Raw genomic sequence first — 70,627 nt, forward strand, 5'->3', positions numbered from 1 at the left:
GTGGATCACACAACTGGCGATGTGTCTAACAGGACACATATTGGCTTTTCTTCCTTGCTCTGGAAATCCCTGCTAGCCTTTAGATGTTCAGTCCTTTTCTGAATCCTATGAAATTCTGGATGGAAATAACCCTCCATGGGAAGAAGTTATACACCACGTAGTTACCTGTCACCAGGGTGGCAGCTACGGGGCTGCAGCATGGCTGGTCCCATGCGCATGTGCTGCATGTTGTGGCACTCAGGAGGAAGAGCTGGCTCTGCTGGAAGCACTGGTGGCAGGGAGGCAGCACCCTGCCCTGCACCCCTATTGAGCTATTAAAATAATTCCTAGATTCATCCACTGTTTGAGGCTTAGAGTGCAAGGAGAGGGCAAAGAAACAAGAAAATAAATTTCTTTGTCAGCATTTTTTCAGGGAACCCTATGTTTCTCTCACTGGCTGATGCTGAAAGCCATACAACCTGCAGCAGAAATGTTTGGAGGGAGAAAATAGTAAATATACCTGTTCATTTCCTCACTTAAAAGAAATATTTTCTTACAATCAGCAAAGGAACAGCAACACAAGTTGGTAAACAAACTCATTTTAAATGCTCCTTGTGGGACATCAGCATTCGTTTTGTTCCTGAAAGCTGCACTGGCATCTTTAATTAGCACGCTACAAGCTGCTGTTGTAGTTTCTAGTGGAGATGGGGAGACAATCCAGCTGATCCCTGACTCAGGTGATGTGTTTTGACAAGGTTGGTGCTACATACTGGCTGGGGCTCTCTGGTAGGGAAAACACCCCTCCCCAGAAAGCCCCTGGGAGCCCCAGGCAAAGAAGCGAAGTCTGACACAAGTCGGCAGTGCCAGTGTTGGGAGCTGCCCCAGCCGTGCCAGGGACGTGATCCCAGCACAAACCAACCCATGCATGCAGGCAGGGGCAGCCAGGCAGGAGGGGGAAGCACGGGGGCATACCTCCGCAGCCTCCCTCGGGGCACGGCTGGGCACTGCCCCATGCCTGAGGCTGCTCAGGGAGACCCTCAAGCTGGTGGCACTCAGTTAATTTCCATTATGCCACTTCCAGAAAAAACATTTTCTAGCTTTGAAATGGTGGAGTAGGAGAAGCTAAAAGGACTATTTATTCACAGTGAATCTTTGTTCCAGCAGATTCAGCAGACTGAGTGATGCCTCTTCCTCTAAATTGCTCGCACCAGAGGTCACAGTGGCTCTCTCAAGGGCATCGGCTTTGTGTTAGCTGTCTCTGTATGCAAGAGGATGGATAACCTTTATTTTTCAGTACTCGTAGGTTGAACCCAACAAGGCATTGATCACTTTCCGCAAGGCACCAAGCACCCATTGACAAATGAGGTGTCTTAGCACCTCTCAGGAGGTGATCAGCATCTGGCAGAATAAAAGGCTGCAGGGCTGAGCTACCCAGACAGCCCCCACAGCAATAAATTAGACATCACACATTGCTGTGCTGGCAAATATATTAGGCGCTCACACACAGCAGTGCTTCTCGCACAGCTGGGTACACTGACATTAAATCCTACCTGCTCAGGGAAATGACTCTTTCTCTCAAATATTTTCAAGAGCTCGTCAGATGGTTTGAGGAAACACGGATATCCTGCGCTCCCCTTAACATGGCCATGAGGAACTTCTACAATTTGCTTTGTCTGCTTAGAGAGGAACTGACAGATACTGCATGCTTTATAAAATCTGTACTTGACAGTTGTTTCAACATATATGACCACATTCCCTATGAAAAGAAGCCAGTCTGATTTATTTTCCTTCTTCAGGTTGTATTTTCCAGTATTTGGGTTTTCACTACATAAGTTTGGATTTGATTCCCTGCAGTTTTCTAGTTTACACCTTTTGATATTTTGACCTAAGGTTACACTGGGAGACTATAACCACCAAAGAAAAAGCCTAATACCAACAATCTCAAATTGATCCCTTCCCAGCTCAAGTTTTGTTAAATTAGGGCACTCCAAATTTAACATGGTATAAACCACCTTACACATGCAGTATTTGCACAGTGATAATGAACTGTAGTCAGCAGAGTGATTGTGATGCCAATGAAACAACCGCCCTCTTAATTACTGGAGTGTTTTTATTTTAGACTTCAGAATGCATCTGCAGGCTAGTTTGCAGCACCTCAGCATAGCAACCCACTTCTCAGTCCCAGTGCACTGCCTGTTGCTATTGTGCTGCATAAACTGAGTTCAAAAATCCCTCTGCACCAGAAATCACAGGGAAACTATATTTCAAAGTTAGATTTTTAAGACCTTACTCTTTAGGATTAATTTCTTTTTTTCCAAATGTGCAAACTCATTATTCTTTTGTTCCAATATGAAAAGTGATGAGGGTTTGTCAGAGCTGTAAGAGAGACCAGAAATGCAACTTCAGATCTGAAAAATATCTCTTTTTTATTTCGTGGGAAAAGCTTTATTTTGGACTAATGACCATTAAGATTTATCAGCAAAACCGTAGGCATAAAAATCATTGCGCTCCAACAGTATGATTAATTCAGCCACATTGCACATGTGCTATGCACGAACTTCTATACCTTTCCTATGTAAAGGAGTATCTGTTGTTTACACCATCAAGTATAAACCCCAATTTTCTCAAAATGTGCAATGCAGACCAAGTGCACTACTGGAATGTGAATGTCCCGCTTTGTTGACTGGTGGGTACTTTCCTTGTGTGACCTTCCTGTTGCACAATGAGGGACATCAGTTATCAAAAAGGCCGGGCAGGTGGAACGCTGCTGGACAACTCGGGAATATCTTGTGTGGTCAGCTAACTAAAAACTGAAAAGAAAGAAACTGCCTGCTGGGAATTAACTAGTGTGAGGTATATCCACGTTAGCACAGCTTACCCTTAGTTTGTTTTGATATGTTGGTCAATTTAGACTCATTGAAGCAACAACCTACTTTTACCTGCAAGAACCTAAAAAGGAAACATAAAAGGAAGGGTAAACAAATGTGGGCCATGAACTTCCCTATAAAGAACTGTGATATGTAATTAGAGACTCCTGCATCTGAGGAGTTATTTTGCTTTTCATTTCGTGATCAGCATGAATAATTGGTAGGTCTTAGAGCAGTCTACCAAGCGCAACATATGGGAGAAGCTTGCTTTAAGGAGATTTAATTGGCTATGCACTAAACAAGGTTTAGCAGCAACAGCTTCCCAACCCTTGATGAATGGAACGATTCCTCCCAGCCATTGGTAGCTATCTGAAAGTCAAGCACGCGTCCCTGCAATTTGTCTAGGTTCCCTCTAATGTTAGAGGGAGACCCGGGCACCCCAGAGGGACATTCATGCTGACCCACACAGGTGTCAGATGGGAAAAACAAGGTCTGGAGTGCATACTCTTTCCTCCAGCTACACAGGTAGCCCAGATGACCTGCAATTTATTGGCAGTGGTGCTGTAGGTGGGAGGGTGTTACACCGCAGGGTTGTAAGCGAGGGAAATCTGACTTATGGGTTATTCAGCATAGCTGAAGAAAAACAGTATTTTGGGCACACTTAAACTAGATATTAATCTTTTATATAGCTAAAGTTATGTGAGAGAAAGACTGTCCTAATGACCAGTCCGTTTCTAGAAGCAATCATCTCCCATGAAGGTACATCTGCATTCCTTCTCAGCCTTGCTATTGACAGAACGATATCAATTTGTGGTTAACATGAAGGTTATCGAGTTGTGAAGAAATGCATGTACTTGAGGAGAAAAAACCTGCTTATGTGGGCAATGTAAAATATTTGAAATCCCTCATTTCCTCACTTCTAACTGACTGCTTTTTGTAGATTTTGAGTAGGTGACATGGTGTCCCTACATTATGAAATTAAAAGCCTGAATGGCTTTAGTCAAGCTATTAATATTACTCAGAGGTTGCCACCTCCCCGAAGCTAGACCTTGCAGCATTTGTCTTCTGTCTGCTGCTCAGTTAGGGACACACGTACGCAAACTAAGTGTTAGAGCAAACACAGGTCTTTTCAGCACCACAGCTCCCACCAAACCTGCTAACTACAGTACTTCCCCAGTTGCCACACATGGCAGAGGGGTGACAGTGGATCAGATCCAGAAAGCACTTTGTCCCAACTTGATTTAAGGACAGAAAAGCCACATTTTAAAGTAGCAAAAGGAAGATGTCTAGGCTTCAAACAATTACCCTTAATGGAAAAAACAGAATCAAGACTTCATAATATATAACTCTGTAATGTATAAACTGCAGCCGGGAGTAGCTCTGAAAATCAAGCTGTAACATTTTTTGCAGATGAAACCAAGATGTGACCAATACAAAGCGTGCTGCTCAAGAAAGCAGTTTTCAAGGTCTCCTATGGTCCCTTTTGCTGCTTGAACTGAAATGCAGATGCTTCTCTCTCTCTCTCTCTCGTTTTTAATGGCTGCATGACTCTAGCAACTGAGTTCCAACCACCATTTAATTTTCTCTTTCTCTGGGAAATCCTGGAGTCCCTCTCTTTATAATAAATTATTGCTGCTCTAGTGGAGAATAGAAGGGATCCCTTTATACTATTTTTGGTTCATCAAGTTTCTAATTACTTTAAGTTTGATGTTGAAAAGCACTAATTAATGCTTTTAATATGTAATATTAGTAATGCCCTACAATAGAATTAATACCATTTTAAAGGAAAAATAGAAAATATTTATTCCAAATGAAATATATACTAGAATTAAAGGCTGAGAATATTTATAAATTATTTAAGAGTAAAAAATGTATAGAACTAGTTGCTAGTATCTCATAACCAGGCATTCTGAATCCAGAAAATTAAATTAAGATTAGTCTTTTAAAAACAGACTAAATAAAAAAATTCTCAGTTGAAATAATTCACAATGAAGCCTCTCAAACAGCCCAAACGCCTATCTCTTATGATTGAGACTTTTTAATATTTGGTTTTAAAGACACCGGATATGTTTTCCAAATAGATTCCTCCTTTGTAATTACTGAAAGGCAGTATTTAATTCTTGGTTTTTAACTTGTATCGTTGTGATTACATATTTGGATAAATATAACCACATCTTTGAGCATCCTGTATTTATAAATAATCCTGTGCTTGAAAAAAATTATTACACCACTGCAGCATTTTCTTTTTTGTTTCACCTTTACGTCCCTGATATATGCTTACAGTGTGAACTTGATTATAACATGGAGATTTCTTTGTCTGAGGATTTGCTTAATTTTGGTACAGCTTACCGAAAATGTCAGACTGCGAGCACCAACTAAGAAGTGCTTGTAGAGGATGCTACTGTATGGTCTTCACAATGATTTAAAAAAAATACTATCAAACATGCATCACTTTCTATTTTAGCTTTCTGAGGCAGATTTGCAGATACTTGAATGCAACACAAAGGCAAAAGTGGATGCCGACTGGTTATTCTGGAGCGACAGCCACACCGCAGCACCAGGGCGGCACAAAGCAGCAGACCGTGCTAGTGAGTCTCACCCGTAATTAGATATTGACTTATTGACTTGGAAGGAAGGTTGTGCTGACCAGGACACCACCGAGGAATCTGAGCCCAAATTCCGGCTCCCTGTAATTCAAAAACTGCTTTTAGGCTCTTTCCTCAGCCTTCCCAGAGGAGAGGGTCTGCCTCAGTGGAGAAGGTAGTGGTGCTGGAGCCCTTCCCCTCACCCAGCACTGTGCTCCAGGCTGCCCAGTCCTCCGGGGAGGGGTATCACCAGGGCCGGGTACCCCCATGGGGTGCACCAGCACCCGGCGCCTGGGCACCCACAGCTGTACGGCAGCAGGCGGTGACTAGCCGAGTTAGTGCCTGGCTCTCAGCGGCCCCATTTCGGAGCTGCTGTGCTGCTGCAGCAGTGACTCCACTTTTTCCTTACCCAGCCCTAACAACGAGATTTGGCAATCATTAACTAAGCTATATAAGAACATTAGCTTTCAAATATAGCTTGTCTGCCAGGTTTTCAACAATCTTAACTGTATGAAACCTGATCACAACTTGTACGCCAAGCAGCCTGATTTTTCCAGCTTAGCTGAACATTTCAGTTTGTGTTCAATTTGTGTACAATTTCAGTTGCAGCACCTCCCCTCTTCACTGCATCTTTCTTCCTTCCTTATTCTCTATTTGCACAGGATCTCACTGCTTTCTTCCAGTGTTCTGACTTTGGACACTGCCCACCCCCCCACTGTCTCACATCCACTTCCACTTATCCCTCTCTGATTCTTTGCTGGTGCCACAGACACAAGAGCTCTCTCCCTTGTTTGTGTCTTCTAGATCCTCTGCTTGGTCCTGATTCCACCTTCTCTCATCTTCTTAATTGCCTCACTCTCATTCTATCTCTTTAATTACTCACCCTTCTCTGGCTCTTCATCATTTCAATAAATGCATCTGTTAATCCTCTTACTGTTTACAAACAACGAACTTCCCTCCCCCGCCCCTGATAACTAGTCTTTATACATTTCTCTTTCTTTTAAACAACATGCCCCCCCCCAGTTCCCTTTGCTTTGCAAGCTCAGTGAAAGCCTGGAGTCCTCCTCCAGTGGGTCCTTATCCTTCTCCAGGCCTCTGCCTCTGCATCCAGTCAGCATTGCTTTTGTGGGAGCCTTGAATGACCTCCTCTTCTGCAGCTCCAGCTCTCCCCTACATCTCCGTTTGACCATCAGGTACTTGCCACAAGTCAACTGAGCTTCTCTCAGAGGTTATTCCCTCCGTCTTTGGCAGCCCTCCCCTCCCCTTTCCCTTCCCTCACTCACTCAACCAGCATGGCTCTTCCTCATTATCTCACTCCCCAGACCCCAGCGCGGGTGGTATAAAGTTCTGTCCTTGTCCTCTTTCTCTTCTATCCCTTTCTCTGGGTAATCCCAGCCACAAACATAAATTCAGCTGCTAAGCAACTTAAAGATCCAGTGCTCTATTCAGATCAGTCTCTCCAGGTGAGATTAACCTGACCGAAAAGAAAAGGGTACAGTGCAGGTGTCTCCACCTGCGATGGCCGTCTAGACTGCCTTTACAGCTAATCCGATAGGAGGTATCTAAAGCAGGGCAGATGAATGGCACCCAAGAAAAGCCTGTTCCCCTCCCCTACCAAAAAAGGGTGCCCAGCTGAGTACCTCTGCTGTTGATGACTGCACTGTGAATACTTAAAACCGGGCAAGATGAATGCCAGACTTTTCCAAATGCAGCCTTGCCTGCCTCTCGGATGCCGGCCCCGGTAAGCCTCACTGTCAGCTCAGGCTCAGGCTCGGCTAAAACAGACCACTTCATCATGGTGCTCCTCAGTCACTGTTAGGCCAATGTTCAGGCATGCCTGTAGCTGGGGGTGTGTGTGTGTCTTTTTGGTCCAGACCTCTCCCTGTGGCCTTATTCAGGCCATGTTGAGCCTTGCAAGGTTTGCTTTCTACAAAAATTCCCAACACAAAGCCTTTCTTTCTCCATCCATACAGCTGAGGCTCTCATCCAAGTTGTTACCACTTCGTATTGTGTTTACTGCCGAAGCACTTGTACTGCCCTTAATAAAGGCAGTCCTGTCCTGCAGATAATCACTCGAAATCCCTCAGCAAAGGATACAGCTCCAACTGGTCCTTCAGTGCTGCCATGCCTGTCTGCATTTCTCCCCTAGCTCTTTACTCTCTGTCACACCAGATGAGAGACGCTTGTCTTCACTTTCAAGACCTTTTGTGGCCCACCCCAGCTCTGCCTGCCTCAGGCACACACAGCTTCTCATGCGTAAGAGAGTCAGCCCTGCCATCACCCATCAGCTGGTGGTATCACCCCCTCACTACATTCCAGTGCACAGCCCTGCGGGCGCCACGCTGCCCAGCATGTCTGGGAGGATCCACCTGCACATGCACCTTCAAAATTCCCCTTCTCCTTGGATGAAACACTTGACAGAGGATAGGCTTCCTTTTATGTAGGCAAATACTGTCTCATTGATGCCTCATGACTGTGTGCAAAACCTCTCCCGTTAGGTCAGGAGCCAAATTGTCCCGTGCGACTTCACTGCTTGATAGAGTGTGCTCCTTGTCCATGACCGGCACTGTTATAGGCTAAAAATTAATAGATCTAAAATGGCAACAGCAGCCACCGAGTCACGATCAGCATTTGCACAATAATATAAAGCATGGTAGACTTAACCTTAAGAGGCACAGCTGTAATTTAGAGATAATGTATGCTGTTAATAGTGCTGGCAGAAATTGAACGTGTTTGTCACTCCTTTGATGATCCTGCCACTTCTTAGAAGCATTGCAGATTTGTTTATTAATATCTGAAAATGTCTGTTTTAAAGTCAAAGAGTGTTTTGACCATGCTACAATACATACACTGAAAGGGGTAGCATTAGACTTGCACTTTTCATTTCACACTTACTTTCTCTCCTTTCAGAGACTAACGGTGTAACCTTAATTTTATGTTAACTGTGTTGGTTTTTTACATATGCTTTCTTATTGGAAATAAGAGGAAAACTGGAGCTAAATAGCCTACCCCTTTAAAATCCAGAGGAACTGGGGCAGGGGACAAGCAGTTATCAGACACGTTTGGGATATTGGCAGGGGCTTCACCTCCTGGGAAAGAGGAGGTGAAGAAAGAGGTGGGTGTCTGCTAGTCATCTTTGAATCATGCCTCTTAGATGGTCTGCATAGACTATATGCTAGAGTGCTCAGTGGAGATGTTTTATATTGAGGGTTCTTTCGTATGAATTTTGTATTGAATAAATGTGTGTCCTTAAAGAAACTCTGAGTCTAACAGGGAGACCTTGCTGTGATGGGAAACAGGTGAATCCTCACAATAAGCTATTGTTCTGAAAGAGTATACGGGAATCTCAAGCAGGATCATTTAGTGTTATTACCTGGTATGGATTTTTTTCCAGTAAACTTTTCTGAGCATGTATTACTGTGTTGTGGGTTTAAAGATTCATCTCAAAGTTTAGCTGCTATGCTCTAAAATCAATCAAACTCATTATGAATGTGCTGAAGACGTCTGGAATGCAAGAACGAGCTTGTATTCTGATTTTCACTCTTACTGTTTGTAGGGTATTTTAGGACATACATGTGGAAGCATGAGAGAAAAGGTAGGTATTAAACTGCTGGAGTGACACTTAATAGCTCTGGTATCTTCTGGACGATTTGTAAATGGTAATGAAAATTATCTTGAATGCGATGTGCAATGAATCTCTTTGTGAAGGGTACTTTGTGGGTTGGATAAAAAAATAGCATGAAAGTGAAAATTCTGTTAAAATGCCAAAGACCAAAATTCTCTCCTTTTGTTTTTAAAGTTGAAAATAGAAGACTTAGTTCCTGAGTTTAAACTGAGGGATGAAAAGAAATTATGCTGCAGGCACTAGTGTAAGTTCAGTGAACTTTACTTAACTTGTGACAACAGCAAAATATTTACGTAAAAGAAATTGGGTGGCTGCCATTTATGTGCGTTAGTGACTGTATTATGCTCAGTTGAAGCTCAGATGGCTAATGGATTTCTTGTATTTAAGACAAGTATAAAAGAAATTGAGCTCTTTTAGCAGCTGAAATAAAAGGAGTACCATATTGTCAACAGGCATATGAAAATTGATTAAAAACTGTCTTCTGCGTGTTGATGGAAATTTGAATACATTTGCTAAAAAAGACAAAAATGCCTAGTTCTTGGCTACCTGGAGAAAAAGATGGGGTCCTAGGGGCAACTGTTAGGTGGAAAGGGGGTTGGAAATATCTTCTGTCATCTAAATCTTGCTCAGTACAAGAAAGTGGGACTTTGCTCATTCTTTGTACCTAAACGGCGTTGCACAAGAGACACATCAGTCTGTTATCACTGTCTCATCCTAACTGAAACAACATCCAGAACATCAAAAGTCATTAATTTGGATTCAACGAACAGTAATTCACAAGTACAGTGATACTTCTCTCTCCTAATGTTGCTGATGTTTTACCTCCAAGAGGCAAAACCTGAAAGAGCAAGTATCTTGCCAAGGTGATGGTGTCAAGTACGTTGTGTTGTAAAGTAAATGGAAAGAAGGTCACAACTTAGCTTGGCAAATAGACCCAAAGAACTATCATCATGATGGTTGTAAAGAATAGTTTTGTACAGGCGAGTACCTCCAGCTGACCTCTCTGTGGTGGTGAATGCGTGCAATAGTCATAGTTTCTATTTGTAAAGAAAGGCTTATTTATGCTGCGATATGGGTATTTTTTAGTCTAAGATCTTATTAATGTCTAGAACTAAACTATTTCAAGTATTTTTAATTGACGGTATTATTTCATTAAAGTCTAGCTATGTTTCTGCTTCCTTGCTGTTTAGACCTTTGCAGTCAAGCAGGAACAACTGCATTAAACTAGAGACCAGGAATCAAGCATGCCTGGACACCTGTTTATTTACAGAATGTACAAAGTCCTCTTCTTATTAGCACTTGGCATATTCTACGAGCAAATACCCCTGGCATAAGCCCCATTCGGTCTGCTGAAGGATGTTAATACAGAAGCACTGCCTTTACAGACACCTCACACACCAGTACCAGGCTAAAGCTTCACTGAAATAAGGTTACATCTGCTCCTGAGTTTTCACTGACGCTGCCAAGATTGTAGTTGCTGCTGTAACGGCTGTGCTGGCAAGAGCTTGTAATGAGGTGTAAAAAAACACAAATCAAGCCTGCACACTGCTAGTGAGCAGCTGGATTTCCAGGCCAAGCTTGCCGGGAGTGGAGCCCAGGGGCGAGGGCTGCCCCTGCCAGCGGGGCCTCGCACCTGGGGAGGGCCGAGCTCCTCTGAAACTCGTTTTCAGCATCCACCAAGTGCCCTGAGGAGGACAGGTGGCCCCTGTGATCAGAGGGACATGCGTAGGCAGGGCTGGCCCGAGCAGGCCGTCTCCCTGCAAGACTAGGGAAGGGATTGTCCCCCAGCACTAGGCACTGGTGAGGCTGCACCTCAAACACTGTGTTGAGTTTTGGGCCCTTCCCTGGAAGAAAGACATTGAAGTGCTGGAACATGTCCAGAGAAGAGCAACGAAGCTGGTGAGAGCAACAAGGCTTAGGAGAAGCGGCTGAAGGAACTGGGGTTGTTTAGCCTGGAGAAAAGGAGGCTGAGGGGAGACCTTCTCGCACTCCACAACTACCTGAAAGGAGGTTGTAGCGAGGTGGATGGTGGTCTGTTCTCCCAAGTAATAGGCAACAATTCCTCCCAAGAGAGGAAACAACTTCAAGTTGCACCAGGGGAGGTTTAGCATGGATAGGAAGAAAAAATTCTTCACAGAAAGGGTTGTTAAGGACTGGAACAGGCTGCCCAGGGAAGTGGTTGAGTCACCATCCCTGGAGGTATTTAAAAAAGGGGTAGACATGGTGCCTAGCGACATGGTTTAGTGATGGTTTTGGGAGTGTTAGGTTAATGGTTGGACTCGATGATCTTAAAGGTCCTTTCCAACCTAGACAATTCTATGATTCTATGGTGGGTTCCCTCCTGGCAGGACAGGGGGGCAGGCCTGGCCCCACAGTGCGAGGTACTGTGGGCGCTGCTGGGCATGTGGCTTTGCCGAGGGTGGGAATGCTCCCAGTGGGCTCTGGGATCGCCCCCCTTCAACACCCGCCGGCGACTGAGGTGGCCGTTGGGGCCCGAGGCAAAATGGTGCCGCGCCTACACCCCGCTAAACCCCGTAGTCGGCCAGGAACTACAACTCCCGGCGTGCCCCGCGCCAAGCCGCCCTGCACCGGAAGCCGCCGGGGCGGGGAGCGGAACGGGCTGGCGGCGCGGCACGCTGGGACACGTAGTCCAGAGGCGGCCGCCGCCCCGGGCCGTGTGCCGCCAATTTGAAAAGTCCCGCGGTGACCGCGGCGGCTCTCGCGAGATCTCCGCCCCCCGCCCCGCCCCCCGCGCGGCGGGTGAGCGAGCGAGGTAGGTGCTGCGCGCCGGGGGGAGGGTGAGCAGCACGGCACGGCACGGCACGGCACGGCACGGCACGGCACGGAACCGAACGAGCCGGGGCGCGCGCGTGCGCGGCGGCAGAGGAAGCGAGCGCGGAACGGGGCGCGCCGAGTTGCGCAGGAACGTGCGTGCAGCGCGGCCGGCTGGGCGCGCGGGCCCGCGGCAGGTGGAGGCCGGTATAACCGCTGCGGGAGATGCCACCGCCCTCATCGGCACGTACTGGGGAAAAAAAAAACGGGCTGGGGCGAGCGGGCAGGAGGGAGTGGCGCCGGGAGGCGGTGGCGGAGGCGGAGACCCCCGCCCGCCTTCCTTCGCCCGTAGCAGCGGGTACCGGGTGCTCCGGAGGCGGCTAGGCCGCGGCGGGAGAGGCCGGGGGCGGCCGGCGGTTGCGGCCTGGGCGGCGCACATGGGAGGCGGCGGCGGTGGTGTAGGAGGTTCGGCGGCTGGGAGGCGGCCGTCAGAGGCTGGGAGGCGTGGGAGATGTGGCGGCTGCCGCCGGGAGCTTCGCCTCCTGCCCTGCCGCCCGCCGCCCGGCCGCGGAACGCCCCCGCCTCTCGCTCCTCCGGTCACTTTCTTGAAGGGTTTGTCTTGCCTTCTGATTTTTCCTTCCCCCCCCTCCCCCCTTTCGGTGTGGTTTTCCAGGAGGAGGCGGGAAATTTGCGATCTGCGTAGAGCGGGGATGGCGGGAAGAGGGCTGGGTTTAATGGGGAGAGCACAGCTTTACTGGAGCCCAGAGCGTTTTGGGGGGGGGGGGGGGGGATGTCTCTTGATTTTTGCCCGAGGCAGGCATCACGCAGCAAAGGTGCTGACTCAAACAAAAGTGCTTGATTTCTTTCTTAATAAACCGTGACTCCAGGTCTGGAGCTTCTGCGTGGTGTCAGTCTTTCAGGTCTAGAAATTGCTTCCTGATGATGTTCGGTAAAATCATGGGAAATTTAGGGATTTAATTCTGCTGGGAATGCTGTAACCCCTTTGGGGGGTATGGCTAACTGTGGTAGTTCAAGTGCCGCCTTAGGCCCATTGCTCTGGATGGTTGTATGAGTCTTGGCTGGCAGCTAGCACAGGCATTTGGGCACACAGTACTGTACCCTGTTCTGCTGAGAACAGCACCTCGTTCACCTACTGCATCAACTGGTTTTCTGGCATTGATTTGCCTGGGGTTTGCTTTTTTAAAAGAGTGATATGAACATAATCAGGCTTCTGTTAATCTCGCATCTTCTACCAAGTAAACTGTTGGATCCAGTTTTAGAGAACTAATGGTGACAAGCCTTTACTGGTGTGGTATTGCTTTATTCATGTGGCGGAGAGAACCCTTAAATTGACAGGAGAGAGTCACCATAAACCTGGGCCTGTTGCATGTGTTGCCAGTGGTTTTGCGGCTCAGCTTGTCAGGTTGCTCTTTGTAAAAGTATGTTTCAGAATGAGGTATTCAAACGCCGCCTGGACACAGTCCTGGGCAGCCCGCTGCAGGTGACCCTGCTGGAGCAGCGGGGCTGGACCAGATGACCTCCAGTGATTCTGGAAGACCTTTTTCAATGTGATTCTGGAATTTGTGCTGAGTTTTTCTTTCATTTCTTCTTCTTTGGCTTCTTCCCACTCTTTGTCCTGTTTCCTTAGAAAATGTGATCTGAGTAGTGTCACACAATGTTGTCCCTTCTCTGATCACCAAGTAACGCTTTTCTGAAATCACTTTACCTTCCACTTTTGGCTGAAGGAAGGAACAATGCCTGTCAGCTGTGGCCTTTCTCAGTGAGATAGGGGGTTTCTCCGTGCAAGAGGGAGTTCTAAGTTGACCAACTGTGTCGTGGGTGATGTCCTTTCTAAAAGCAAAGGGGTTTTTAGCTCTCCCTGCAAACTGAGTGTGGTGTTCACCCATGTCTGAGCTAGCATACCAGCTTACTGCCACAAAATGCACATGGACGAATTCTCTCTCCTTCTTCCCAGTGTGTTGTCCTGCCCCCTTCCTTGTGCCGCCTTTTACACTTGCTAGTTCTCTCTGCAAGCCAGTTGAACTCTCTAACCTGGTGGAACACTGTCTACTTTTCTGGGTTATTTTCCTGTCTTCTTAGGGAGGTAAGTTGGCTCATAAAGTGCTCTAAGAAGTGTTCAAGGCAGTGCAAGGTAAGCTCACAGGAGTACAGTAGTAGAAGAAAGGGGCAGATGGAGAGATGGGAGGCAGCAGCAAGGCCTCCCTTTTGGTGGCAGTGAAGTCAACATGTTTTGGGAAATCATCTCTTCAGCTGTGACTGGCCATAATTTTAGTTTTTTCTTGAGTAAGCCCGTAGCATTGTTGGCCTTTGAAACCGATTTTCATGTACTACCGTCAGTCAAAACTGACATCCCAGAACTCTCACTTGGCTGTGTGTGATTCTGCTTGAATGCATAATTTCTCTCTTTTCCCCTTTTTTTTTTTTCTTGGCACTTTTTAATCCAAAAATCTATCCTCAGTCTGTGACTTTTGGCATATTCCTTTCTTTGGAAATAGTTCATGATGTTTGGAAGTCATAAGTACCTAGGGTGAGGAAGAAGGGTAATTTTAGTAACTTGCACACAGATCACTTCGGTATAGGATACAACTGGGAGGTTGGATTCTGGTTTACTCTTGAACAGGGAATAAGCCTGTGGCGTTTTACAGTAATCTGATTTCTAACAGACAGAAATAGGGATGTGATTGTAGTCCTTGTTTTCAAAGAGAGCAGAAATGCAGTTAGTGTTGTATATATCTCTTAAAGGACACGCTTCATGCCTTTAACCTAGCTCTATCTAACTGTTTTCCCACTGTTTTGATTTCCCAGTAATCCTTGGTTTAACTTAGTAGAATGATGGGAGTAAAACATAGAATCTTAGAATGGTTTAGGTTGGAAGGGACCTTACAGATCATCTAGTTCCAACCCCCCTGCCATGGGCAGGGGACACCTCCCACTAGACCAGGTTGCTCAAAGCCCCATCCAGCCTGGCCTTGAACGCCTCCAGGGATGGGACCTCACACCTCCCTGGGCAATTTGATCCAGTGCCTCACTAGCCTCAGAGTAAAAAATTTTTCCCAATATCTATTCTAAATATTTCCTCTTCCAGTTTGTAGCTGTTACCCCTCGTTTTATCATTACCCCTTGTCCTAATAACCAGATCACTATATATAGTTCATAATTTATTATGGATTTTATCTTCCTAGTTCCATATCGCCAAGCCAGATGTCTAGAAAAAAAATGTTTAAAATGCCCCATTGCCTTACTAGAGGGAACCTGGGCATGCCTGATGCACTAGCATTTTCACATGCTTTTATACGTGGTTAATAACTGCAGCATGATTAAATTTAAAGTTACATGAATGGTCCGGGTGTACTCTTGGCCTGTCCAGGTAGGCAGTGGCAAAGGCAGGGTGACTCATGGAGAGCATGCAGTTGAGAAGTTTTCTTGAATGCTATTACCTGTCCTGCTGAAAGATACTTGTTCAGTCTTTTTCTTAAAACTATCTTGCTACTAGTAGACTATATTATGTTAGTAATCATGAAGTACTTGCCACACAGACTTGTTTTTCAGAAATCTCCGTGCTTATTTACAAAAAAGATTTATTTTTTTTTAATTCACGACAATCATATATGCTCTTTTTGGAATTTTGTGCTGTTTTCTATAATTCCCTAACAGATGTTGTCATAGTCGGTGTTCTCCCTTAAAGGTGGATTGACCAACTGAATATTTTAAAATAGGCTACTTAGGCAGGGAGGGGTTGATTATTCAACATTTTCATTAATGATCTGGATGATGGGGCAGAGTGTGCCCTCAGCAAGCTGGCAGATGATACAAAACTGTGAGGAGTGGCTGATGTGCCAGTGGGTTGTGCTGCCATTCAGAGGGTATGTGGCGGCCTGGAGAAATGGGCTGACAGGGACTTCATGTTGTTTAGCAAGGGGAAGTGCAAAGTCCTGCACCTGGAGAAGAATGACCCCATTACCAGTATGTGCTTGGGGCTGCCCATCTGGAGAGCAGCTTGGCAGAAAAGGCCCTAGGTGTCCTGGTGGACACCAAGTTGACCATGAGCCAGCAATGTGCCCTTGTGGCAAAGGTGGCTGACGGTAGCCTGAGCTGCATGAGGAGGAGGAGCATTGCCAGCAGGTCAGGGGAAGTGATCCTTTCTCTAATTGGCAGTGGTGGGGTCACACCTGAAGTGCTATGTCCAAGTCTGAGCTCTTCAGTCTCATAAGAGAGAGACAGAGGTACTGGAGAGTGCAGCGAAGGGCCACAATGATGGTTAGAGGGGGCTGGAGCATCTTTCCTGTGATGAAAGGTTGAGAGAGCTGGGACTGCTCAGCCTGGCTGAAGAGAAGGCTCAGAGGGGATCTCACCAATGCATATAAGTACCCGAAGGAAGGGGGTAAAGAAAACAGAGCCAAGTACTTTCCAGTGGTGGCTGGTGATAGGACCAGAGGCAATGGGCACAAACTGAAACATTTAAAAGATGCTCTTCACCATCCCAGTATATCTGTATTAGCATTTGGTATTAGGGGTTACTCATAAAACATATCCATTAAATCATTACAATCAAAGCAAGCCAGAATGGTGGTCAAATTGTGGGGCTTTTTACTCTCTGGAGCCCCTGGATGCAGTGCGAAAGTTGATCCCGCTGTCACTTTGAAATGATGACAAGTACCAAAAAGTAAATGCAACAAAACTACCGCTAATAAGTTGTCCCACTTGGAAGTTGATCTGGATTAGTTGTGCATGCTGGCAGAGCAGTCAGCCTGGCTGGCTGCACCAGTATCCTGCAATACTGGCTTTGCTGTTGGCGACATTTTTTTCAAAATGTTCATTTATGCTTAGTGCAGATGTTACTTATGCTGACGTACACCTCCTGTATTTCATGTGCTTGTTGTTTTCATACTGGCAGGTATTTTCAAATAGAGTGCTTGTGACTTGAAATATAGTAGATTCCAATCCCCAGGCTTTAGAGCGTATTTTTCCTCCGGAGATCTACAATTCATATAAACTGTATTTATTTATAAACATTTCCATTTAATAACTTGGTGTTGCTCCCAGAGTCTTGTCTTCAAAACTAGCTGTAACCTCCTGTGCTGTAAGGAAAATAGGTTACTAGTGCACACTGGAAGAAACAATCATAAAACTTTATGTCCAGGAGAACATGTATGGTACAGTTAATGCAATAGGCTTTGTGTTCACACTCAAGTGGCTGGCTGTGCTGGTTTGTAGCATAGGGTAAGGATTCTGCTTGATGCCTGAGTTGGTCAGAATGTGTAACACCCACGAATAGTGAACCATGTATAATATCTTTTTTTTGAGATTTCATGAAGAAAGCAGTGCTATCTGAATGAGATAATTAAATCTATCCTGTCTTCTGCAGGCTTTTTCAATAACCCAGCAAACTTGCAAAATGTAGTTGCTTAAAGTAGTTTACATTTCTGTACGTATGGAATATCTCTTATTTAGCCTCTTATTAAATCTTGTAAATCACTTCAGCTTTTAATTATTTCCACCAAAATAAAAAAATCGATCTTGACATGCTGCAACCTCAGTTCTTTGTAGAGCACCTACAGAAGTGTGGAAGCTGTCTGGACAGCCAAGAAATTTTTGTAAAATACTGCAGATATGTGATAAGGACAGGCAGTAGGAAGGAAGGGATTGGAACAAGGAATTATAGGATTTAAGTACAGAAAAAAAATAAGGGTTTTGAAGTGCTGTCTTAAGTTTACACTATAAGTGTATGGAAAACTACTTTCTATTTGATGAGCTATGAAAGTTTGTATTGCTTGTAATGTGAGAAAGTCAAGGATACGCTTTCTGGCAGAATTCAGGTGTGAAGGTAGTTAAGAAATTAGTATTCCTTAACGTTCAAAATAAACATGCCAAAAGTGAACAAGACATAAATGATGCGTGAAATCTACTAGAAGACAATTGACGGTAAGTAATAAAGTATAGAATCAAGGGAAAGCAGAAATGGAAACTTGTATCTGTTACTGAGAAGCTTTTTAAAATAGGATATTTCTCAGATCCCATCTAACTAACCTGTGTGAGTAACCTTGAACTCAGTGTATTGGGTTTTCTCCTGTTACTTATCTTGTCAGTACCTCTGTGTCGCTTTTTGTTGGGGATCTCACAGGCATCAGAAAAGCAAAGGATTCTCCTTTTTCTCTGCTGTGGGAGTGAAAACTGTCCTGAGTGCCCCTTTTTAAGGAAAAGAGATACAGGTGATGCCTAGGAGATTTTTCACTGCATACTGATGAAACTTGTGTTAATCTCAAGAATATTTATGGCTGACATGAGTCCGGTTTTGCAATGTTTTCTTTGTTTACAGTGAAGAATGCGAGACCTAACAGCTCAGGTAACGAGCAGTCTGCTGCAGTTTCCAGAGGTGACTCTTGAGGCAGTTGAGGAAGAGGAGAGAAGCCGCAATTCTGTGGTGTGCGGGAAGTTTTCTAGAGGTGAGCATTTTCCTTTAAATTTGGACTTGGTGTAAAGTTTTTATTGCCTGGAGGTCACCGGAAGCACCGGGTCATAGTATCAACTGTGCCAGGTTGGTGCTGTTAAGGTGCATCAGGTTTAGCGAGAACAAAAAGGATGCTTCACCGATTAAAAATGCTAAGAGTAGAACATCGGTATAGTTAAACTTTGAAGTTACAACAACCTGCACCAATCTTGCGCTATTAAAAAAGTTTACTTAAATATGCTGAGTCAGTGAGCCCTCCTCAATTTTTAATTAAATAAAAAAGCAGTTTTCAAAAAGCAATTAGTGGTGTTTTGGGCGGTATTTATTTGCATCAGCTCAAGCTCCGTGACCTTTGTAACATCACGTGCAGAAATAGTTCTTCTAGGGTGTTACAGAGTTACCCGCCCGCTTTTTCTTTTCTAGTCTGAATAAAAACAGAAGGAAGAGGATAACACTGTTAAGCACTGCAGCCATATTTCCAAAGTATCTACTAGGATGCAGATGAGTAGCCAGGGAGAGTTGCTGAAAGCGGCTAAGCAGATTAGGTGGTGGACTTAGTAGGTGATCTGAAAGCAGAGCCGGGTGCCTGTCTGGATGTCTAGGCTTCTGTTAAGACCAGGTGGAATCTATGTACCTGACTGTAAACGCAGTAATTGAGGTGACACTTCCTTGGAGCTTGAAGTAGTTCAGTGAAACAAAATGGGTTGAATTCTTCGTGTGACCAGCACGTGTAAAAGTTTACATTTACTCATGCGGTGCCCGTTTTAAGAGAACGTCTTGTTGAGGTCCAAATCCCCACCCAAAGTAGGCCTGTGTCAAGGACAAATAATCAACTAGAAATGAATTGGCTTAGATTTGTTATGTGGGAAGCCCGTCTTAAGACTTTCATTCCCATATGCGTTTAGATGATTTCTAGCAAAACCAAGCCGAATGTGGTCTAAAGACTCTAGGTCAAGATACTGTAATCTTTATCCCAAACAATCCAGATTCTTCAGTGCAGGAATGACAGGTAGAAATGCAAAAGAACAAGGCTGTTAATTTTAAGAGGTATCACTCGAGGATTTCAGTGGGTGATTTAAGGAATTGACCAGAACGAGGTAAGTTGGTCTTCCTCTGTTAGGTTCTTTTACTGAAGGAAGGGGGCAGTGACTGTGATTTTTCAGTTGTTTTCAGTCTTCTCTTGGACATTTGCTTTAGCCAACTTTCTTTTCTCTTCCAGGGAGGAATGGCCTAGCGTGGTTGGCGCGTGGTCCTCAGCTTGAGGTAGTGAACTCTGTGACAGCAGAGCGGCTCTCTGCGTACCGTTTCAGTGGCGTAAACGAACAGCCTCCCACTGTTCGTGTGGTGAAGGAGTTTTCCTGGCAGAAGAGAACTGGACTACTGGTTGGGTTGGAAGATGCAGAGGGAAGCGTTCTCTGTCTGTACGACCTAGGAATATCACGAGTGGTTAAATCAGTTGTTCTTCCTGGCAGGGTACGTACTTTTTAGTTGGAGAAGCGAAGCTTTGATGTTGTTAGGTGCTGCATGCCCCTGTCTCAGGACAAGCTTTGGAGCATCCCTTTGTAGGAGGTATTTTCTGTCTAGAGCAGTAACATACTGTCACTTGAGAGTATCCAGTCAAGGAGCCTTGAGGTAAAATCTTGGGCACAACGGTACTGTTACCTTTTGAGTTTACAGAGAGTAAACCAAGTTTTCTAGTTTTATTGTAGAGCACATAGTTACCTGCTTCTCCACTTCCACAAAAGGGCATTGAAAAATACCTTTTTTTGGCACAAGTGAAAAAAAGAATCACTACCCTTTAACAGGTCTGTAACAGACATTTCTGAAATGCTTTTTTCTGTCAGAATGAAATTTCTGTCAGAAATTCTGTCTTTCAAAGACCTCGGTCTTCCATAGTTGTACTGTAAATGACTTGGACGCTTTCCCATGAATCTCAGCCTAGCAAGCAGGTGACTTTAGAGCAGAACACATTTTTCTGTTGCCTGAGGAGAGGAAAAAAGAGCCTTTAGTGAGTTACCTGACAAATTGTTAAAAGATCGACTTTGATCCTGCAGGCCTTGAATCTCTGCTCTCTGACTGTTGTGTTTGTGTAGACGGGATACACTGGTGTAATGTTACTGATTTTTTTCTGTCTTCTATAACCCATGAACACGAATGATGCCACGTCCCCTACTCTCATTATCTTAACATAAACGAGAATCAGCGTAAGTTACTAGGACATCAAGATTTGCTGTATTTTTATCCTCTTAGAATCTGTAGCAAATAAATACATACTTATTGCCCAGGGTTCCATAATGTGATCTGGTTTGACTTGCTATAATAAGGTGGAATTTTGTTTGTTTGTCATGCTACAGTGTGCTTACTCATCTCAAGCATCTGTATTGTGGTACTTTCTAAAGCCAGGAGTTGGGTTGGTGCTCCACTGTGTTAGTCTGCCTACCATCTGGGTAAATCTGAGAGTTGTAGCTGGAAAGACAAGTTGTGTGCTGACATAGGCGTATAATCAATAAGTAAATTATGTTTGTGAAAAAGGACATCATAGCTTTATTAAGTTGTATTTCTTAAATCTAAGCAAGCTGGGAAGAGGAACAGGAAAGGGTAAGAAGGAACATGTCACGTATCGAATCTGTGTCTACAGAAGTGATTTGAAACCAAATATAGTTATAAGTCTCAGTTGTATCAGGGAGTCTTTCCATACCATAAAAAAAAGTGGTTCAGGAGAAAAGATGACAAAGCCTTGTGGGGAAAAGTTGGCTGTTGTGTGATGACGGTTGTGAATTTGGGAATAAAGCCAAAGCTTACCTGAATTTCTGCTCTTATGGCCTGAATGCTCTTGATTACAAGCATGTCTGGTCTGTTGCTTTCATTTTGCTTCCTCTCGTTTTGCTGTGAGATTAGTTAGGTGAGCACAGGCAGGACACGGGTGTTGCTGGTTGGACTGTTGACTTGTAAGTTGTGAGTGGGAGCAAGAGTGAGCAAAACCAAGTAGGTAAAACTTCTGTGGACAACAAAGTGTCCAGGTTAACACCAACTTCAAGTAACTCTGCACCGCGGTGTCAAGCCATGAGTGTATTAATACAAGGTATTTCTAGTGACTGTATGACTGTCTTTTAGTGGAAGAGTAAGTGTGTAGTCACTCAGAGAGAAAAGGAATGAGTTGAAAAAACAGAGCTTACAAGCTTAGAAAGAATTTTGGCTTTTTTTTTTTTTTTTTTTTTTGTTGTTGTCGTGGGAGCATGTCTTTTTAACCTCTGGATGATACACGTGTGAAACGCAGCAGAAAACGGAAAACGTCTTGTTGGAATTGGCTTCTAGTAAAAGCAACTCTGAATTAAAAACATTAATTCTGTTAAATGGGTTTATAATGGTTGTATGTTTCAGAACTATGGAATGGTAATTTCCCAAGTTTGTATGAGGTGGAGGGGTAGCATGTGGATTCCGTGAGCTGAGAGAAGTTTTCTGAGTTCATTCCCAGAATGAGTCGACATTAGTCTAGGAGCATATGAAAAGCCCGTGCAGAGCGCAGTGGAAAACTAGGCACTTTGAGGAGCTTCTAGGTGGTAAATGGAAGTGTTAAAATCGGGAAACGTTTTTGGAAGACTGTATGTACAAATGGAAAAGATTAATTTGGAGCCAGTTGAACGACGAAAACAGTCTTAGAAGAGAAAGAAGTTGGAAGCAACACTTGAACTTTGGCTAATTGTGCAGCAAGATATGTAGAGTATTTCTGCTTCCCTCATAACAGTCATCAAGACTTGGAGCAGCAAGAATTGGGATAATCAAAACGCTTGCGATAGTCCTTCGAGTAGGAGAGAAGACTGGAAATTTGATTTGATTTAGAGGGAATCTGAAATGGGAAATGACAGTGGTCTGAATTGCTGTAGGTACTTCTAAGATTAGAATTCTTGTGAGCAAGATGAAAGGTAAATTGTGGAGTAGGTTGCCAGGCAGAGCAGTGGCAACAAGTGCTTGATAGGGGAGAGGAGAAACCTTTGGGGCTTTGGGGTTTGGTTATTTTTCCCCACCTCTGGGGGTAAAAATAAAAGATAAAAAATGGACTGCCTTGTGAAGTTCACTTCTTTGTTTTATTTTCCTATAACACTTTGTTGTTGATGTAAAGCTTCCTGTTTGCATTGCGTTGCATTTTGTGAGAGGGCTAAACTATAGCCTATGTCCTTTTGTTGTATAGCTTCAGTGCAGGAGTCTTCATGTGCTTGTGCTCTGCTCTGGCAGTCAGTATTGTTCTGGGACGTGTTACAACACGTGCTGAAAGGTCTGTCTTCACCTTGTAATACAGTTGCATGCAGACTGCTTGGCATGTTAAAGGGCAGTGTGCACTTTTTCCTTACTTGGAGTTTGCTTTTTATCTAAGAAGCTGCTGTTCTTTGTGCTGTTGTTTTAGGCTGGATTTTAAAATTTTTGCTTAACGTTCATGAAAGTGCTGGTGTTCATTTAATTTTTTTTTTCCTTTATCTGGCCGTTGTTTTTATTCTAATTGAGGAGTAGTGTAAATGTTACTAAGCTAGTCTCTCTCTTCATTACCTTTTAAAAATGTTTCATTCCCATGGAAATGGTGTGCCTCCCATGCAACGTGGCTGCTGCCTCAACTGACTTAAAGCCATGATTTATCCTAATACCTGTTGGCAAAGAAAGCGTAGATTGTATCACAGCGCTGACAGTCTGTAAGCAGTGGGAGAACTAGATTTAGTTTTGTCTTGCTTAAGTCCCTTGAATATGACAAAGTTTCTTGCATGTTACTGATTTTCTTAGCGTTAACTAATTCTAAGTAGGAAATGGAAATTGGTAAGCTGTAATAATAGAATGTAGCATTTCAATTGAAGTTAATTCAGTGAAGTAGCTGTAGGAAATCTAGCAAAGGGAAGGCAATAACAGATTTTTTTACAGGGCTTTTTTCTTTTTCTTGTTCCTTGATAGGATTGGAAACAATGCTTTGTTTTTTAAGTCTTATGCTCCCGTATTTACTTTCTTGTTTGTGATGTGCTAGTTCTGGCTTCCCTTTTGAATGATTTCGACTTAGGTTGTCAAACAGCTGAAATATTAACTTGTAGTTTTCCTGTAGGTAACTGCTATAGAGCCCATTACGAGTCACGGAGGAGCCAGTGTGAGCACTCAGCACCTTCATCAGAGTCTGCGATGGCTCTTTGGAGTGGCAGCAGTGGCTACAGATGTTGGTCATCTACTTCTGGTTGACCTTTGTTTGGATGATTTGTCTTGCAGTCAGAATGAAATTGAAGCATCGGGTAAGTTTGTGTTTTTTAAATATGAATTTAAATATAAGAAAATGTGTCTCTTTTAAAGAAACAGTATGCATCCCACTTTGAAGATACCAATGTGCAGACATTGGTGACTACTGACTGCAGGTGACGGTTTGCCATCGTATAATCCTGAACTGATTAAAACCGGGCATGTCTGATTACTCCTAGTGTTATAAATGCCCCTCTCCCACCAAGATCCCTGTGTCACTATGATTCTTGCCAGTGAGGTGTGGGAGTTTTACCATCTGAGTCGGTGCAGCTGCCTGGTAGGAAGTTGTGTTGGAGGTGCCCTATTTCTTGGGAACGTTCTTTGGCTCGTCTTAATTGACTTGGGGCAAATTGTAGGCTTGTTTTCTAAAATAAATCCCACTCATCAAAACCCCTGCGTTTGGATGAATGAAATCCCTGATTGGTGTATTCAGATTGCATCCAGTTTTGGCTATTACAACAGTGGCTTCAGGAGTTGGTGTCATTTCAAACAGCTTCATCGTGAGGCTCAAACTCCTGATGTACGGAGTCCAAGAGGAATTTGTCTATGAAGATTATGCTTTTACTTTGTTTTCACATATGAGTGAGAATCTGTGTCCGATCAGAGAGTTCTTATGTTCTTTGAAGACGTACAAAATGGAAATGGCAAAAAGTGTTGTGTTGCATAAATTGGTATTTTACCTGGGACGGTAGAATTAGATTATGGGTTTTGTCACGTCAGCGTATAAACTGCACGCTAAATGGCATAACGCATTCATTTATTGCACGGTTTTGTGTGTGTAGATCTAGAAGTTGTCACCAGAATTCCTGCTGAAGTCCCACAAAGAAGAGAAACTGTGACCAGAGAAGGGAGACATCTCTGTTTTCAATTCCAAAATCCTTCCGGAACAGCAGTGTCAACCCTGTGCTACATAAGCAGAAGCAATCAGCTCGTTGTGGGTTTTTCAGATGGCTACCTGTCACTGTGGAACATGAAAACTTTGAAGAGGGAGTAAGTAGGCCTTTACGCTTGGCCACAGCTGGAGGGGCAGCGGTCTCCATTTTTTGCGTAAGGAAGTATGTGAATTCGAAGAGAACTTTTTCAGGGACTGAACCCAGTATGAATACAATCTTGGAATGTGTAGAAATCCTCTTCTGCAATACCTTTTAAGTCATACCTGCATTAAGTGGATGGCCTTCTCCTCAGTGCACTGGGATTGTTTTCCTTATTGTGCCTGTGGATTGAGGAATTGTGGAAAGCATGCTTCTTTGGGTTACGTCAAGCAGTTGGGATGCGATAGAGCCGATTTCTATCAGACAGTCTGTTCTACCAGTAGTATTCAGTGAAACCGCTGTTTCACTGTGTGTGTATTTTGATGAAACTGATTTGAGGCACTATTTTTCAGATCCAGTAACTGCACCTAGGGCATCTTTGAAAGGCTGAAGTATGCTAACGGTGTGATTTTGGTGATGCTAGTCTTTAAAATGTGCAGGAGGAAACTAGTGAGAGATGAAAAATCAGTAGCTGATCTGTGCCTGAAAATATATTCTTTCCTACATGTCAGCTTTGGCTGAAATCAGAGATTGACCCATTCCAAGGCAACGCTGCACGTGAATGAAAGTTTGCTTGCAACACTTGGCAGTGAGAATAAGGGACGTGTAAATTTATAAGTAAGAAAAATTAAGAGGTGATTTAAGATCTGCCAAAGAGCAATCTCACTTGAAATATTTGACCAGCTTCAGACAGGGATTCACTTCAGCATGTCTGCAGCGACTCACCAGAAGCTGTTGGACGCATAGCCAGTGGAGGAATAATTAGGCGACAAGAATGGACTGTGAAGGTACCAATAAGATTCACAAGTCTGGAAGGAAAAATGCTTTGCGTAGTCCACAAAATGAGAAACTACTTGTGTTTGGCACTGTTTTAAATTTGTTCAGAAGATACGCTGCATTTGAAATTCAATATTGAAGTAGGCTACAACAGTAGGAACAATCTTTTGCTTGGCTGCTGAAGTAATCCTTTATGACGTTCCTCCTCCTGAGGCAGAGGAGGACATAAACCCAGGGTATCGCGTTTGCTGGACAGGAGTTTCCTCACCTCTTGACTGTTGCATAAACAGTAGTCTCTTCCTTGACTCACTTGTTTGAGATGGAAGTATGACCTTCTCTACTTTGAGGATAAGCACGTAAGGTCTTCTTTTCATGGAAGATGCTTCTACCCTTCTACAAACAGTTAGGGCCAGTAGGCTCACCTTTTTTGTTTTCTTTTTCCTTTTCTTTTTCTTTTCTTTTTTTTTTTTTTTTAACGTTGTAGGCACCACTCTCAGCTTGAAGGAGGAAGGATTCCTGTCTATGCTGTCACTTTTCAAGAGCCTGAGAATGATCCTCGCAATTGTTGCTACTTGTGGGCTGTTCAGTCTACACAGGAAAGGTGAATAAACACTTACTGTGAGCCACTGGGTTTTATTTGTTTTAATATGTTTGTTGGCATACAGTCGATCCAGGTATATTTGTTTTGTTTCGTGAGCTATGCAGAAGATTCTGTCAGGTACGGAAGGTTTTAAGCTTACAATGCAATTTTTACGGGCTTCACAGAGATGTGAAGAGGGACCTGGTAGTTCCCGCCTTCTGAAAGAAGGCAAAGCAACTGTGGCTGTATTTTTGTGCTTGCATTCTTAAATGATTTCCTTTTGTTTCTTGCGGACTGCTTCACGATCTGTTTGATGTTCCCACCATGGTATTAAAATTCCATTAAAAGTAGTTGAGGCTGCAGATCTAGAAGACTAAAGGTGCCGATACAACAGCCTGCCGCCCCTAAGCCTGCCGCCCCTAAAGGAGGGCGGTGACAGTACTGGCGATTGCCTTGTGCCAGCTTCAGCAGTCGTGAGCCAGTTCAGCTCACCTGGCAGGGAAGGATTCAGCAGAGAAGTCTATGGTTTCCTGCTGGACGACTGCATCAGATCTGAATGTGGGAGGGTGCAGTGGGTGCAGGAGAGGGACTGGAACTTTGGTGGTAAGGGAAGGGGGGGAGGGGAGCTATTCCATCAGCTCAGCCGTTCCGAGAGCGGCAGTCTTTTTAAGTTTGACTTTAAAGCAGTTTTGATTGAGACCTCTTTGCTGTGAAGAAGTCTATCCAACAATTTTTAGTCCATGCAACATATTAAAGCTTTCAAAATGTATGGTTAGCATTTGCCCTTGAAGCTTTTAGTGTCAAAATGTCCTCCTTTGTTTTAGTGGCTAAATGTGGCCAGTTACCTTGTTTTGGGAAGCGGTGTTTTTCTTTTCAGCAAGAGCGTGCTATTAAGAAAACGTCAGTCTAGAACTAATGAAATGATTATAAGGATTATAAAGCATCTTTGTAATCAAATTTCCTCATTGATATCTTTTTCAGTGAAGGTGATGTGGTGAGTTTACATCTGTTGCAGTTAGCATTTGGTGACAGAAAGCGCTTGGCATCAGGACAAGTCATGTATGAGGTAAGACGTGCACGCGTGTGAAAAGAAGAGTTATTTTCTCTGGGTGAGCATCAGTTGAGTTCGCAGGGGCAATATTTACCATCAAAATTCAGGGCGTGTAGGAAGAAAAGAGAGGGCCTTGAATAGCTTTGTTGAACCAATCTGCAGACTTGAATAAGCTTCCGTCTGTCTCCCTTTCTCCAGAGACGGTCATATATACCTGTTTATTCTTTGCTGATCTTTGGGATTAGTTTCTTGGATTTCTTTTGAGCCCTGTCAGCTGGACTTCAAATGAAATGTACCTACAGTGTCTCTTAGGTATTGATGATCCTGAAACTTAGTAGCTGTAAAGATAACTTGTTCCTCTTTTTGGCTGGGTTACCTATTGAATCTACTCTCAAAGCCAGCAAAATAGATAAATACAGTAAGCAGTGGTATGACTTGTTCAGAAGAGAATACAGAAATGTACAATCTGGCTCCAAAGGTGGTGCGTTTAAAATACAGGTGAGGTATCATTATATTTCTGGTATGTAACAGATACAGGGCACATCTGTAGAATGTAGAATTCTATTCGGTAGCATGCTCGGAAGTCTTCCAAAACCTTTTTGAGGGGAAAGTAATCTTAATTCAGAGCAAGTCTTTCCTCCTATTTTGATCCTTTGTCTTGCATAGTCTCAGTAGTTACAGAATGAAATAGGGGTTACTCTTGTATCATGGTACTCTGTTTTTTATAGGGACTGTGCATTTTGATGTCTTTGAGTTTATATTTTGAGCTTTTTCCTTATATATTGGTTAGATCCTTCCTCATTTGTAACCATTTCTTTTGAATAGAGAACGGTTAGGTGTTTGGAAAAAGTGGTATTTCTTTAAAATTTCTTTAAAATCTGTCATGGTAACAGAGGGTAAAGATCTTCAAGTGATTCATCATTTTCTAAATATGGATGTCATATCTTTATCTTTGATGTGCAGGTTTTTTGTGACATAAATATACAGTGCTCTAGAGGAACAGAGCACCCTGATTGGGTTTTTTAATTTTGAAAGGGCTTTTATTTGAGTTTGCTGCTGCATCTCTTGTAATGCTCTAAGGACTTTGGTAGGTTGACAGGAGAAAGTTTCTTTAATCTTTCTCCTGTTTCACTTTTGAACTCGTGCTTTGTTTTATCCTCTTTCAAAAGTTATTTTTAGCTACAGTCTTAGCAGTGGCAAAGACAGGACCTTGTACCATGTACTTTTTTGAAAAAAAAAAAAAAAAAAAAAAAAAAAAAAGTTGATTATATCCATTTCTCTCGTGGCTACCTTGTTCTTTCTCAACACTGTAATGTTAAAATGCGGGACCTTTAACTCTCCAACAATTCTTTGTTGTGGTCATCTTATTTTTCTGAAGAAGATGTGACGAGTGTCAGGTTTTACCTCAGAGGGTTGAAATGTCTCAGCAGGCTTTAAAAATGGGTCTACTAGAAATTCCAGTTGACACTCCTTAAAAAAAAAAAAAGTACACGAAGTGATTAAATTATGTTGTTCTGTTTGTGACCTCTGAAAGCTGTGGTGAGGTTAATGTAAGACTTTTAAGCCTATATGGACTATGCAGCCAGTAACACATTCACAGCCGTGTAAGAGCTGTCAGGCACCAGTCTCTGTACCTGAGATATTTTATTCCCCTGATGTTTCTGTTTGCCTGTGATGAGTGTTGCGGAAGTTTGAAACAGGAACCAATCTTACAAGGCAGTTGAAGAGAGAACTAAGTGTCTGGACCATCTGGCAAGAAAACACAGGTTCTTCATCTAGCTGCCAGATGAGCGACTTAAACATGTAGCTTGATAGCAAGACCTGATAACACCTACTGCCAAAAAAAAACCAAACCCAAAACAACTTCCAGACCCAAAAGAAACCTCCAAAGGTGCATTAGGCCGGGATCTGTACTCTACAGTGGATACTTTTAGTCTCAGAACACTTCTTTGTAGTCATAGATTGGTCAGTACTACATGACTCTCTGTCTATATGGCTGTCTCAGACAAGTTTGTTCTCCATCTTCAGTGGCAGAGAATTTAAGAGTTGCTGTCATTTGCCAAACAAGTTTGAGTAAACAAGGAGGAATCTACTGTTGATCCTTGTTCATTGAACAGAGTTGATAAGAACTTGAAAGACTTGTGTGCTACAGAAGTGCTTTTTGTTCCAGGAATCAGACTAATGGCTATGAAGCAGTGCATATTTGACTTGATATCATGGTAAAAACTCACAAATAGGACTTTTGGAACATGTGGCACTGTGTTTCTATGAATGTGTGTCAAACTTGTGTCTCCATTGCCTTCAAGGACGGTTTAAGTCTGCTCAAGTAATTAAACAAAGGTACATTTAAGTTAGCTTCCAAAGACCTTTTTTATACCATTTCAGCAGTTGCCAAATCTAATGCATCAATCATGGTCATGGAGTACATCTTTACCTTTGTCTTACACAGTGCTTGTGGATGGTCAGAGTGTACAGTCTCTACCTTCATATTGGAGTCTGACCAGTGCATCTCATTTGAAAACTGTCTTCATATTTTACTGGTCGATAAAATGATTACTTAATATTTCCATACAGTGGAGTTTCTTAGATTTATTTCACCCAGTGTGGAAAGTTTAAAATACACTGCTTTGCTTCAAAAGCTTTTTTTCTTTCTAGTAATGAAAGACTTATTTTTTTACTATTGTTATTATTTTAAGGCAGCCTTGATATTTATTTGGAGCACTTCATGGAACCATTAAGAAAAAGTTTGTCCCTTCTCAGGTTAGGTGAATTAGATTTATCATAGATCATATGGATATGTTTTCTTTCATGCCAGTTTATTTTGGAGCTCTGAAGGTTGAAGGAACTTTCAATGCTTAGAATGCGGTAGAGTGTGGTATGATCCCTTTCTGGGTTGTCTTTTGTTTGGTAGTGGGTTTGGTTTGGGTTTTTTTTTTTGTTTTGTGGTGTGGTGGTTTTTCTTGTTGTTGTTTTGGCGTTTGTTTTTTTTTTAAGTTGCAGAGCTGCTATTTGTCCACAGTATGCCCAGTCTTGCACCATACAGCAGACAGTTTGAACCAATGTTGTGTTTGGAAAGACAGTATTTTAGTTAATGCTTACTTAGAAACTGGTGGCATCAGGGGTTGAACACAATCCTGCCGGGGTTTCTGTGTATCTCAAAGTAGTTTGCTTACTCTGTAGTAATTTGTGATCCTAAATGCCTTGGCCACGTGCATCCCATGTCCTCTCTGTTTTCCCTTTTTGCTGTTGGCTGTGCTTGGTGAAGGACCTGAGGGCTATTTCCCCCATTAATCAGTCTCTGACAAGATGAGAAGAGGAGGTAGCAAGAGCTTATGTGGTTTGAAAGAAGATTGTGCATCAGTAAGAAGTTCTCATAGTTCCCCGAGAGGGATGTGCGTTCACTCTAGCGATGTGCCTATAGATCATACCTCTCAACAGAGCTTTAGCTGCTGTAATGGCGTGACTTCTCTAACTTCATCAGTTCTGTGATCAAGACATGGAGTAAAGAGCTTTGTGTGCATGCGTGCTGCATTATTTCAGATATCTCTCTGTAGATATATATTTAGGTTTATAAAGAAACCTTGACATTGCAAGGAAGTCTGCAAAACACATTTAGATCTGAATAATGTTAGGGAAATGCTAGGGTTTGAAAATGTGCCTGGTCTTTAGCACCAAACTTACCTGTTACGATTTGACACTGAATTCTCTTGCATGTCATTTGTAGTTTCTATTTATCATCACAAATAAGCTCATGGGAAATACACAGTATAATATGAAAGAAAGTCTATATCTCATATAATAAGCATACTTAGCTATAATGTATGTTTTTAATCTCAAAATGACCTTGTCTCTCTCCTATTTTTTCCCCAGGGTTTGGAATACTGTGACGAAAGGTACAGTTTAGATCTCACAGGTGGAGTCTTTCCCTTGAGAGGGCAAATCAGCAGTACAAAATTACTCAGCTGTCAGACCGTAGAAAAATTTCGCAGCCATGTTGACAGAGAGGATAGCGTTAATGAAGGTTTGTTCCGATATCCATGTTTGGTTATTCTAAAATAAGTGGTTTTGGAATGTAAGCAATGGATGCTGTTCTGGCCACACAGTCTTAAATATATCTGTACAGACTAGATGGTTGAGATTATTTAAAAAGACAAACTGTGTGCTTAAGTTATTTCGGACTTCTTCAATGGAAAAAATAGGTTTTACTTAATTCCTGCTGACATGCTCTAGCGATGTATGGTGGGGTCATCTGTATAACGCTGGTCAGGCATTTTATTCCTTCAGCTGTCACCTTTGAACAATAAGATCATTCTCTCCACTGCTTTGGAATGTTATCTGAATCTCTTTTTTCCCCTGTTCAAACCTATTTCCGTGTCTACATCCGGGTGGTAGTCCGTCACAGGTGGTGTTCCCCAGGGCTCAGTACTGGGGCCTGATATCTTTAATATCTTTACTAATGATCTGGACAAGGGAATGGAGTGCACCCTCAACAAGTTTTCAGAGGACACCAAGCTGAGTGGGAGCCTTGATGTGCTTGAGGGTAGGAAGGCTCCACAGAGGGCTGTGGACAGGCTGGCTGGCTGGGCTGAGGCCGATGGTATGAGGTTCATCAAGGCCAAGTGCCGGATCATACGCCTGGGTCACAACAACCCTATGCAACAGTATGGGGTTGGGGAAGAGTGGCTGGAAAGGTGCCTGCTGGAAAAGGACCTGGGGGTGTTGGTTGACAGCCAGCTGAATATGAGCCAACAGTGTGCCCAGGTGGCCAATAGTATCCTGGCATGTATTAGAAATAGTGTGGCCTGCAGGTTTAGGGATGTGATTGTCCCCCTGTGCTTGGCACTGGTGAGGCTGCACCTCAAATACTGTGTTCAGTTTTGGGCCCCTCCCTGGAAGAAGGACACTGACGTGCTGGAATATGTCCAAAGAAGGGCAACTAAGCTGGTAAAGGGCCTTGAGCACAAGACTTATGCAGAGCAGCTGAGGGAAATGGGGTTGTTTAGGCTGGAGAAATGGAGGCTGAGGGGAGAGCTTCTCGCTCTGTACTACTACCTGATAGGAGGTTGTAGTGAGGAGGGGGTCAGTCTCTTCTCCCAAGTAACAGGCGACAGGACAAGAGGAAATGGCCTCAAGTTGCACCAGGGGAGGGTAAGCATTGGGTATTAGGAAAAACCTTTTCATTGAAAAGGTTATGAAGTGTTGAACCAGGCTGCCCAGGGAAGTGGTTGAGTCACCATCCCTGGAGGTATTTAAAGGGCATGTAGACATGGGGCTTCAGGACATGGTTTCATGGTGGACTTGGCTGTGTTAGGTTTTCAGTTGGACTCGATGATCTTAAGGGTCTTTACCAACTGAAATGAGTCTATGATTTGCCTGTCCATTTTTGCCTCTCTAAATCGAATAGGTTCCTAAACCTACAAGTTCTTAAAGCAATACCTTTCCTTGTCCATAGACACAGTTAAAACTCTTATGGTGTCTTTTATTATCTTGCTGCAATTGAATATACGTCTCTGGGTTTACAATTTCAGTTATGCTCTGACAATATCTTTGAGCCTGCTGCAGAGGTAAATTTCATAGCCTTTTGTTTTGAGTATTTCTGAGTTAGAATGCCTGATAAAAACTTGTTAAAACCAAGCAAACACCACCATGCCTCCACCCCCCAAACAAAGCAAAAACAACAAAAAAAACCCTTTCTGTCTTTTTTTTTTTTTTTTTTGATGAAATACGAGGCATGGAGAAATACCCGTAATTTTCTTGATTAGCTTTTATTCAGAATTTCTTAAAGTTCTAGGCACACATGAGTTTCTGTTGGATGTGGGTTGATGCTAGCAATGAAGCAGTCTGCTGAATTATGAAAATAATTGATGTCTTCAAAGCAGTTGGAAGTAGTTTCAGCAGCTAAGACAACTGAAATGGCACAGGAGCTCACAATGAAACATAGTAAACTATATGAGGATCCCTAAACAGTAATGTTGAATTCAGTAGAGAAATGTTTGCCAAACAAACCGTTGTCTTTCTCCTTACTCTGTTAGGGTAAAAGATATACCACGTACTTTGCTTCATCTAGAGAATGCATGCTCCCCAAAGAAGACAAACCTTTCCACCTACTGAGAGAACTGGAGTATAACGTTGTGAATGTTTCATGTTCAAGTCTATTCCAATTTCCTATTTGCTGGGGTTGTTTATTTTTATTTATTGTGGGTAGTAATTGTGTTCTTTTATTCTGAAAATCCTGGCTTAAAACTTGTCATTGAGTCAAAGCTGGAAATTGGTAATGCCAGCTGCGTGGTACAAGTGTACGTGACAATTATTTGTACGCTTTCTAAAAGTAGCAATGTATGTGTTCCCAGCTTTTTTTTTTTTTTTTTTTTGCTAACCTACTCATCTAGTGAAATGTTTTGATCAACTCTTCATGTATGGAAAACTTAATTAGCTAATAATTCTATATTTGACTTGGCTTAGAACTGGTGCAATTTGAACAAGCAAAAGGGGCAGTATGACTGAAACCTGTCACAGAGATGTTTGCTACTCTGTACTTTTTTTCACTCCTCTCAGTAAGTGTTGTGTTTCATGAGTGATAGAACAAAATTAAGCCAAAATAGAAAGTGGTGTTTTAAAAATATCGGCTCTACCCTATTTTCTACAAATAAGAAACAATGTCTTCTCTTTTACAGCAATATCTCCTGACACCAGTGTATCAATCTTCAGTTGGCAAGTGAAAACATATGGCCAAGGCAAACCATCTACTTATTTGGGTGTATTTGACATTAATCGCTGGTATCATGCACAAATGCCAGACTCACTAAGGTATATTTTTATTAAGTTGTTTTCAATATCCCTGCAAAGAATTCATTTGAATGTCAGTGTTTAGCTGACGCACTTGTTTTCTTTAAGGCCAGAAGAATTCCTTCATGATTGCCCCTATTTTGCTTTGTGGTCGCTGGAGACTGTAATAAGCATGACTTCTCCCAAGCTCCTTTTGGATATTCTGGTACATGAGCGCAGTCTAAGTCGGGGAGTTCCTCCTTCTTATCCACCACCAGAGCAGTTTTTTAATCCAAGCACCTATAATTTTGGTAGGTATTTCAGCAATTTTAAGAGCGATAAGCTTAAAATGAGGTCAAATGCCATTTCTTGTTTCTCTTGTTCATTGTCTGTCACACAAAAACCAAACCAAAAAACCCCCAACCCAACTCTGATTACATTGTACTAACAAGGTACAATTTCCTGTTGTGAAACATACCTGCCAGTCTGTGGAGGTTTGGTGCTTTTGTAACGTAGCCTATGAAGTGGTGCTGGTTATAAAATGAAATTATTTGACCCGAAACTCAAAGCACAGCACCTCGGTAGCACTAGAGATAAAATTTCTACACCCTGTAATTATTTAAAAAAAAAAAAAGTTTGTTTAAAAAGAGATCTGATGAAGAATATGGGTACTCAGTTATGTCTTTCCGGATACTGCTATGTAAAATTTGTAAACTGGTCATAACATAACTGTGAGAGTATGGAAGGTTGTCAAACGTTTGTTGTTTCTGCAGATGGCACGTGCTTGCTGAACTCTGGAGTTGTTCACATGACTTGCACCGGCTTCCAGAAGGAGGTGACCTTTTATTCTATCTCTGTTGAGAATGTCAAAAGGTGGACGCTTTCTAAGCTTCCTGTTGCACTGCTTTCAGTGTCCGAGACCATTTTATGCTTATCCTGCCCATCCACATGCATAATTGCAATTGTAGCCTGTCACCAGATTTATGCAAATGGTCATGCTTTAGGTCCGCTCTTGGGACTGTAAAACCACCATGGTCTCCTCTTGAAGCATGATCAGGGATTGGATGTCTAGAAAGGAATGCAATGTTACTCTAGGAGCAAGAACAAATAGGTTGTGGAAGTCGGGGAAAGCTGTTACTTCTTTATGAGCCATCGGTCGAACTGCCTGCATGGTCTTGAGTTAGAGTTTTTTATCCCCGATTAACTTGAAAAAGGAGGACGGAATGGAGAAAATGAGAAATTACTTAACTGTTTGAGAAGAATGGAAATTTTTTTTCTCCCAGACTTGGCCAAATTGTAACTTCCGAGCCACTGCACAGATTGTGACAAGTAATGTTGAATTAAGTTTCAGCTCACTAAATATTTCCAACATGGATCAGATTCTGCAAAAACAAGCATCGAAAGGGTCTTCCAAAGCGTGGTTTACAGTTGTGTGTTAGTTTAGCTGCTATAGAATGCGTTTTGTGTCAGTGGTCAGGGAAAAAGAAAGGCCTGTGTATTGAGAGAGAAGCTAGAAAATACTTAATCATTGCAAGGGCTGGTATTTTGTTTCATAGGATTTTTAAAATAAACTGTAACTTTTAGTTTGGCTGCCGTCTTTAAGACTCGACATAGTAACGCTTACTCAGACTGCTAAGTTAAAGCATATTCCTGATGCAAGCTTTCTGACAGTTTAAGGGAACATTTCTATAATTTCTCGTAGTGATTACCCAGGCCCTTAGTGACTAACAACAGGGCCTTTATCAGTAGTTTTTGATTGATGTTTCAGACCTTGAATTTTTTGAAGAAATCTGGCCCTTCAATAAGTGAAGCCATTCGTGAGAGCTACCATAGGTGTCTTGTAGCTGGCTTGCTGTCTCCAAGATTCATCGATGTCCAGCCATCCAGTTTAAGCCAGGTGAGCACATATGAGGGAATCAAGGGGGAAATACAGCCCTCTGGTTTGGCAGGGCTGGAGAGGCTACAACACATGATAATGTGGTTTTCGTATTATTTGCAAGTTGCCCTGAAATAAGAGCGTTGGCTGGAGTTAGCAGAAGTAATAGTATGCTTAGATGCAAACTACGGAGTTTGACTGGGAACAGCCCTAAGAGATTTGTCTTTAGACACCCGTCTCTTAATTCTGGGCCACAGACACGCACAAGGAAGCGTGCAGTCAGTGCTGGTCATGCGCAACATCAAGCATCTTTCCCTCAGAGCAACCTTCATCCCCATCAGTTTCTCTAAGCATTAAGTTTAGCACAGTAGCTGATGATGGGGGTGTCTCACTGGGATGTGAGCTGTTGCAAACGTCAGCTTGCTGCACTACACATGATCATTTACTTCCAAGGAAGAGAGCTGTGATAAAGGGTTACTGGTGTTAGGTAAAAGTTTCTGGAGGAACCTTTCACCCTTCCTGCACTCCTGATGGCAACCTTACATGCACAGAATGCGTAATGGGTATTAGCAGAGGATGTTACAGAAAATAGCTAATTGGAAGTCAGTACATGAAGCCTATAATGCAAAGGCACGGGTATGAAGATTGGAATTAGCCTTCAGTAACATTTCCTCTGACATTTCAACTTACTGTGTTCCTCAGTCCAAGGAGCAGTCCATCCTGTGGCTCAAATTAAGACAAAGACTGGAATGACTTGCATGTCGCCTAATTGACTTTGTGATGTCTGACTGAGTATACAGCTAGAAACAAACATTCACCGTTGATGGTTGTGGTGTTGAAAGGAGGTAAGATTCTCATTTTATTTTGTCTGTTATGTTTAGGAGGAGCAGATGGAAGCGGTATTGTCAGCTGCTGTCCAGACAGGTTCTTTAGAACTTCTGACGGGATGCATTAAACATTGGACATCTGAAGGTAATACTTCTTACAATGTTTTCATGTGATACTTTTTTTTTTTTGAGTTTGAAATTTTTGATTAATTTCTTTCTTGTTCTCTTTTTTTTCTAAAGAGCAGCCAAGTTCTGCTGCTAATTTACGGTTTGTTCTTGAATGGACATGGAACAAAGTGATCTCTACAAAAGATGAATTTGACCAAATATGTGAGTATGAGTGTAGTCATTCTGCAAACTTCAAATCATTCTTTCTGATTGATCTTCTTCAGGAATCCGTCAGTATATGATATTGCACGTGGATTCTTGAAGTGCACTTTGAAATTCTGAAATTGCTCTGTTGACTAACGATTTAATATTTATTCTTGAAAAGGTGTTCCACTCTTTGATGGCTCTTGCAACTTCATTGACCCACAGACATTACAGGCTCTTCAGCACTGCCAGTTGCTTTTCAGCAACCTCAGCACAGTCTTAAACTGTTTTTTAACAGAAGCACAAGAGCTTACTGAAAAAGGTTTGTAGTAGTGTTACAAAATCTTTGGTATGTTTTATTCAGATTGGAATTATGCTTGGCTTGCAATTATGGCAGCGTGGGCTTTTCTTGGTTTTGAGGATTGGAAGGGAGTCACGTTTAGCTGGGAGGAGGGGCTTAGACCTGAGAAGTTGGGGCTACCCCTTAATGTGCATCGAGTTCAGGGAAATAGTTTGTTGTGGAGTTCCTGCAAGTGGGTAGGGAGGCTACATTCAGCAAGCAGCTCTGTAGGCAAGTGGGTTGGAATTAGAGCAGCCAAACGTGGTAATGCTGAAAGCGATTCTTTGGAATTCTTAGCTGGCAGTTTATAATTGCTTGCAGACATTGGGTTGCAAATTGGTAAACAATATGAAGGAAGCATAAACGAGTAACCTGTAAAATAAGTCACTTGAGTTTCTATAGCTTTTTATATTAGAAATTGTTCTTGGCGTATTGAGGAAACAGAAGAATATCCCTTTGGTCTTGAAAAATCTCTGCTACGTGAAAACCAAATGTCATTCGTGAGTGTATTGTCATAGTTCAGGCTTTCTTTTTTTATTTTAACCTTTAGTGAATCTAATTTTTTGTAGGGGTGCTTTTTGTTTTGGTGGTCGTTGTGTTTTGGTTTTTTTCTTCAAATAAGAAAGTGATATAACATGAAAAATGCAAAGACAGGGATTTCTACTGTATTATTTCTATACTGTAGTCTGATGAAGGGAGTTTTTTCAAAATAAAAGTAATTGCGTAACAAGAATCGTCTTATGCCTTTTTACAGGTTATGCAGACTTGACCAATAAACAGGTGGTAACCAGCCTCATTTCTTTGTATGCACAAGTGGTCATCTGGTTCTGTCGATCCGGTCTCCTTCCAGAGGGTGTAGGTAAGCATCAACTGCAATACCTTTGTAAGAAGGAGACCATCCAGTAAGCGACTCCTATGAGCACCTGCTTAGCTGTGTTTTTGTAAATGTTTTGTCAATAACAAGTGGTGTTGGTTCAGTGACAGGCTATGCTGAAGTTCTGCTGGTGAAACTGAGACGTTACTGGTTTTTCAAACAGATAGTGTAGAATAATGCAAGCAGTTTCTTTCCTGTATGTTTTTTAGAAATGGCAATAAGCCTCTGTCTTCAAGGAGCAGCTGGTGTCCATGGCTTGAAATACTTGGGATTTTAAACAAAGTCCTGTTAAACAACAAATACTGGGACAGTTGTTTCTGCAGGAAAAGCATTTACCTGCCTGTTCTGAACTTTCTCTTCATCACTTGAGGAAAAAGTACACCTTGGGAATATTTATTTGGATGGACTGTAAATTCCAGTGTCAGTCTGAATTGTCTTACAAGTGCTCGCATGATGTGTTTAAAACCCATTCCCTTTGAGGATTGTTCTTTTTTTTTTTATAGCGAACTTCAGCTTACCCTACGTGTTCTGAATGCTGCATCTGCTTTAAGCTTGAAATGGGACTTGAGGCAAGAAGGAATTGAGTCTCGTGTCTTACACCTCTTTTAGCAAAGGCAGACAGAGGAGCGGCTTCTTTCAGAGCTGGAGGCTCCTTGGCGCCTAGCTTGTGTGATCTTCTGTCTTTTTAGTCAAACATTTTAGTTTACGAGTGTGCTGTTACTTCTTCAGCTTGCTTTTACTTTATTGCTTGCAGATGATGGCATGCATTTGCGTAGACCTTTCTACAATTATCCTCTCATTCAGAGCTACTATACTGGTCAACGGCAGAAACTTGAGCGTTTATCAAGGTAAGACTTCCAGGAAAACTCTCGACCACTTCCACTGCAAATTCAGAACTGGATGTGAATGGCTTTAACTCAGCAGTTGTATTGGCTGTGCGTAATGCATTTGCCAGCAATACTCTTGACTTCAGTGATACATGTGTTCTGTTGAACACAGAGGTTACTTTCCTGTGTTAACAAGTTCATAACATGTACCTCTGCTTCGTCCCATTTGTCGGTATCATTGTTTTTTTGTCGCGTGCTTAATTCCTTGGCTCGTCTGTGTAGATTGTGGCTACTGAAAAAGATCATGGGATTAGGATAGGATGAGTCATCTGCAGTTCAGCAAAGGGCAGCGTTCTCAGAACAATTGTTTTGGAAGCAGAAGAAAGGGTGTTTTTTGAAAAAGTCATCTCTTTCATTGACGAGTAATAGGCAGCAATAACTGCCATGGCCTAAATCTCCTACTCGCAAGTACATCTGTGTAATGTAGTAAGATGGTCAGAGTTACGTGTCGCTGGCCTGCCTCGGGCTCTCCTGGCTGTTGGACAGAAGTCACTTCCTAATGCAAACTCTCTTTCCTGGACTAGCTGCCTAGCATAGAGGCGCTGTGCCTTGGACTAGCTGACAATAGGTTTTTGTTGGGAGATTGTACTGAAAACTGAATAAAGACCTAAACAAGCTTAGGCTATGGCTCTGTGGCCAAGATGCTGCAAGATGAGTTAAGGTGGAAGCTGCCGCCTAGGAGGTATTGACTTTAATGTTCATCTTTCTTAGCTTACTTCTCAAGTAACTTAGAGGCTCATGTCGTCCTTGGAAACACAGACGCTCTAGTGTTTTTTTTTCTGCGTTTTATCATGGGGAAATTAAAGTGTAGCATCGCAGTGGGCAGAAGACTGTGATGGACTTTTAAAAAGTTGAGCCATCCATGATCGTAATGGTCTGTATATAGAAATGTAAATGCTGCTTAAGGTGCTGCTGAAATTAACCCGCATGCTCAGCTTTCTGAAGGTGACTTTTTTCAGTAACAAAAGTGAGATGCTGAGAACAAAATGTGAAATTTCCATGCTGTTGTCTCAGAGCTGTGTAGTGGAACACTCCAATTTGAGGCATTAGATTTGTGTTAAAGAAGAGTCCCGGTGTTTTGATACTGCTACGTTTCCTCTGTTACACAGCATGAGAGGGGTTCTTTCTGGCCCTTAAAGAACTTGCTTTACACTTCCTTTGTATTATGAGGAATACAACAAGAAAGAAAACCTGAAAACGAAAAGGTCATTGCAACTTTTCCCTTAGCCAGAGAGCTTTTAGGGTTTCTATTTGGAACTCCTTGAGCAATTGAACATGAACTAACGAAGACGTTTCATCTGATTGAGACATTTCTTTCCAGTCGATTTGGACTCCCAGTCATGCCTTGGTATGGGTTCTACTTTCTTTGATTCAAGGGAGCTGGGTTTTGACTGGAGGAACTCTATTACGGTGAGAAGCTGGAATTAGTGTTTTACTCTGTCCCAATCCTCGCTACCTTTTGTTCCAGAGGAAAATGGGATTCTGACTGCTTGATGATTGATGGAATGGTCTCCCAGTTAGGAGGCCAAGTTGAGAAGTTGTGGCGCAGAGATGAAGGAGGAACTGGGAAATACCCACCTGCTAGTTTACACGTGAGTGTTATGTTCACTGAAGACAACAACAAACCACCCCCCAAGCCCTACCCAAAAGCCAATGATTTATGAAAGATGGGAGTTTTTTAAAAAAACTCTTAATTTTTCATTTCAGGCACTGCTGGATCTCTATTTGCTAGAAAACGTTGAAGAAAATTACAAACATGCAATTGTATCCTTTCTAGTTATTTTTATTACACCTTCAGCGTAGACACATAAGTGTTCTTAAATGTTTGTGACCTGCCTGTTTAATAACATTTTTTAGTTTATGCTTCAAATGCAGCGCCAGTGAAAACATGCAGCTTAGCTTGAAGTTGTAGACAGAAGCATCCTTTTATTTCTTTGTACTGTGGATTTTTTATGATTTTTTTTTAAAATGTCTTGTTGCCAAGTCTCCTCCGGTATGAGAAAACAGGTTTACTGAGAAATGTTAAAGGTAAAAATCTCACTCAGTTTTTCTCAATATTTCAGCCCAGTTTTTAATTTTTTAAAGCACCCGTAGCTGTAGCCAATGGCTACTTCCTAGAAGGATGTGCTAAAACGTGCTGTTTCAGAGCAAAAGGATTTCTAACAGTGGTTTACCAGTACCTGATTTTTGCTGGGATCATCGATTTTTCCAGCACAGCTAACGGGGCTTGCTTTGGTTTTGTTAAAAGTGCAGGCACACAGAATAAGAAACAGGGAGAAAAGTCATGGGGCAGAACCTTAATTTTTAAGCTGCTGAAATATACAGAATTGCTTTTGTAGTTTGTTGCTAACGCGAGAGGGGAGCGTCGAGAGCAAGGGGTTTAAAAACGGTTATACCCCAGAGCTGCCTTGTTAGAATATGTCCCTAAAAACAGATGTGAGAAAGAGAAAGTGATGCTACCAATCAGTGATCCACATCCTGGTTTAAATCCAGTTTTAATCATTGGGAGCTGAGCTGTATTGTAAGGACGGCATGATTTACATTGCTTTATATACTCTGGAAATGAGGGTAAAAACCAACTGTAGAATTTGTTTCTTTTAATAATTAAGCATTGGCCGTTCAAATGTTTTGCATGTCCAGCTGGTAGCTCCACTGACTCAAGAGGGAGCCCGAGTTTGTAACTGAAGTATTTAAATACCTAAAGTTAAGCTTTTTGGAGGCTTTACAGAAATCAAAGAGGATTTCTTTCTGGTTGTTTATTCAGAACGCAATTTTGTGGTGAGGACCTGACTGTCTTTAGGTTACAATAGCTTGAAGACTAATACACTAGTGTTTTCTGCTTCCTCCCGCCTTTCTCTTCTGACTTCATTCTGTTTTTCTAAAGGTCATGTGATAAACTGTTGGTCTTCCAAATTGATTAGCCTTAATGAGATACGTGATGTCAGACAATTTACTTGCTGCTAGATGTCATGCATTCCTTTCCGAATAAAACAGAAACTTCAATTGACTCCTTCCCAACGGCCTTTGCCATCCCATGGGGTCTTGTTAAGCTCGTTCAAGGTTTTTGGCTTCTAGATCACAATGATTATGAAGTAAGTATGTTACAGTTTGCTTAGACAGACATTGCAGTGCAAAGCTAGAATCTCTAAAACGATTTAAAAAAATCAGTGCTTAGCTAATAACAGGTGCTAAAACATTAGAGGCCTTTTTGGAATACTGCTACATCTTCAGCAATAAAGTAGGGTTTGAAAGTTAGTTTTTCTTACTTTGACAGGAACTTGATTAAAACAAAGAAGTAATGAACTTTAATAGTGCTTGGCATTTGAATTTTCAAAGCCATGCGTTTGGGTTGTTTTCAGCACACCGCTTGGGCACTTTCTGACAAAGTGTGTTTTAGGTCCTTGAAATATTAAAACCATGATTGTAGCAGCAAGATTTGAGACAGAAGACTGCAGAAGGGACTTTTCAAACTAAGTCATGTTCTTTCTGACGCTGAAGGTTGTTCTTTGCCTGTCACGATGTTAATATAATCTGTTTGTCTGGGAGAGTAACTTAGTATTTCGTAACGTCTTCATAAAAAGTGGGGTGTGTATACAGAGTTTTGATTACCCTAGAAAAGTGTGAATTACTCCTTTTATAGCACTCCCTTTGTTCTCTATTGCTTTCCTGCAAATAGGTAAGCACTTTTTTTTCCCTGCCCTGTGTCAAGCATTTCATTAGTTAGTCACCTCATTTTATTTAATAACACGCACTCCCCCTTACTTTAGAAACTTGTGAGTATTTGTGTTGCATGTGCCGATGTTTATATGGCAATAAACCTGATCTCTAACTTCTACAGAATTCACTGGCCCTGCTCCTTCATCCAGCTACAATCCAAACCGTCTCATGGCAACATAAGAGAGTTATTCAATCCCTCATGTGCCAAGGAGAGCGCAGGCAAGCCCTCAGATACATGCAGATGATGAAGCCATCAATGTCAAGCACTAGTGAAGTGCAGCTTTTCCTCACTGTGTTGCTGTCCAATAGGTATAGAAATACGTTCCCACCCTTTTGGCATGCGAATCTTGTGAAAAGTGGGGAACAAATAACATGCAGTGTGATCCCCGAAGTTTCCTTTGAACTTTGACAGCAGTAATTTTGCGGCATCGTTTTTGTTGCACTCTTAACGTCTCAAAAAAAATGAATTACAGGTGCATGGTGGAGGCTTGGGGTCTGTTGCATCAACATGCCACGAAGTTAAACTTAGAAGAGCTGTTAAAACACATGTATGAAACCTGTCATGAGATGGGACTAATGGAAGACTTACTGAAGCTGCCTTTCACAGACATTGAACAAGTAAGCGTGGGCAAGAAAAAAATCCTCATTGTCTCTTTGAACAGAGAAAAGGCAGAATCATAATAGAATTTTGAAATGTGTTCTTTTGTTCTTTGTCATAGGAGTGTTTGGAGAAGTTTTTGCGGACCAATGCTGGTATTCAGAATCATGAATTTCTGTTAGTCCACCATCTGCAACGTGCCAACTATACCCCAGCACTACGGTTGAATCAGTCAATGAAGGTTAATCTTATGGTAAGTGTTAAAGTTCCATCAAGGGTGCAAGTTTCTGTTAGTTGTTAGTAAACGTTTTTGATAGTACTCGATAAAAATCCTGCTTTGTTTTTTATACCATTCTTTGAAACACTGGGAATCAGTTTCTGTATGTTAAGTTACAGCTGAACCTAAAAGTTGAACAAAAGATTTCACTACTCCAAAGCTACTCTGTGAAGTTATAAATTAAATGTTATAGATGTTGTTCTGTTGCTCTTCCAGTCTTCCTTCCACTTTGCTAAAAATACCAAGTGAAACTGGTGCGTGCTGATGGGTAGAACTTGCTGCTCTTCTGTGCAGTGGATGCATTTTACCATAGCTGTAGAGGAAACCTAGCCACTAATTAGAAATAGCAGTTAGGTTTATGCAATTAACTTCTGATTTAGTTAACGTTTTGCTTTATGCTTTTCCTTCATCAGAATGATCGTGATCCTCACTTGAGAGAGAGATCAGTTGTTAGAAATTCTATATTAGACCAATACGGCAAGATCCTTCCCCGAGTTCAAAGGAAGATGGCTGTTGAGAGAGCCAAGCCTTACCATTTGCCTTCATCGGTCTTAAGAGAAGGTAACTTGTAGGAGGGGGAATATAGTGGACAGCTCACCATCCCTTTTGATTACACAAGGCCGATATTTTTCCCTTGTGGCTTTACAGTTTCAAGACCAAAGCCATTATCAACAATAACGAAACAAGCTCATGCAGGAAATGTGCATACAAGAGCAACTTTCATCAGCAATGTATTGTCCAAAATTGGAGAAGTCTGGGCAGGAAACGAGCGGAAAACCAATTTGTCACAAAGTGATAGGTAAGCAGCCTTTTAACAAAGTTTAGTCTTGAGCTACATTATGTGAGTGTTTTGGAGGGAAAGTGCACCTGAGTAAAGCTTTGTTTGGCTTTTTTGCATGTACGATATAGAACATTTAAGAATCTATACTTCATAAGGAATATTTGGAGAGAGAGTTTTTCTGCTATGGCAATCTCACTTCTGCAAATACATGTATATGAATGAATATATATACACACACATACATACCACATTTCCATGATGGTGAATGTGTTTACAGATTTTAAGGTGGCTGACACAAAAACTTTGATTACCACTAAGGTACTGTTGTACAGATTTTGATAGACTTGTTCGTGGGATCAAATAGTAATCTTTTACCGCTTCCTGCCCGGTTGCTGCTTAATTTCTGCCTTTTTTACATCAAATTAAGCAGAATTCTAAAGAGCAGGAGAGAGGCTTGTGGTTGTCCGATCATTTTCCTATCGATGGCATGGTCAAATACACTTGAATTCTGGTATGTGTGGACTTTAGGGGAATGGAAGTCAGTTACATTTTCCTTGTAATTCTAGACATAGAGCTACAGAACCGCCAGCCACAACACATCCTCTCCGTGATGCAGAGTTGCACGATGCATTTGTTGGGACACCAATTACAAAATCTTCACGAAAATATTCCAGGTATAGTAGATCTAGCATGAATTTTTCCAAAAGGTGTTGCTTCTTGTATGTGTATGGATGGATGTGTGTGTAGACTTTCCGTGTTTTCAAAGTGCTTGCATTCTGCTTTGTGTCTGTGAAAGAAAAGCTCAAATTAAGGGCACAAGTGTGGGGAGAATTTGAAGTGGTCCCAGTGTTGCAATGCAGATGAATTTTCTTCTGGCGTGAGACTTGCATGACTTGCACAATTTGCAAGGGATTCCTCTTGCCTGAGTGGCAGTGGTTTGGGAATTTAAGTATGAGATGTAACAAAATACTTAAGAAGCTAGAAGATGCCTGTAACTTGTTCTTAGTCCTGATACATTACCTGAACAGGGGGGGTTCACCTGTATTTCTTGTTCCTTGAATATTTTTATGTGTCGTGTCAGATTGCCTTAATGCAGAATGATTTGTTTTTTCCCATTTATTTATTACTTTTAATCTTTTAACTTGTGAATCTTGCCAGATTGCTGGACCTGGTGGTCCGTCCTGTTCCTTCGTGTTCTCCAGCGCAGGCTGGTATCTGGCAGTCCCCATGCAGACCTTCTACTTCATTCATGGCATCCAGCCCATTTGGATTAAATATGCATGGTCCCGTCTCACAAAAGAAATTTTCAGGAGCATCAGAGCTGAATTTACTTCAGACTCCTCTTGTGGTTAAGGTTTGTATTTTAAAAAAATCAACAACAACAACAATGAACCACAGCAGAAGCTGTAAAACTTAGTGTAAAATGAAACCACCAAAGTATTTAACACAAACACTGTTGCATTCACCTTGTGGAATATTTTCAGTGTGCGCGTGATTATTGCGTATACAGTCCTTTTGGAAGCAGTGCGTTAGGAGCAGTCTTGAAGAGGGGAAGCTTAGTTCTAATTAAATTGCAGTGTGCACATTGTCCCATAGCTTTGTGAAATACACTTCTTTATATTGCATGAAAGAAAGGAAGTTAACATTGGACTTTTTGATGTACTGAGATACTTCAAGATGCACTTTGTAGCTTAACCATCTCATTATTTAAGTGCTCAGTAGCTCTGTATAGTTTGACTTGCATACCTACAAGCAAGGATGTATATGGTTCAGTTCCTTAATCCGGTGAGGTGAATGTCAGCCAAGTGATGTCAGGCTCTGGGAAATTCAGTTATGGGTTTTTTTCAGTAATTTTAGTTACTAATATTTTGTTTCAACCTGTATTTCCATTGGCTGCCGTCAAACTCTTCTCATGCGAGGAAATAACACTTGACCTGTCTTCTTGCAGCTGATCTTTATGCCTTTGCCTGCCTGAACAAAAGAGTTGTGTTCTCTCTGTGTTATAACCTTTTTCTTCTTAGTAAATAGTGTCCGTATTGTTATATATTTCATTATCCTCCCTTTAAATCATATCAATACTGTAAAGTCTTTTTTGAGCTGAGGTAAGAAGACCTGAACGCTTCTAGATGAAGATGTGTAGGTATTTTTACTGCAGTGCCATTTAATTTGGTCTAGTGCACGGATTGGTTAATTAGTGAAAACATAAGCTATCGCTTTTGCTGATTGTCATTTTGCATGGCAGTGTTTTCAGTCACTGTATCCAGGATAAGATTTGAAGTTGTATGCATTTTAGAAGAGTAATGTGGAAATTGCTCAAAGTACTGGGACGGGAGATAACATTGTATACAACAAGATGCCATATCCTTGTTTCTTTGGGAAATTAATTTGAAGAAGAACATTTTTTTGTTGGCATTACTAAAAAGAAAAAAAAGCCCCAAAACCCATTATAAACTTTGATTTTTGCGTTTCATGGTTTTTGTACCTTTGGTAAAAGAGCAGTGCAGAGGCGAAACTTTGTCCTCTCTGCTGGTGTGTAATTTAAACTAATCTTTTTGACAGGGGAAGCCTTCTGTTTTTGAGATTTAACTGCTTTTAAATTAAATGTTTTTTTTTTCTTTTCATAGAGAGCTAAAGTTTTGGCCACAACTGCTTCTAGTTTTCCTGGGTTTACTCCTCAGTCTATTCTCAGATCCAGCCTTCGCACAACACCCCTAGCAACTCCCTCTGCATCTCCAGGACGATCAGTTACTCCTCCCCTACGAGCAAAGGAACCTAGAATATCTTTTAGGGAAGAGAACTCGAATGCAAAATGGACTGTTGGGGTAAGCTGGGCTGTAGTTCGTGATTTTTCCAGTTAAAGGCTTTACCGACTGTGACTAGGCTTGGCTTTTCATAAAGTTTGTGAAAACTCCTTATGTTGAGAGCTGGAATTGCAAATGAGAATGGCCAACTTGAATTTGCTCGTCAAAGGTTACGTTAGACCTTCTGTAACTTCACGTGCCTGCTGGAACATGGTGGTTTTTACTCAAGTGCTGTTAGGAGCTGTGAGTGTTCCAAATTTCTAGTCAGGCTTCCCACTATACCTTACCAAGTGGTAGTATGGCAGGAAGGTAATATAGATTGAGCCAGTTGTTTGAGATGATGTAAATATATATGCTATATGTCTGGGGTTTTTTTTTTTTCTTGTTTTGACAAAAAACATATGCCTCGTATTGATAGTGAAATTTTTGTGTGTGTGTGTTTGTTTGTTTGTTTTTAAAAAGGTTACAGAAGATGATAAAGCCCTGTCTGGACCTTCATCTGAGCGTCATCATGGAGTAGTGGAGGATGCTTGGTCTGAAAGTAGAGATAAAACAACCCAGTTTACTCTGAGCAATCCTGAGGAGGATTGTGCTGAAATGGAGGAGTCTTCAGAAAGCATAGCTGGAGATGGTTTGGAGAAAATGGATGCCAGCAAGGAAAACAGTGACTTCTCTGCTAGGTCAGACCAAACTACTTTGGAGTATCATGACGCAGAATCACCCAGCGATTTTGAAGATGATGTCATCTTTATAGCTGCCAAACCAGCTAATTCTTCCACTGAAGAAACTGCCGATGTTCATGACTCGGAGAAGGAAGAAGACAGTGAACTGATTGAAGATAAACCTGTCCAGATGGAACAACCAGAATCATCAGGACTAAGAAAAGAAACTGGTGTGTTTTCATCCTATGATAACCTAAGTTTCTGAATTTTTCGGATGTGTTCAAAAGGTTAAATTACTGATGGGTGCAACGGTTAATGATGAGTGTTTGCAAATGTCCTAGGCACTTCCTTGTCCTAGGCTTTTAAATTGGCCACTGTGTTTTGGGCTCTTTTTCAGGTGTCCTAGGTGTTACGAATGTGTACTGCTGTTGGCTGGCATTTCTTGTGATGTAGCTCACTAGCTGGTGAGCGGTGATGAAGAGGTGGGAATGAAAGTAGTGCAGGAATGGGGAGATGATGTGCAAACGCAGCTACAGTCAGCATTTGACAAACAGAGCTCAGTCTGTTCAACTCACCTTTGGTGCGTTCCTGTGGAAGGGGGGGAAAGGAGTCCAGAATGGAAAGAAGCATTGCTGGAATGAGATGAATGTCCAAAGAGAAATCAGAAAACTTACTACCCAATTTTAAGAAGGAGGGATGTTTTCTGAAGTTTTTATGTATTGGGTCAGTAACATACCAAGTTTAGTTTGTAAACAGAGTATCAGTGGTCATTTTGTTTTCTTGACTGAAATTACGTGTCAGAGTTCTTGTTTTACTGGAAAGAAGAAGAATTCAGACCTTCTGTGCATTTGAAGTCTGGGTAGCGTTATTTTGTTAGATCACTTTCCTAGATGAAATGCATGAAAGCTCACTTTAAAATCATACGAGCATTTGAAAAGAAATGATGTGAAGTGCAACAGGGAAGACATGCATCTGTCTGTTTTTGTAGGATTTGTGGAAGAATCAAATGCTGAATGTCCTACCCTTCCTGAGGATGGTAAATTAGTGTTCAAAGCCGCTGAGGCTGCTATTTTGGGGACTGCAAGTGAAGGGTAAGTTTATAAAAGAGATAAATCTTTTGTTTCACACAAGATGTAACTGCTGGCTTTGCTGTGTTTGAAAACTATGATTTTGACCTGGTCTTGGTTCTTTCCTGTGTTCTTCTATATAACGGCTTTTCTATTCCTTTCTGTCTGTGAACAGAACTAATTTGGCATGCACATCAGTCAAATTGACTAGCTGTCAGTTTGAGCCTTTGTTCTCAAATCATTGCAGACCCCTAAGTATGGTGATAAAGACTTCATTCAGGAGGCTATATAAACGTTTTTACAGTTTCAGGGTTACTAAGCAGATACTGTGAACATACCTGAGACCCGCTTTTGTCTGAAAACTGCGTAGCTAAAAATTACACCTGAGGTTCCTGTAATGTTAGCGGGTTTATTTTTGGGGCTGAATACTTTCTGGCAGTATTTTATACACTTAATTTCTATTTTATGCATGTGCTCAATTGGCATCTCTATGTTTATGGAATGGGAAGCGGTTTTCTCACCAGATACTTTGAAAGCTGCGACTGCCTAGTGACAAAGAGAGAATATTGGTAATGAAATAGCCCTTGATTGCAAGTGATACTGGTGCAAACTTCTCTTCGGTTTGTTCTGAACCTCCAACACAGCAGTTGCACTCTTTCTACAGAATACAAAGAATATTTTATTCTAATACAACTCTGTTGTTACGTTATTGTCTAGTGTTAGATAGCTGGGAAGAATGTGAAGTCCTTGACTCATTGCCCAAAATGAGCCACAGATCGAATGTAGGTATTTTGGTAGAGGAATTTCTCTTTTTTCTTAATTTGTTCTGTTTTGGAACTAGAAGATTTTACAGCGAGAAAGTGATTTGTAAAGCTCTTCGAGGTTTGTTTTGAAGCTTGACGATGAATTTCTCTCTTTCTGTTCATGAAGTGAAACAAACCACCAGGAATCCCAAACGTCCTCTTCGTCAGAAGAAAAAGCTGTACCAGTTGCAGCAAACCCACAGCTTTCTGCATCCCTGGAGGCAGACAGTGAATGTACAGACAGTGAATGTACGTACAGTGTGTTGGAGCTCTTATGTGAGTTAAGGTAGCTGAACTCCTGAGGTAAAATGTGTAGTTTGCCATACCACTACAGGTGTCTCTGACTGAAGTAGTACCAGCATGTTACCACCAACTTTTGTTAAACCATAGAGAGAATACCCTCCTTAAAGAAAGTCCCTGTAGAAAATGCATAGCGAATGTTCCTGTTCCTGATAAAGATATTGAGAAAACTGGTAGAATTTAAAATACTAGAAGGAGAGATCAGTATTTACCTTAATGCTATACACCACTACTAATTTGTGCACTATGGGCACTATGTTGTGGTTTAACCCCAGCCAGCAACTAGGACCATGTAGCTGCTTGCTACTGAATGGGGTAGGGAGAAGAGGGGACAGAAAAAAAGCCTCATGGGTTGAGAAAAAGTCAGTTTAGTGCAACAGTAACAGAAGAGGAAAGTAGTAATAATAATAATCATGATAATAATTGTAATAATAATAGTCACGGTAAAAGGATATACAAAATAAAATGATACAATACCCGATGATTGGTTGCCCAGCCTGTCCTGAGCTGCGATCGTGGATCCCTGCCCGGGGGCCAACCTCCATTTGTCTACCGAGCATGATGTGTGTGGTATGGAATATGCCCTGATCTGCTTGTCCTGCCTACGCTCCCTCTCAGCTTCTCTTGGAAGCTGAAAAAGTCCTTGACTAATATAAACATTACCCTGCAACAACTAAAACAATATACGTTATCAACATTCTTCTTATACCAAATCCCAAACACAGCAGCTACTAGAAAGAAAACTAATTCTATCCTAACTGAAATCGGGACAGGGATCTGCTGCTCGAGTTCCTGTGTTAAAAGATGATGCATCCTCGGTATTCAGGCTGTGAAGAATAACTAGTTATCAGTGTGCCTTTCCAGCCGCCCTTTCCTCCCTTGTTCTTTTTCTCAATGGACTTGCCAGCTGATTCCTTCCTCCTTTCTCTTTTTCTTTTTCTTTTATTTTATTTTATTGTGGGGCTGCCTCCTTTATCAGATAGACAGTTCTGGCTTCTAATTTCTGGAGAAAGCCCAATATATATGTCGCAGGATGGAGAATGGTATTGTTGGCTCCTGCTGCCTCGGTTACTTGCTGTTGCTTGAACTTGTGTCATTTATAGCGCAGTTAAGTTAAAATGATATAAATCTCTTCCAGCTGTGAAAAGGATTCTTGACAGTGAGGATGTGGTCAGTACTCATTCAGAAAATCGCCTGGAGGAGAAGTGTATGTATTTACCCAAAGAATGTAACCAGGAAGCAGCTGAAGTTGAAGGAAATGTTCATTTTCCGCAGGAAGAAATAACTGTTCCTAACAATTTTCCTAAAACTGAGGAAATGAATGTAAGTCAACGCTATTCCCATTTTCTACAAAATAGAAAAACACTTTGCAAATGGAGGACAGTCCTGTCTTACTGACAATTAGAAGGCACCCAAAGAGGTCTCAGTTTCTTTAGCTGGCGAACACAAGTTAAAGCCTCATTACGTAAGGGCGGGCGGTTATGTTTTTCTCCTATGCGTTTTGTGGACCTCTAGCACCGAATAGAACCCGACAAGACTGGGGCCTTTGAGAGCTGTAGTATTAAAAAAAAAAAAAATGCCTAAACTATTTTAAAAAATAACCATACATTCATTTGGTTTGTTAGAACTTAACCGTTTCTTATTTGATTTAAAAAAAAAAAAAAAGAAATCATTTGATTGTTAAAGACAATACAAAAAGTTGGGGAGTGCAGCTTTTTGATACTGGGGGCCATTTACCAAATGACAAAACGCTGTGGGAACCAAACTCATTGTCAGAATGATTTAGGTGCTAAGATCGTTTACTCTCTGTTCCTTATTAACATAAACAGAATTCCCCGTAATGAGTTAATTTCAGCATCAAGATACTTCAAGCTACTTAAAAGTCTGTTTTGTTTTTTGTTTTTTTTTAAACTACTTGTTTTAACGTCTAAACTTTGTAATATATGAATTTTCAGAGGTTGTTCACGTGGACTGAAAATTAGATCTAGTGTTTCTCCGGTTGTCCCAGGCTTTTCCCCATTGTTCTCACTTCTGCTGGGGCTGATGAGTTCTTTAGAAGACATCCACAATGAATCATTAGTAACAGTTAGGAGTGAAATGCAAACTGAAGGGAAGGCGTACCACAAACAGATTGGTCTTAAGTAAGAGAAAATGCTTTTCAGTGTCCCAGATTTGAGATGAAGTTAAATAGGCAGTCACTTATTTAGCTCGTCTCGGCTTTGGGATTTAGGATGGCACTGTAGAGAAGATGGTTACAGACTTGGGAATACGTAAATCCCTTATGAGTGTATATGGGAAATTTGTGATGGGAAGAAGGCAGCAGGTACATGAGACGGTCACAAAGCTTCTGCAGTCAGTCCAGAAAGTACTGCAATGTGATGATTACTGGCAGTTGTGTATGCAGCTTGTATTGTAAAGCCGCTGACTTTGTCCACGAGTGGTGGCAAATTGTTACTCACGAAGAGAAATACCAGAAATGGAGCACTGAATGCTCTCTTCTATCCCTTGAACACGTGAACCGTTATCTGTAGCAGAGAGTACCTTGTACGTGTCTAACTTTTTACACCCAGTGGTGATCTGAAAGGAAAAGCAGCATTTCACTGTCCCCGGTTTCACCTAGCTCAGCTTGAAGTTAGTCTGTTTGATAATGAATATTGCCTTAACAGACATTTTTTTTTTAACTTTAGGTGATTGACGATAGTGCAGTTAAGGCACAAACCTTAGAAGAAGCACCGGAAACATCACCATATAGTGAACTACATCCATCAGGCAATCTTCGATACCGCTGTGATACTATAGAGCAACAGTTTGCATGTGATTTGCCTGATGATAAAGATGGTGAATGTGATGCAGCTGAGGGAGATGGAGAGCTTTTTGTACCTCAGAGTAATTTTACTTTAGTCTTGGAAGGAGAAGAAGGTGAAGGGGAGATGGGAGAGCCTACGTTAGCAGATGCTTCTAAACCGGCTGGCACAACAACAGAAGAAACACCTGTGAATACTTTAGGAAATACTGAAAACCAAGAACACATTACAAACTCAGTGTCCACTGTTACTAGCGATCAGGAATCTCAAAATATTTCAGAGTCGCTCCCATATGTGCCTGAACCCATTAAGGTAGCTATTGCCGAGAACTTACTGGATGTAATCAAAGACACAAGAAGTAAAGAATTTACATCTGAAGTTGTAGAACAGTCTATTCATGAAACCATAGGTAAAAAGGTAACTAGATTCCAGAAGGCCAGATCCCCCTTAACAGCTGTGCCAGAAGGGGTGGAAGATGAAACCAGCGTACATCAAGTAGAGTATGTCAGCACTCCTAGAACACGCACAAGGGGACAACTGAGTAGGAGTCTAAGTATTCCATCTGCAGGCGCTCAGCAACTTCTGAAGGCAGACAAACCATTTCTGTTTGGACTGTCTCCTAGGAGAAGTACCAGGCGAACAAAAGAAGCGTCTGAGACTTCTGGTCTTCAAGCAGAAGAAAATGCTCCAGATGAACAAATACCTGGGGTGCCTGTTACTCCTAGGAGAGGTAGGAAGCCTAAAAGGACTAACTTGGAGAAAATGGGAAGCAGCCATTCTGATGGACATACATTGTCTGTCAGTACACAGTCCATAGCCGTTACTCCACGAAGAGGATTAAGGAGAGCAAAGGAAATTGCATCTGAAGCCTCGGAAGAAGCTAATGAGGAAACGTCTCTTGCTGAAGGTAGCATTACTGCTTCTGCTGCTTCCAAAAGGACTCGAGGAGGAAAGTGTTCAGCAGGCGATCAAGGAACTGGCCGGATTGACACTGATCATGAGATAAAAACGGCAGTCAGTCCCCGAAGAAGTGCAAGGAAACCGAAAAGCATTAAAGTACAATTTGCTGAAAATACAGTCAAGGGTGAAGAGGTGCAGCCTAGTGCCCAGCCTCTTTTACCTGTGCCAACTGAAAGAGGGAGAAGACGAAAGATGAGTTCATCAGACGTTTCAGAAAATTCTGACCTTGATCTGCCTAAATCGTCGCTTCCTCAAACAGAATTGAAACTTCCCGTCACTCCTAGAAGAAGTGCTAGGAGGGGGGCAAAAAATCTCTTGGCAGAAGCAGAATCTCTCTCTACTCAGGAAGGCATCCATTCAGGTGGGAAAGTGGAAATCCTTGATACTCCTAGGAGAAGTACAAGAAGAGTTCCACAGAACACTAAACCAGAAAAAACAGATACTCCTGAGCAAACAGCTGTACAGCCAAATGAGGAATTAAGCACACCCAGGCCTACAGTAAGGACAGGGCGTCGGGGCAGAAAGAGACGATCAACACTGGAGGACTGCACCGGGCAGGAGGCCTTTCCCCAAGGACCCGGTGGCAGTCCTTTGCCGCGTGAAGACATAAACGCTTTGGGATCTGCGGAACCATCCAGAACTTTAACAGATCGTATTACAAGAACCAGATCCCGCAGAACTGCCACGCACCAGAAACTGCCTGTTGATGAAAAAGAGTCCTTCCTTTTCTCTCCTCCTCTCACAAAGCTGGCAAAAAAATGTAAAGGTAGGTGCGCTATGCTTGTACGCAAAATAGGGCATATTGCTGTTCTGTAAGCCAGAGAAAACGGACTGTGAGGATGGCTTTCGGCGTTGTAAAGAATGTAACTGTACAAAATAAAAAACTTGGGAAGAGGCAATTCATCCTTTTTCTGAACTGGACGTGACTGGCTGGGTAGTTGTGGTGGAAAGGTGAGGAGGCTGATCTGAGTAGGGTGAAATGAAATTTAATCTGAATTTTTGTCATGAGCTTAATTTCTACCTGTTTTGAAAACTGGAGTGTATCTGGCAATACATGATTGCCATCCCTTCCCCGAATGGAGAAAGGAAGGAGATGCACTTCCAAATTCTGTTCAGCTTTTCACTTAGAATGAGCTGCATCTTGCAACAAATTATACAGCTGTTAAATTATGTGATTCTTTTTCATGGAGATATACTTTGTTAGTGAAGTTACTGCGCGTTGGGGTCTTTGTGTTATAGTACGTGATGACAAATTTTTTTGAGCTGTGTAAGGGCTGTTGATGCATCTTGAGCATCATCATAATAATAATTACGTAAGTGCAGGTGAAATCACTACACCGGCTTATTTTTGTTTCACAATTTATTGTCAAAGAGTGGACGCCAAGAGGCAGTTACTAGGGGAAAAATACCTCCACATTGAGTGTTTATGAACCTGGTTGGACCTTTTATTTCAGGAAGCTATTGTGCTCTTGATTATCGGCTGCAATCTAAGCTCACTGTGCTTTATGTCTAATGTACGTGCCTGCTAACAGTGCATTGTCATTTTAGCTGGGGAAGCAGACCATCCTGTGCAGCTTAAGGATTTAGACCCGGACTTGTCTTCTCAGTTTGTCTTTTCGCCCCCTCTTTTGAGGTCGAGGAAAAAAAAGGTATCTGGCATTTCCCGAATTGTGAAAGAACCGGTGAGTCAAACCTCTAGTTGTCTCACGTTCTTGATTTTTGCTCTGTACCGCTTTTTCCAATCCTACTTAGCAAGGCCTTGCCTTTTTCCTTGAAAGTATATCTAAAGAGAGCTTGAAATTAATCAGCTAAATGATTGATTATTTTTTTCCTTCATGGAAACTAGCGACAAAAATCAATGTTGAATCAGTGTAAATCAAGAATTGGGAAGTGCTGCTTTGCCTTTAACAAAAGGCAGAGTATCTTTCTTTAAACTTACTTGGTGGGTTATTTCTTAATGGCAGACTTTCAACTTGTAGGATGGTAGGAGAATTTGAGACGGAAGGTTTGTTTATGTGGAGAGAAACTGTAATGCTTTTGGAAATCACTTTGTCATGACTTCTTCATGAAAGAAGCATTCACTTGTGTTCTGTAGAAGTGTAAGAACTTGCGCACGAGTAATGTTTCTGTTGCCTTGACATAGGAGCTTCCAACTAAAGAGGAGGAGGAGGATACCAAATCCCCAGAGTCTGTGGGAAAGGAAAAAGTCAAGAGAGGTAGAGCTGCAAAATCAAAAATGAAGCAAGCAAGCAAGTATGAAATTCGTTTTGAGCGCTTATTTGCATTCCTTTGTCGTGCTAGCGATTCAGCTTTTTGCCACCAAACTTCCTCTTCCTCACTTGGCTCTACAGTTCTGCTCTGACTTTCTGAGCCTGTGCAGCTTGCTGGTCTGATGGGCACCGTTTTCCCCACTTAGTGGTTCAGTTTTCTAATGGAAACAGAAGAGAGAAAAGAGCAAGTGGGTACTGTTCTTTGCAATGATTGCGCGCTCTTCTACCTGTCTGTCTATCTAAGGTCTTATTCCACCTTATGAAACCCAACTCTTATAGTCTTTAGTTCCCTATAGAAGGCAGGAGAAGATCAGACAATGAGTAAAGAGACCTTCTTGTTTCTGGCCATGTTTTCCAGTTCCCTCTGGAAAAGCGTTTGAGGACAGTTGCCTCTTAAAAGCTGGGGGGGGGGAGAGGGGGGGCGGGCTCTAAAAGCTCATGCGAATAGTGACTGAGAATGCTTGGGACAGTCTGGCAAGGAATGAGAGCAAAAGGAAGCTTCTTTATGTACCTTTTCTGCCTTGATCCTGTCTACAAAGGCGGCCATAAATAATTCTTTGGCATTGATTTTGTGACTCCGTGGGGTTTCTTTTCCTCTACTAAATACTGTTGGTAATAAAAGAATCAATTTGATACTTCTCTGTCTTTTCAGAACCACGAGAAAAGAAGGTTCTTGGTCACCTCCACCAGTGGAAATCAAATTCATCTCTCCTTTTGGAAGTCCAGTGGATGGAACAAAGAGCAAACAGAAAGAAACCGCAGACGCGGTGGAGAAGACTCTACGAAAGAACAAAAAAAGACTGTCTAATTTTCCTCAGCCAGTTGTACGCCGGAAGATGCTGTAACTGTTTTATAAGTTTATAATGCACACCACTGTTTGTGAAGTCATCCAAATGGTGTGGATTAGTAAAAAGGAAAAAAATCATCTAATTTGGAAGAGATAATTTATATAAATTATTGTAAAATTTCATAAATAAATGGTCTTCGATAAGTAACTCCATATGGAGTGTGATTTCCTCTGTCAATGCAGTTTTCTATTTTATAATAAGACTTCATACATTTATATAATATGTAAATACAACTTATTTTAGGAATGTTAAATAAACATGTATACTTCACAATATGCTTACTGCCTGATAGCTTTTTTAGGGAATAGTGGGTTGAACGGCCTGTATAGGTCAGAAATTTTAATGTTGGTTTGCAAGAGTATTTAGAGCCCTCAAAAGTGAGGCCAAAAGCTTTTTAAGCTTTTTAAAGTTTGCTTACAAGTCCTATAACAAGTCGACATTTAAAACATACTGGTTTAAATTTTATACGTGGTCTTTCACCTTCTGCCACAAATAATTGGGTTCAGAATGCAAAACCTTAATTCCTTACATTCACAGTTAAGCTGTACTGTGTTGAAGTCAGAATGTAAACAATTGCATTTTAAACTGTGCAGTATTATTTTGTACTTGTCTTAAACTTTGGGAAAGCTGCTTTTTAGTTCCTAAAACTATATCACATCTCAGAGGTTTCCCTTTTTTTTACAATTTGTTGTCAGCAAAAAATTGACTGTGTAGAGGGTGTGCTGCTTACAATATCATATCAAATTTAAAGGGATACCGCCCACATACTTTGGAATTTGAGCCAAAATTATTTTCATAAGGTTACTAGGAATGCTACTATAATTGAAGTAATTATTGTCTGTAAACATGTTTTGCAATATTTGAAGCCTGCATTTCACAGCACGGAAAACCTGATGATAAAGCTAACATAATAGTCTGGAAAAGGTAGAAAAATGTACAGAAATCTTAGTTACAAACCAGTGTTTTGAATAATTCTTTCATTAATAATCGTGGGTTATGGAATAAATGTCCCTATAAAGCTTCAATGTATAAAAATAAATGCAAAAAAGTATTCTTTTAAAAGCAGACGTGAAAGTACTATTTTGATGTGGAGTCTTTTAGACAATGGATTATTTTTATGTATGTTAATTTATATATGGATGGAACTTTGAAGACTACAAAATGGTGGAAGCTGACATTAAACTTTTGAATTGGTAAAAGCTACTACATTTACTCTAAGAAATAATTTATTGGTTAACTAATACCTTATGCATAAGGGATGAATTTATCAATAACAGACTAAGCTTGTAAAAGAAGTTCAGAACAGGTTATTCTAGAGAAGCAGTTGAGTGCACTTGGATATTTTTCTGTTTGGGAGTATTCATGATTGAATGTAAGCTTCATTAAAAAAAAAAAAAAAAAGCCAAATGTTGACAGTGTGAAAGTGGCAGTTGGAGGGAGACCTGTCAGTCAGGTTTGTAATTATTTACTCTTGAGTATTTAGTACTTGAACTACAATATAAATCTGGTGAAAGAGGAAAAGGGGGGAAGTTCTAGCAATATTTTTTTAAATTCACATGGTACAGAAATGCAGTGAATAGCTCAGACAATGGGGTTAAAGGTGAGACTTTCAAAGCCGGAAAAGAAAATGGATGTCAAACCTGAATATGTGTTTTGTGTAGTGCACAAGAGTATTTCTAAAAGGCTCCAATTTCTGATCAAATAGAACTGACTGATGAAATGCTAGTGAAGATTGCCTAATAGGATTTTAACATGTTTCTGTCGTGGATACTTGCAGTATATTTTTTTTTTAATCTATTAATTTTTAGCCTCTCTCTTTTACAAGCAGCTCAGCTGAATTATCCTCATTCGGCAGTGCTTTGGCAGCAAAAAGAAAGTAGTAATAACAAGAAAATTGGCATGAGATTTAATAACTTCCTAAAGGTTTGTAATAGTCTAGTAATTTTTGACTTTTAAGGAGTTTTAGTCCAATGACATAGCTTTTACTTGGAGTTTTTCTTGTGTAGGCTTATTACAAGTATGTGAAGGACAGAGTGGAAAAGATCCCCTCACCGAGGGTGAGAGATGCTGCGTAACAGTGAGTATGAATTGGGAAGGAGACGGCCTTTTAGCAGATTGAAATGGTTGGGGGTGAGTGGCTGCGCAGGCTGGGAGTCCTAAGAGAGACTTGCAGGTGTTCACAAGTGTGTCTGAGAGGAAGATAACATTCCAGGCACGAGGGGCCTGTGAAAGAAAGAGGAGAGCTGCCGCATGGCTGCGGTGGATGCGCGCAGAAAGCTGCAGGGGCAGCGACTCGCTGGCAATCATGGTGAGAATTTCCCAGGAGCTACTCGGTACAGTTCGTCACTCAACACAGCAATTCTGCAGTTTCTCCTGTAGGAAATGGAATTGCTCAAGGGGGTGTGTTTTTCTCCGCCTAAAGAAAAGTTAGAATTTCTCAAGAGTGTTCTAATGCATCTGCTTTGATCTAACGCCAGGTGACTAAAAGCTGAGGCTAAATTGGGCATCTGTGTCTTTGGGGCCATAACCCCAGAGAAAATTCCACTGGCAGGTGGACTGCCTTGGAGTAGTAGGCTCTCACCTTTCAGAAAGAATAAAAATAGGTGTAATGGCACATTTCATTTCCAGGAAACACATAGCAGGAGTTACTAGTGAAGGGAGAATGAATAGGAACCAGATTAAGGGCTGTTGTTAGAAGGGAATTTGTCAAGAAAATAAATGTTTCAGTGGAAACGGGTTCGTAAGAGTCTGTGAGTTACTTCAGAGAGTTAACATAAATATTCATGAGATTTTTTTTTTTTCTTCAAATGCTCAGAAGCCAAGGCTGATGAAAGTATTAATTCCAGGTTATAACATGGAGGAGAAGTAAAGCAAATCCATTTTACTTTTGATATCCATTTGGTGCTTAAAGCATTAACTGATTCACCTTGAGTTACTTTATTTGCCTTAATATTTGTACGTGCCCAGTGTGCAAGTGAGGCCATGGATAACAAAGTAGTCTAATCCCCCATCGGAACTTCCTCTCACAGAAGACGATTCTCAGGGTTGTCGGCGCAATAAATTTATTTGCTGCAATTTCATCAGTACCCATGTAACTAGTGACGAACAGCTTAGTTTTTGACTTCTGGTGGGGAAAAAAAGAAGCTGCAGGCAGAAGCCAAGCCATAGTTTCTCGTGAGTTGTTAGGCAGCACTTGTAACCTGCTGGTCTAGGCCAATCTGAAAATACTAGGACATCATGGAATTTCAAGTAATAAGATAGCATTTGTTTCTTCTCTTGTTTGTCCTTTTGCCTTCTGTGCCAAACTTCCAGGTTTCCATTCCAGGAATGCTTTTCCCGCCCAAGTAGTCAAGGTAATGAGTCTCTGCTATGCTGGGAGATAAATGTACTGTGGCTCCTTTTGATTTAAAGCTGTTCCTAAAGTAAAATGCGTTTTCCAAAGCACTGCGCTGTGTGGATGACCAGTGTGTGAGGCAGAAGGAAAAATGGTGCAAGTTGCGGTTACTGATGTGTCAGTTGGTTCAGGTCACTCACTCCTCAGCGGTGTATCACCTGGCCTGGTTCAAGAGCAGGCTTATCCCACAGCGGTCACTGGTGTGGTGTGCATTGCAGTTGAACTTGGTTTAAACCCAGACTAAAACGTGACTTCCTTGCGAATGGTTGATTGCTTGTTGTCTTTGCGTACTACAACCGTAGTTTTAATGCCCAGAGAGAGAAGGAGGCAGGAAGTAGGCGTGTGCTTTCTACGAACTGCCGGCAGCACAAGCAGATGTGGCCCAAGGAACGCAGGGCACGGGAAAACCTCTCTTTTTGATGCGGCCTGTTGGTCTCTGTCCTGGTTCCGGCAGGGATGGGGTTAATTGCCCCAAGGAGCTAGCAGGGGAGGTGGGTATTGCATCCCAGGTGAGCCATGCCCAGGCTATAAGAGGAGCTAGCTGGGGAGGGGGGAGCAGTCGTCCCTCAGGGGCGGTCGGTGCGTGGCGGTACTGTGATCGTGTCTTTAGAGCCCTTTCCTGGTGTTCTTGTTTTTTCTCTTCCCTTTTGCCGTTCTGTTGAACTGCAGTATTTCGACCCACGAATTTTGCCTTTTTCTGCCCAGTTTTCCCACGGCTGTGGCAGTTGAGCGAGAGGGCGCGTGGTACGGTACGCTCATCTCAGCAGGATCCAACAGTTCTACAGACCAGGTAAGATTTTATTCAAAGTGCCAACTAAAAGCAGTTTTAGCTAATACACAGTTGTAGACTGGTCAGTTCATTTATCTCCCGTTATTAACAGTCACGTACGTGTAATGCAAATGACTGGCACTTATCTGTTTACTGGTTTGAAGCACTATGGAGATTTTGCCTACGTTTCTGTCACCCTGGAACTTGGTATTCCTTTCAAGTGTGTTTGCAAACTTTAATTCCTAATTTAGCGGGGGCACTGCTACTGGACAGCAGTGCTTGTGGATGCATTTGCTTGCTCACTTATGAAGCAGATGCACTTGATTGGTTTTTTTAGAGAGGTCTTTGGGGATCTTGGTCAAGGGCGCTGGAGAGCGCCTGGCAAGGGCCTAACACTGTTCTGGTGGTGTATGGTCAGAGCGGCTCGGGGAAGAGCTAGTTGATGATGGGATACGGTGCAAACAGGTGCCTGGTGCCTGTTGTGTGCAAAGAGCTCTTCAGAGCCACCTGTAATCAGGAAAAGAAGAAGCAGTACTGGCTGGGATCAGCAGAAAGTGTCATTTATTTCCGAGATCTTTCCAGGTTGTCCTTTCAAAGACTTAGTTAATTAGCAAAAAAAAAAAGAAACTGTGAGTGTATGGAGCAACTTACAGTGCAAGCCATAGTGGATCCTATAAAAGATCACAAGGAACTTAGGAGGTTCCGTTCAAATACACGGAAAAACTTCTTTACGGTGAGGGTGACAGAGCACTTGAACAGGCTTCCCAAGGAGGTTGTGGAGTCCCCTTCTCTGGAGATTTTCAAGACGCGCCTGGATGCAGTCCTGAGTAATGTGCTCTAGGCAATCCTGCTTTGGCAGGGGAGTTGGATCTCTAGAGGTCCCTTCCAACTCTGAAAACTCCGTGATTCCATGATTCCGTGAAAGAGCGTTGAATAAAAAGTTGATGTAGTACAGCTAGATTTACAGATAAAGCCTACAATGATACTTTGTCACAGGTGTAATCAATTGATCCCTACCACGAGAACCAAAAGTGTTCATTTTTTAGCAAACTCCTTTTTAACAGCTATTCAAACACCAATCTTCCTTTACCTACCTGCACAGGGTATTCATGAGAAAGTCTTTCCAGCACCTCAGCAGAGAAAACTAATGCTTTCTTCTGTACAGCTTTACAGTGTAGAGAAGCTTTATAGTGCCATACCTCTCCTATATGTTAGGAGGGATGTTTTAGCCTTGCAGTACAGCTTTTGTAGCTGCTGGATGCTCCCACTCCATGAGCATCCTTCTGCGCGTGTAGTCCTGTGGATTGTAGTGCTGCTGTAAGCAGTAACCCTCACTCACGTGCAGCGCTGCCTTCTGTCTACAAAAATACCCCCCTGATGACTGAAGGCTGCTGGTGATTTACTCCCATGTTACTTCCCTTAAGAAAGAGCGCTTTGTTTTCCCTAGCCAGCCTCCCCAGCTCTGTGCCAGCGGCAATGATGCAGGGATGCCATTTGCAAGCGTGTTTCTGTTTTCCCTTTGACATTGTCGTTCGCTGTGCACCCCTGTGATAAACACAACAGCGAAAACTCTTTCCTTCCCATCTCACTCACCGTATCGATGTGGAAATACCAGACCCGGTCTGAAGCAGAGTTACTCCTATTTTAGACAGGACTCGGACAGAGGAAGAAAAAATACTGGTTGAAACACCCTGCTCAGCTAAAATTTGCACTTCTTGAATTTTCAGCGGAGCTTGCTGGGAATGAGTTTCTAAACATGGTAAAGCCAGAATAAGGACTCTGTGCGCAGCTGTCATCCATCTTAAATGTTGATCTATGCTTACTAAGTGTAACAATATTGGTTTTTCATATTTTAGTAACAAATTTTGGCTATAGATCTCTCTCCCAAGTAACAGACTTACTATCTAAACCCAGGCAGGCTGGTGGGCTCAAGATCAGAGAAGACCAGCAGCGGGGTTTTTACGTGGTCGGTTTGAAACTGGTGCCATGTGATCATTATGCACAGACCGAGAGGTTAATGGAACAAAGCAATACGATGAGAACAACAGCTCCAACTACCATGACTGCCACCAGCAGTCGGTCTCGCGTGGTCATCCCCATCCAATTCAAACAGGTGTAGCATGCAGGCACTGTTTCTACTGCCCAGTGTGGCTGTTTAGCACTCCTCCTGAATTTAGTGCTGTTAGATGCGCCATAAAATTAACTTGCGGGAATTCATGCAGGCACAAAATGCAGGGTGGTTCTGGTTTACCTAGACCCGCTGTTGTTTATTGCCACCTCCGTGACAGCGAGCAGCAGAAGAGAGCGTGTTGGCTTTCCTCAGCCCGGGCTGCAGGGTCAGCCTTGCCAGCCCGTGTTTTTGGCGCTCTCACCCTGCCCGCCACTGCTGCTCTCTGAGCGAGGGTGGCCAAAGGCAGAGAGATGTCCTAAACCACTGCCTGCTTGCAGGTTGGCAACGTCTTTAAGAGCCTCTCTGTCCCACAGGTGACAAGTGGTCTTATATCTCGCGGGTGTCCTGAGGTAACCTGCAGTCACGGTCGGTCTGTGGAAGCTGCTGCTGCTCGTTGGCGCTATGCAGAGCTCCTGGGCCCGGCATAACGAGTGGCCCTACAGCGGGCGAGCTCATACAGTGCGGCACAAGTGTGGGACGGCCTGTGGCACCTCCCCGACCCCGCGTGAGAGAACGCAGCAGTGGGGCAGCTGCAAAGTCATGAGCCCAGAGGGTCACCTGGGCCCGAATCCCGCTGTCCCCGGCCGGGTGGAGGGGTGCTGGGTGACCGCGGCCCTGCTGCTGACGTGTGGCCGAACCACCTGAGAGCAGCCATGCCGGGGGAGAAGGCCGCACGTGGCTCTGCTCTGGAAAACGGGCCTTGCTCGCCATATCAAGAAGACGGCTTCAAGTTGTGCCAGGGCAGGTTTAGATTGGATATTTAGATTGCCCAGACGTGCATGACCCATCTCTGCAGCACAAGCAAGCACAGCTCCCCACGGCTGCTCGCGCAGGCAGCTCCGAAAGTTGCTCAGCCCTGGCAGGCAGGCAGGGCCTGTCCTGGGCTCGTCCAGAACGGGAATGGGAGGGAGACAGCGTCTTTGCAGCCAGGGAAGGTCGGGGGCCAGGGGCGTTTCCATACCCCCTTTCTGCGGGTGCAGGGGATGAGCTGTGTTGCCTGCTGCTTCATCCTGAGAGACCGACCGTTTTTAGCACACCTTTGCAGTTCTTGTACTTGAAGCAATTGTTCATATATAAGATATTCCCATACCGTTAACTATCACCACCTAATTCCTTTTAATAATGTCTGAGCAATCAATTTGGTAATTTTTCCTGCCCTCAATACCCTATTTTAACACGTTTTTCTCAATGAAGCGATCGCTAAACTGTCAGTTATAAATCTGGTGAACCTGTCAGGCAGTGAAAGGCAAAAATCCAGTCATTTCATCATTTCATCTCAATGTCTAACCACATTAGGAAATGTCATCAGGTATTCTTTTTTTTCTTTTCGCAATCCATTCCTGTGAAGTGAAAAATAAATTTCTGTCTATGAAAAAAACCCTTCCCTCCATTCATCATTCCTTGCTGTGTGACTAAAATTACTTAAGTGAATAAAGCCCAAGATGATTGCTGGGCAGAGAAGAACCTAATGAGGTTCAACAAAACCAAGTGCAAGGTCCTGCACCTGGGGAGGAAGAATGCTAGGCACCAGTACAGGTTAGGGGCGGACCTGCTGGGAAGTAGCTCAGAGGAGAAGGAACTGGGGGTTGTGGTAGACAGTAAATTATCCATGGCCCAGCAATGTGCCCTTGTTACCAAAAAGGCCAATGGAATCCTGGGCTGCATAGGGAAGTGTGTGGCCAGTAGATCGAGGGAGGTCATTCTCCCCCTCTACTCTGCACTGGTGAGGCCACAACTGGAATACTGTGTCCAGTTTTGGGCTCCCCAGTTCAAGAGGGACAGGGAACTGCTGGAGTGAGTCCAGCGAAGAGCAACTAAGATGATTAAGGGATTGGAGCATCTCCCTTATGAGGAAAGGCTGAGAGAGCTGGGACTCTTTAGCCTGGAGAAGAGAAGGCTGAGGGGAGACCTTATTATGGCGTACAAGTATCTAAAGGGTGGGTTGAAGGAGGATGGAGCCAGGCTCTTTTCAATGGTTCCAAGTAACAGGACGAGGGGCAACGGGCACAAGTTAGAACACAGGAAGTTCCGTTCAAATACACGGAAAAACTTCTTTACGGTGAAGGTGACAGAGCACTGGCACAGGCTGCCCAGGGAGGTTGTGGAGTCCCCTTCTCTGGAGATTTTCGAGACCCGCCTGGATGCAGTCCTGCGTAGTGTGCTCTAGGCAATCCTGCTTTAGCAGGGGAGTTGGACTAGATGATCTCTAGAGGTCCCTTCCAACTCTGATGATTCTGTGATTCTGTGATTCTGTGATGTACATAAGCACACATATACTGAAGAATGAACATAAGCATGAAATAAGCACGAAGGTACTGAAGTTTAGAATCTGGTAGTTTCTCCCCCCTTAATTTGCTTTTGATGGTTATGCTTTACTCTTCCCCTATTTTGACTTTCTTTCCCTTAGTGCTCTGGCTGAGGTTGCTCCAGGAAAGAAAGCGCTGCATTATCCCATACAGGGACTCGGTCCTGACGAAACTCCTGTGGTCCGCTCAGGGGGGAAACAGCAGGACCATCGTGGTAAATTGATTCTTGAATTTATGACCTGCTTTACCTGTCAAAGTGGGATCGCATGGCTCTAACAGTGGTGAAAGTGCGTGTAGATAAAAAGTTAAAAGATTGCTTTCCATGCAACATAAAGGTGAGAACCCTTCTTCTGGTCACAAGTCTCTTGCCACTAGGAAATGTATCGCTCAAATGGAGAGCACGTCTGTTTTCAGAACAGAAATGTGGCTGGCACAAAATCTCTCTCTCTCTCTTTCTACATTAGCGATTAAAACCCCATTTCTTCTGCAAGAGTTTTCTACGTATTCGTTAAAACTTATCTAAATAAAGAGAAATGTAGGTATAACACTCATAAGCACCCCCTCCACTTTTGTTTTAGAAAAGCCATGCTCTTTACATAAAATGAGGCAGTATTATGAAGCAACTATATTTTTTTCATGAATTCTGAGATTATAGTTTGGGCTGTGCACCAGATGTTGCATTCCTAAATAAGACGAAACTGCCATAGGATCGCCTTTGTCTCAGGGGAATTAACTGTGTACTCCAGCATCTCTGAAGAGGTATTTTTTCTTAAAGAAAGTACTATCAGTAGAGAGATGGAGGAATACAAATAGAAAATGTGCATATGTGAAAACGTTGACCAAATGCTAGCAGTCTTAAAACAGCTTACCTGAGTTTCTTCAAATGCTAATTTTCTTAATTGATCAAAGATATTTTGAACAAATGTAAGGACAGATTCTTCAACTGTTACTTGTAGAAATACCATCAAAGTGGTGTTAAGAGTTTTTTTGCATCGATGCTAGCATAAGCCAGAATTACCAGGATTTGAGCACTTTCAGTATTAATTTTTGTGAAAACCACTTGCATCTTCTTGTCTGTCTTTCTTCCTTTCTCAGTTCTTGCAAAAAAGTTAAAAGGAGTTAATTTATAGCCAGATTGCTAAGACACTAGGATTCTCCTTTTATGTTTAAGGACTTAATCCCTATCTGATATTTGGTAGTGTTTAACACCGCTTTAAAAAAAACTCCTTCAAAGTCTAATGTCAGTTAATACTTTTCATATGCTTCCAGATTGTGCCCGTGAGTCCGGCAGACCTCTATTACAAAGGAACGTTGTCAACCTTACGAGATGCTGAAAGGTACGCTTTCATAATTTTTCCCGTTCTGGTCCTGCTGCAAATTGCAGTCAGGTGCTGAGCAAAAGGACAAAAGATACCCCTTCAAAGTGATTGACAGCTCCAGATGAAGAAAGAGCGAATCTGTCAATAAGCAAAGGCAGCAGATTAAGAGCTTAGTCTGTATTCTTATTAACGAACGGCATATATTTTCACTACTAAGTTGTAGGACAGGGGTAACTCTTTTTCCTGAGAATTCTGGGTCTCTCTCCTACGTGTGACTTAATTCGGCTTCTTTCCTTCCTTTTCTCTCCCAGTGATGCAGCATGTAGTTGAAACGGAGAACATAGAGATGATCCCTGCTGCCAGGGTTTTGTCACCTCTGCTTCCTAGTGCCAGATCCCAGCGACAGTGCCACACAGAGCTATTCCTTCCTGCCCAGGAGCAGCTCGCTTCCCGGCCCCTTTCCCAGTCTGTTGGGTCCTTCTGGAGGAGAAGGTTCCCCCGTCTCCTCCCCTTTGCTCTCCTCCTGCCCTTTCTGGGGCTCAGGACTGAACACCACTCTCTTTGCAGTCCTTTCAGTCAGGCTTTTGCTGGGACTCCAGCACGACTTGTTCCTTCTTATTCCAGCTGCCCTAAAAAGAGCTCAGGCACTTACATGGCTGTTATCCCAAAGCGGATCATGGCTCAGTGACCTTGTAGCTGCAGCAGCCTGCCTATTAGGAGATATCAGGCACAGGAAATTTAATTGTTCTAGCATCAATTCAGTCTTGCAAAGAGCTGAATTGCTTTCACGTGCCGACGAATGCAGACCAAGAAACTCCCCACACCGGAGCCAGCTCTGTGCAGGGGCAGCTGGAGTTGTCTCTGCAGGGGATTTGTCTGCCTACCTGGCGTACCCACGCTTGGAGTGGATGAGGTCTGGTTTTGAAGTACCCCATCCCACATTGCGCCACGTACCAGGGGCACAGCAGCTGTGGCTACATTGCTGCAAGTCAGGCTTAGCTGGAGAAGAGGTGGTTTTCCCGGGCTGGCAAGGTCAAAAGCAAACCGGGCGGTGATTGCTGGTAGCGGTGCAAGAGAGGGCAGCAGATGCTTCCACCCGAGAAGCAAAGTGGCCATGAGACTTTTCCACTTGAGAGGTTCCAGAGCTACACGGGATAGTTCTGAACAGGGAAAAGAACAGAAGAAAAAGAAAAGCCACGTTTGACAGGAAATCTTGTTGTTTGCTGGGATTGTCCGGCTAACAGCTTCTTCTTTTGTCTTTTATGTATTTTCCTATTTAAAAGGACAAAAAGATCAGGAACAAAGCAGTGGTAAATGCAAGTCCAGTTGTAAATGAAAGTTATCGGAGGCATTTTACAAAATGTGAACCCTGGTATGCCAATTTCAAGTCTTTCAAAATACTTGGGTGGGAGACAGGAGACCTGCGTTACCCCTGCTCAGCCCTGACACAGGTGCAGGAGCACACCCCTTGTTGTGTCTGGATTAGGACTCCATCTGACCCTGAGATGAGGCTCATGAGAACCAAGACCACCAGAAGCCTTGTCCTGGGCGGGCACTCCACGACAGTGGATGCTCTCCCCTTACTGCCTGCCGGCCAGCTCGTGCTCTGCTGTATTAAGGCCGCTTAGCAGCTCTGCTGCGTTTCTGCCTGTCAATATGGGAGTAGTACTTAATATCTGTGACTTGGGACTTTTTTCCAAAGTTTGGGTTTTTTTTCTCCCCAGTCACATTGCTTTTAAAAACTTCAAAAGAAAAGAAGACAGCTCTGCCTTTGAGAAATGGTCCCTGTCCTCATTTGCAGCACTGGCACATCGGGTTGCCAAAGTCATTTCCCTTATCAAGCGCTGGTTTGCTCAAGGTAAAAGCCCCGTCTTCTACCGAGTAAGCTGTTGGATCCAGTTTTAGAGAACTAATGGTGACAAGCCTTTGCTGGTGTGGTATTGCTTTACTCGTGTGGCGGAGAGAACCCTTAAATTGACAGGAGAGAGTCACCATAAACCTGGGCCTGTTGCATGTGTTGCCAGTGGTTTTGCGGCTCAGCTTGTCAGGTTGCTCTTTGTAAAAGTATGTTTCAGAATGAGGTATTCAAACACCGCCTGGACACGGTCCTGGGCAGCCCGCTGCAGGTGACCCTGCTGGAGCAGCGGGGCTGGACCAGATGACCTCCAGTGACTGGGGAAGGCCTTCCTCTTCATTGCGATTCTGATTCTGAAATTGGTGCTGGGAGGGACAAGCAGTGCCGTACGCTGGAAAGTGTCTTGTTCACGACTGCCTCCCTCTGTCAAGAAGGCTGCATGTGTGTTCTGTACTGTGCTCAGCACCAACATCTGTCTGTCCAGGTGCAAGGTGAAAAAGAGCATCATGTCAGAAGTGACTTCAGGAACTTTTGCGAGCTTAGCCACGTTGGACGGCGATTGCAACTCTGGAATGACAGCACAGTCGTGTTAGGGAATAAGCGTAGGGGGCAGCTGGGTAACGTGGCTTCAGTGTCAATTTCTGATCTGTGGTGTTTGTTTTGTTGTTGCTGGTGGTGGGTTTTTTTGTTTGTTTGCTTGCTTGTCTTTTTAAAGGGAAATCAAATCTACGGTCTGCATCTGATACAGGACCTTAGCTGTTGGGATAGAGAGCTGAAATTCTGTTGTCTTCTCACCTCTGCTGTAGATTTGTGCTTGCGGAGCATCTGCACAAACTCTGCAAGACAATCTCTAGGCTGCACTTGAGTGAAATGAGACCGTCTCTGTTATGCTAGTGGCTTTCTAGGGTAAAACTTAGGGTTTGGATAAAATGGAGGGGTTTTGCCTAAAACATCGTGGGGGAGGCTTTCTGCCTACGTGGGAAAGACACAACCCAGTGGTACTCACTAATCACGTGCTGACTCACTCACTAAATCCTCTTTCTGCAGGAGTAAAATACAGCAAAATACAAATTCACTGAAGCTGTCTACGAAGGCGCAGAAAGTGACCTTTCCATCTACTGCTCCTCCAGTCCTTGTGAGTTGCTTGCTGTTGTCCTTAAGAATAATACTTTAATATTATTAAAAATATAATTTATTATAATTATATACCTAATAATAATTTTATATTAATAACATAACATAATATTATTGTATGACTATATTATTAGTCTAATAATACTATTACTCTAATAATATTTTAAAAGTATTAATAATAATTCAGTTAATGATAATTCAATTGTGGGTGACAGGTAGAGCTCAGAGGGTTGTGGTTAGCGGTGCAGAGTTTAGTGGGAGGTCAGTAACAAGTGGTGTCCCTCAGGGGTCAGTACGGGGTCCAGTCCTGTTCAATATAGTCATCAATGACCAGGATGAAGGGATAGAGTGCACCATCAGCAAGTTTGCTGATGACACAAAACTGGGAGGAGTGGCTGACACGCCGGAAGGCTGTGCCGCCATACAGCGTGACCTGGACAGGCTGGAGAGTTGGGTGGAGAGGAACCTTATGAAATTCTACAAGGGCAAGTGTAGGGTACTGCATCTGGGGAGGAATAACCCCACGCATCAGTACAGGTTGGGGGCTGACCTGCTGGAGAGCAGTTCTGTGGAAAGGGACCTGGGACTCCTGGTGGACAACAGGATGACTATGAGCCAGCAATGTGCCCTGGCGGCCAAGAGGGCCAATGGCATCCTGGGGTGCATCAAGAAGAGTGTGGCCAGCAGGTCGAGGGAGGTCATCCTTCCCCTCTACTTTGCCCTGGTGAGGCCGCATCTGGAGTATTGTGTCCAGTTCTGGGCTCCCCAGATCAAGAAGGTCAGGGAACTGCTGGAGATGGTCCAGCAAAGGGTTACTAAGGTGATCAGGGGATTGGAGCGTCTCTCTTATGAGGAAAGGCTGAGGGACTTGGGTCTTTTTAGTCTAGAGAAAAGATGACAGGGGGGAGAT

The 70,627-nt window shown here is 42.6% G+C and overlaps 1 protein-coding gene across 1 annotated transcript; it reads left to right on the forward strand.

The window, feature by feature from the left end:
• The first annotated feature begins 11,813 nt into the window (after nt 1-11,813).
• LOC309669888 (protein ELYS-like) lies at nt 11,814-57,958 on the forward strand. Its single transcript, XM_082480684.1, has 36 exons — nt 11,814-11,829; nt 18,166-18,292; nt 19,517-19,770; nt 23,378-23,558; nt 24,345-24,552; nt 25,855-25,971; nt 26,932-27,016; nt 30,872-31,022; nt 33,676-33,808; nt 33,896-34,077; nt 34,540-34,601; nt 35,535-35,663; nt 36,524-36,614; nt 36,710-36,799; nt 36,963-37,103; nt 37,876-37,980; nt 38,750-38,843; nt 40,351-40,474; nt 40,590-40,646; nt 41,828-41,974; nt 42,721-42,908; nt 43,073-43,217; nt 43,319-43,450; nt 43,888-44,035; nt 44,123-44,273; nt 44,822-44,929; nt 45,414-45,609; nt 46,880-47,077; nt 47,519-47,948; nt 48,707-48,809; nt 49,716-49,837; nt 51,027-51,211; nt 52,576-54,418; nt 55,201-55,334; nt 55,796-55,905; nt 56,575-57,958. The coding sequence occupies exons 2-36, from the start codon at nt 18,172-18,174 to the stop codon at nt 56,765-56,767; spliced, it is 6,858 nt and encodes a 2,285-aa protein (XP_082336810.1). The 5' UTR covers nt 11,814-11,829; nt 18,166-18,171; the 3' UTR covers nt 56,768-57,958.
• The last annotated feature ends 12,669 nt before the right edge of the window (nt 57,959-70,627 follow it).

Source organism: Vanellus vanellus (genome assembly GCF_965231255.1).
Source record: "Vanellus vanellus genome assembly, chromosome: 3".
Taxonomy (NCBI): domain Eukaryota; kingdom Metazoa; phylum Chordata; class Aves; order Charadriiformes; family Charadriidae; genus Vanellus; species Vanellus vanellus.

What these genes read in the sequence shown, in the direction of transcription:
- LOC309669888 (XM_082480684.1), top strand. Translation starts at nt 18,172, where the DNA reads ATGCGAGACCTAACAGCTCAGGTAACGAGCAGTCTGCTGCAGTTTCCA. An exon ending in TAAACATTGGACATCTGAAG is followed by an intron (nt 36,615 to 36,709) that starts GTAATACTTCTT and finishes TTTTTTCTAAAG; the next exon opens with AGCAGCCAAGTTCTGCTGCT. An exon ending in GCTGGCAAAAAAATGTAAAG is followed by an intron (nt 54,419 to 55,200) that starts GTAGGTGCGCTA and finishes TTGTCATTTTAG; the next exon opens with CTGGGGAAGCAGACCATCCT.